The following is a 72,089-nucleotide window of genomic DNA, read 5'->3' as shown; positions in this document are numbered from 1 at the left end:
TTTCGAAATAAAACAGATTTTTATTATGAACGCTTAAACGAAAAAATTATTAAGAATTAAAAATTCTGATCCCATACACAAACAATGTAAAATTATTTTTTTGCCAACCACCAGATAAACAGGTGTTGATGCGTGACGTCAGGGCGATCTCTCCTATTTGATAAGGAAAAACTTGGGCTACAAACAACAGTTGATTTCTTTCTTCATTAAGATTTAATTTGGCATGGAAAAGGTTGGGAAACCAAAATTCGGTCATGTGGTTTACGGAATACCTCAGTTATTGTCGATTCCGAAAATGGCAAATTGACAGGAAAAACAGTTAATTGGAGTGGTATTTGTTGCACAAACATTTTGTTTTTCAGTGTACACTAATAGAATGTGGTCCAATTGATGGGATACCAATTTGTAAAAAATGTGCATTTTGTAATATCATTTAAACGAATGCGACTACTTTGGAGTTGTACACCTGTTGACTTTCAAAGAACAACTGGCTTTGACGATGAAATGTAATGCTCATGATCATCACCAAAGACCTTCGACTACCTTGAAAATTAATACGTCAAACCGTTATCTATCTATTTGTACTGCATCACCCCTCTTTACGAGTATTATGTGCAGCTGCGCGCCTGTACAAGAAATTTAAAAGTGGAATGGACAGTAGAATACACAAATAGCTTAACAGCTGAATATAGAGCCTTTGAAATCAAAAATATTATAAAATAAGAGCTGAAAAAACCAAACGCTAACCTTGTTTAGCTTTGTGCCCGACCTCTCAGTTCTGCTTAACATTATTGAATAATTTTGATTTGCTGCCAAGTAAAATTTTGTCCGAAGTTCAGTTGTATACCGAATTACCCATCTTCACCAAGCAAACGAATGACGTGACTTACACACACGCCATAACGCCGCTTGACAGAACAAATAGGCAACCCGTACCCTCGATGATTTTATTCAATAACACTCCATTCCAGATGCAACATTTTCCTAGACTGAATTGCAGAAAGCTAAAATCCTGATGTAACTCCTTTTTGTTCATATATCTATTTTGCTTAAAACATTCTCATTTTGCTCCATCTCAGTTTTATTTGATAATAATGTTAATATTAAATTTTTGCTCAAAAAAGAAGAAGAAGAAAAACCCTAAATATCTATCACTATTGAAATTTAGTATCTTAGTATTATCTTTGCATTTAACTGTCCGACTGCATGAACGAGCAGTTAACATACAGCGTAAGTTGTCAGTAGCTCTCATATGTTATTCATGAAATTCCTAGAGTTCCTTAAATTTCAACGCATAGAGGGACACTCAAACAACTCCAAATCTGTATCTAACCGCGATTTTCGTGGGGTATACTATGGTCACTGGAGACTTACAAAGTCTGTTGAAATTCAAAAAATCTGTTGCGAAATGAAAATGTTTTAAATAAAATGGATATGTGAATAAAAAGATGTTACTTCAGATTTTTTTTTTTTTTTTTACAAACTGACGGTGATCTCAATTAATGCATGTTACCTGAAGATATTAATCTAATCAACGCTGATTAATGGCGTGCTTGACACGGTGCACGACATTACGTCGAAAGACATATGATAGAATAAGACAATTGGTAGAATGGACATGTGATCGAATACGACAAGTGATAGAATGGATATTTGATAGAAATGATATAAGTGTCGAATTTCGTCGAAAAGTTTTTGAAAACTTGTCGAAATAACCTGTCCAAAACATCAAAGGCAAAGAATCAGTTAAGACCGAAAGTAAGAAAACAAAACAGACTGTATTTGATTTATTATCAGTATAAATCTATAAGTCAATCGAACTTGTCAAAAGAGGTCAGACAGTTGTATATTCCTTTACACCGTGGAATGTCTATCAGAGCACATTGATGGTGCTACATGTATTTCTAATAACGGAAGTTGTAAGCAACACCTAGCAGAAAGTCAATATGTGGCCTTGAATAAAATTCCTTTACGATGGTCATCAGTTTCTCGTTGATTTTCTTATCCTGAAATAGCATTATTCATGATATATAAAATAATGAAATAAGCTCCATAATTTTGGACATAAATTAGTTCAAAGTAATTAATGAATATCAAAAGCTTGTAATTTATACAGATATTTTGTATCATAACTGTACAATATAGCTCGCAGAGTAATTCTGATTTTCACTCACCTAGTTAATTGGTCAAATCGCGCATAACATATTCTTGAACCGTGTTTTAGGTAATCAAATAGGCCAAAGATCAGGATGCAGCGCGACATCAGCAATTCTGATTTTTCGCTCACCTAGTTAATTGGCCAAAGATCAGGATGCAGTGCGACACAACGTCGAAAATATTACAAACAATTATTCGGCGAAGTGTCGTATGTTAAAATATGTTTCGACCATTTGTCGTATTCGACAATTCTTCCATTCTTTAGTTTGTCCATTCGACTAATTGTCTTATTCTTTCATTTATCTTTCGACCAATGGGCGTAAACCCTTGTTGACACAAGCCATCAAAGGTGTGAATAACTGACAGATTAAACAATTTAGTTTGGACGTTACTAATTTCTATTACTTGTTGAGAAAACAGATCGATTTTGCTTTTAAAAGAAATTTGAATTACCGAAAGACAAAATTGTAAGCATTAATACATGTTTTCATCATCATCAAATATATCGTTTAATACTATACTTCAATCTTTTTACATTGTATAATTATGTATTTAAAGTGATTCACAGTGTTTTTTGGCATCGAGCTACACAACGCATTACTTTCTTAATTAATAAACACTTTAATTATCATTATAATCTTAATTGCACAATCTATTTCGTCATCAAATATAATTTGAATATCTTATAACACCATAATCTGTATAAAATATCTAATTTCAATCTTTTCATATGAATTTAAAGTGATTCACGGTGTCTTTCGGTGATATATAAGCTACATAGCGCATTACCGAAAGACACTTTTCTGATCAATAAAATCTTAATTGCACAATCTATTTCGTCATAAGATATAATTTTAATATTTCATAACACCATAATCTGTGTATAAAACATCTAATTTCAATCTTTTCATATGAATTTAAAGTGATTCACGGTGTCTTTCGGTGATACATAAGCTGCATAACGCATTACCTAAAGACACATTTATGATCAATAAAATCTTAATTGTACAATCAATTTCGTCATCAAATATAATTTCAATATTTCATAACAGCATAATCTGTGTATAAAACATCTATTTCAATCTTTTCATATGAATTTAAAGTGATTCACGGTGTCTTTCGGTATCGAGCTACATAGCGCATTACCGAAAGACACTTTTATGATCATTTAAATTTTATTTGAAATCTATTTTGTCATCAAATGTAATTTAAATATAATATAACACCATAGTTTTTGTCTAATACATCTTATTTAAGTCTTTTTTATATGTTTTTATAGTGGTTTTTGGTGTCTTTCGGTATCTTTCGGTGTCTTTCTGTTTTTCGGTGTCTTTCGGTATTTATATACACCGCAAATACGGTATGCATACACTATACATTTGTACCATGGTCTCACGAACATAATAAAAGCCCAGTTTATAATAATAATCGCATAGATATGTCTTTTTTCCAGTTATTCTCAAGAACAAGATGGCGTCGTTTTAAGAAAAAATTAAAAAAGTAGTCCGCCAAGCTTTACAAATCACTGACCTGTATATATTTTTAGACAATTCAGATTAAAACCAAGACCAAGTGGGGTTTTTCCCTCATGACGTCAGAGTGTAAAAATAGCCGCAATATAGGTCATATTCATGCGCTTTGTTGTAGGTGCTCTTATTTATGAGAGGATGTAGAAAGTGGATGCGCTTTGCCGTTTTGCACTAAGAAGTGTCGGGCTTTTATTTTCCCGTCTTAATTCCATTGGAGGCGGAGCTAACGCACCGCCCCAAAAAACGGGTTGTGAAATACCTTCTCACAGAAGTGACTTTAAATTACTATTGTATTTTAAAACCAAATTTGAATTACAATAGTAAAGGTTAGGAAAATGTTACGCAATTTATAATGACGGTAGCCTTGTTGAAGAAATTTATTTGCAATATATTGTAATCCTAAACATGACTACACTCTCTGGCAAACTTAATTAACTGAGAAATATATATCCCGTTATCTGTAGCCTGGTATACATCGCCATCCAAATGGGGAAAATTTACAATACTAAAATCAAAATCATTCCTGTTGTCATAGAGTTTGGTATAAATAATATTGTCATAAATATAGAGATGGTAATCTAAAAATGAAGCAGTAGTATCAGAATTGTTAGTTTTATTTAACTGGAGCTCCCGAGGATAAATAATATTTATCTTTATTAAGAATTAATCAAGAAAATGTGATGTATTATCAAATGCGGTAATAATGTTTTTCTGCGTATATGACAATATAAAAACAAATTTGCGACAGTGGGTGCACAATAAGCTCCCATGGGAATACCAATTATTTTTCCCAAACCTGACGTTAATATTAATCAAAAGAAAAGTAAGGGCTTTACAAATTCCGTCATAGGTCCACAAAGTATAATTAATAACATTGCATCTAGTAAAAATACTCTATCGAAATTGCAAGCGATGATCATAGCATTTTCCCTGGCAAAAGTATTTTAGGACAGTTCGTTCGTTCGTAATTTATCAAATTATGTGGTAAAGTGGTATACAAAGAAGAAACATCGTATGTACTGTACTGCCTGAAGATACCTTGTAATTATTAATTTTAAACTTATTCATGATTTCGCAAGAATTTTAAACCAACGAAAACAAGCGTTTACAAGAGTTGTTTTTTTTTTTTGTATCCTTTATCGCAATCTTTTCACATGGGCTTCTACAGCATTTAGACATGAAGTTAATAAAAATGTTTGTAGTGGTACAAGTGCTAGAATTTATTAGCGATGAAACGATATTATATGATCCGTTTCGTAAAACATTCATAAGACTTCATGTTCCGTAAGGACAAAAAAATATTTCAAAAAACTTTGTGTAGTATATGGTGACTTTTTATTGCACTTTTACTGTTGTTTTGATAGTACATAAACATTGTAACAAGATCCATCCTTTGAAACTTATAAAACACAACTAAGCAAATAAGACGAAGACGGTTTGTTAAGTTCTGTACGTTGTTTTCTCATTTAGGGTAACCCAGTTATTTTAACTGGGAACCATGAGCCGCTATTCATGGAATTGCACTCTGTGTATCAGTGAAGGTTCCATGTACACCACCGTATGGATACACCTCTGGGTGTATTCAATTTTATTTTAGTTCGTGTAACCCCGGGGCTAGAGGGCGTGGACGGTAGCATGCATTTCCACCGAGCCTGCAATATTTTCATTTATGTCTTGTTGGGCAACCTCTGGCTTTCCACTTTTTCAATTTATTGGCTTTATTTATTGAGTCAGTCCAAAAGAAGTAAATGAATGACATGATGGACACCACTCACGCCGCTAGCACTAGCGTAAGCTCCATGCCCTCAAATGACTAGAAAAATAAAAAAACAAAAACGATAACAAGTACGAAGAACCTTTATGACCACAATACAGTACTGAAAGACTGTAGTTATCCAAGTATCCAAAATACTTGTTACTAATTCAGGAATAAAATCAGAAAGAGAGATAAACATATTGATGAGTGAATGTACCCTTTAAACAGCCATAGACTTCCGTTGCATAACTTTGTCTCTTCTTTAAAAAAAAGAGTAAAGCGTGTCAGACTCGTGTAAAAAGTCGCCCCGACTTCATCTCAGTGTTGTTATTTTCTGGTCCTCCGGGATCATTGATTTCAACTCATTTAGATTTGATGATTGAATACTGCTTAAGTCGGTGATAGGGGGCGTGGGCAGTGTTGCATTTTCCATTACTGCTCATGAACAGATTCAATCAAACCGAGTCTGCAATTTTCACTGTTTGCCTTGTTTTCGGTGCTTCCGAGGGATCTACTTTTCAGATTTTATTTCAACTAACTGCAGATAACGTAGAAACTTTCGCACTCATTTTTTAACCTCTCTTTTTTTCTTATGAAAATCCGTCAAGTAATATATTTAGGCAAAATTCTACTTAAATCTCCGTGTGTACGATGCTGAAAAGTCGCGTTATTAGTACGGCGCACTGGATTTCCAAAAATAAATTTTCTGAACCACTCTCCAAACACTGGAGATCTTTAATCTCATTATGATACCGTTGAACTATGAAGAATTTGAAGAACTATCTATTCTAAAACACTTGATTTCGTAAACGAGAAACAGTAAAATCTTTAAATAAAAGAGAAAAATCTAATGCATGCATTATGTGTTGACGGTATCTATGCAATACTGACAGCTAACAAGAGTCACATTTTCTCCAATAATTTATCTATTGCCACGTCCAGGGGGTCCCTTGTTTTACATTGACATATATAGGAAAAATCCTTAAAAATCTTCTTGTCCAGAACCATAAAGCCCAGTCCTTAGATATTTGGTATTTAGTATTGTCTAGTGGTCAACTATCAGGTTTGATCAAATAATGACCCTGGGGTCAAACTTGACTGCGCCCCGGTGTCAACACTTTTTACATTGGCTTATATAGAGAACACCTTTAAAAGAATTATTTTCTGAAACCATAAGGCACATACCTTAGATATTTGGTATGTGGCATGCCCTAGTTGTTCTCTACCAAGATTATTCAAATCATGACCTTGGGGTCAATATAGGCCACGCCCGGATGGTCCATTGTTTTACATAGACTTATTTGTTTTTGAAGCAATTACAAAGAAATTTGGACCACACGTATAATGTTTTATACAGATTTAAAATCTCACCTTGAATAGTCTTAATCACGACCTACTGACCTATTATCTTTTGTTTTTGAAGTTACAGCATAGAAATTTGGACACATGTATAATTTTTGATATAGATATCAATACTCATCTTGAATAGTCTTAATCAGGACCTACTGGCCTACTTTCTAGTTTTTGAAGGTACGGCATAGACATTTGGACCACGTTTACAACTTTTGATAAAGATTTCAATACTCATCTTTAATGCTCTTAACCCTGACCTACTGACCTACTTTCTTGTTTTTGAAACTACAGCGAAGAGATTTGTATAACGTTTGATACAGATTTCAATACACATCTTGAAGTTTTAATTACGACCTACTGACCTACATTCTTGTTTTTGAAGTTACAGTATAGAAATTGCGACCACCTGTATAATTTTTGATACAGATTTCAATACTCATCTTGAATAGTCTTAACCCTGACCTACTGACATACTTTCTTGGTTTTGAAGCTACAGCAAAGAGATTGGGACCACCTGTATAATTTGTAACAGATTTCAGTGTAGTTATCTTGAATAATCTTTACCATGACCTACTCACCTAGATTTTTGTCTTCGAAGCTTTAGCAAAGAAATTTGATCAAGCAAACAATTTAACTCGGGTGAGCGATATAGAGCCATCACGGCCCTCTTGTTATTCTTTAACATTGTACCTCTTGCGATCTCTCTCACTTTTAACATCTGTCACATGATTTGCATCTCCGTATCATAATCAGTTTTGATTGTCAACGAGTATTCCGTAGAACTAGAACTATGCTGTGCTTTGAGAAGTAATGTGCTTCAAGCATTTTGTGGTGTAATACCTATTTAGACCTATTTAAAGCTACAGCGGCTCGGTAGCCTGTGGAAAAGTCTCTAAACCTTCAATACGGGATTCGTTTCAGCTCAGAGATCAATGAAAGCTGGAGGGCTCGATTCAAACCAGCACCGGGCTATCAGGATCAATTAATCGGTACACCGAAATGCACCATGATGTTTGGCATGTCCCGCATGTGTACCGAATTGATGCGCGCAACTAGCCCGACTGAAACAAGTACAAACCGTGCAAAATCGATGTACCGGGCGAAAACGGGGTACACAATCGAGTTCACCTAGTATATAAACATCTATGAGGCTGAAAGTTTTTAGTTATTACATACCCTGAGAGTTGATACTGGGCGCTTTTGGTTTGGGTTCTAGGTTTCGGTTAGGGTAAAAAATGATGACAAACTTAAACTGGTTTCTTTTAACAGGAGTTCTTGAACAAACAGGCGGTTTCACGGTTTGTATGAACAAAATGGTGAAAGTAGAAACACTGGTGATTAAATTTATTCTAAATGGAGATTAATGACAGATTTTGTATCCAAGAGCCAAACTTATCATATAAATAACATGTACTACTATGACTACTTCCCATATGCCGACTCTATTTTAACATGTGTATAGCAAGGCTTATTATGGCATAGACTGTTGAGTCACTACCTTTTGCACTCGACAACATAAGCCAATAGACCAGTTGAGTGACTACAAATGCTTGTTTTTGTTAAGTTTAATGTCAGACTGACAGAATTATAGTTCATATATCAACTTTCAGTGCATTATTTAAGGCATGGGCGGGCAGCTAGGTTAAGCCACTGACTGTAAACCAGCTGGATTACTTAAAAATCCACACATGAAAGAATTCTACACCCTGAGCAAGGTTTCGAACACACAGCATTGAAGGACAAATAATTTAAAGTCAACAACCCTAACCACCCGGCCACAAAGACTAAAACTGATATGTTATTATTTAACTGTATCCACTATCCAGTAGACTTTGAAATTACATCTTTTTTTTCAATTTGCTGAAAATTAGAGATTACGTATTTTGTAACAGGGGAAACTCCTTAATTGAAATCATTGCTATTTCCTTGTTTTAGACACACTCAGCAAAGTATGACAGACAGCTGTGATGTAGTTAATGTGCAAAAATAGATAGTCATACTGCTCAAGATTCAAGCAAAGCACATATACTCTAACTCTGGTGCTGGACTGATTTATGTAACCAGTTGTATTTTAAGCCAGCGAGTGTGTCTTACCTAAAAAAAAACTTGTTTAAATAAATATTTATTAAAAATAAGATTCTTCAAAAAATGGTTGACATATTTAATCCCTGACATTTTTTCTGATGACACAATGTATATTTATCCACAATTTGGCAACAATGAGTTGGATGGCATCCAATGACACCCCTGACTTGATCAGATAATACTTAATACTTTGAACTTTTCTGTCACTGTATTAAGGCCCAGAGGACAAGAGACCATGGATATACATTATTAAACATAATTGATAATTATGTATATGATAATATGTGTTTCAGTGAATTGAAATGTTTTCATGTCATTGTACTATTTAGAGTAATATGGGCGGGTGTAGTTATTGATCTTTAGAAAGTAGGTATCATATTTGACCTAATGATTTGTTAGATGTACATGCCACTTTCATAAGACAGTAATTACATTTTAAATTCCTTAACCATACCTCTACCTCCAGCAATTTGCATATAATTAGTAAAATGGAAATAATGCATTTTGTCACAACTGGTTAAACACTCACTTTAAGGTATTGTGACATGTGTATATAATAATACCTACCCTGAAAACATCAGTCAATTATTTATAGTCTGAAAAAATATTTGAAATCAGTAGCTGGTTAGTGTTTCTCTTTTTTACTTTAAAAATGAGACAAAAAAAATCTTGTATGGAACAGGAGTACAATGCATTATCAGTTGAAACAAACTTGTGCAAACTTGTTTTCGAAGTTAGCATTGTAATAGATTGTACAACATTTGACCACAAGGTACAGGATCAGCTCCTTTTACAGAATTTATAGTCATTTCATTTTTGTTGTTGATGGCTGCTTTATTTATATTGAAATGGCTATTTCATGGGGACATGAATTTATGGAATTCAACTTTTGAAGATAAAAACGATGGTATTTTTATCGGCTTGTTAGAAATTAATTACACAACTATGAAATCCATGAAAATTACTCCCTCACAAGTATTTATGACATTGCAGTAATTTCGGTCATTTTTCTATATATTTTAACAGGTCCTCTGTCAGTATTAATTCAATCAGTCAATTTATTTTCAATTAATATCTTGTCAGGGATACAGAATGAAAATTTAGGTGGAAACTGAAATGTTCATTTTGTATGCATTAAAAAAAAACAACAAACAAACTCATTTTGCTCTTAAAAAATTAAAACTGCATCTTTTAGTCAGGCTAGAATACTGCGTTGCATATGTATATATATACTAAAGATGTTTATGTGCATATAAATTTATGTCAGCGTGCATAGGGCTTCTTGCTAGGACTTGAACCTAGAATTCTTACAAAAGTAAGTGTGTTTCTTTACACTAAAAGAAGTGATCCCTTGCTTAGCAACACAGACACTTATTTAAATACAAAATATTGCGTATGTATGTAATCCTTCAGAAACAGACACATTTACTATAAATTAAAACTTTATTCTATAACAGTAAGAGGATTTTGGAGTGATGGAAGACGAATAATCTTAACTGGAACGAAATGACTGGAATATTTCGATGGTTTGAGAAACTGATGAAAACGATGTATGCCAATCAAAGAGAATGTTTTTAGAAGTAATTATTGACAAATGAAATCTGCTGAGTATAAAGATTACCACGGGTTTTCGCCAGAAATCAACTAATTCTTAGTTTTTTCTTTACCCGTTTCCATTTTGGTCGCGCGGTCCGCCATTTTTTCTCGAACTGCAATAAATTTCGGATACAACAAACCGAACAAACTGCCTCTAGGGATAGTTTGGTCGGTTTGACAAACCGGTTAGCGGTTTTTGAAAACAAATGACACAAACCTTTTCGAGATCAAAACCAGTTTTACGAAACAAATCGAAAGTTTGGCAAACCGGTTTGAAACTGAACTGAGTTTGTTACTAACAAAAGCGCACACAATTTTCCCTTACCACTTTCTTTTCTATTGTCCTTATCTACTGTTTTGGGGTTAGCACTAATTCTCACACATTGAATGCATTGGATTGTCATAGAGTCTGTGTTTCGAAATAGGAAAAATGAATACAGTGCTAGATTTTAAAAGTATAGATACAATCTGTGGACGGACGGACGGACGTATGATTATCAAACTTCTTTGTCACCCCTCTCCCAAGTAGATTTAAACACCCCTTATAAAAAGTTACCTAGTCAAAACTTACCCCTTTAAGATAATAATTGTTTTCAAATAACTATGTAAACTTATTATTTCAGCACACCTCGGCGGAACGATATTACGATAGAAATTATTTATGAAAATCTACGATAAAATCTGAAAATATCTGTTGTGGAGAAAAGAAACTTGATTAAAAGGTTCCCGCCAAGGAAATAATTCTTTGCTGTGCTTGATCTATCTTTCACGAATAAAGCCTCCTTGCTGGACCAGCTACTCTGCCTAACCGTGACCTCTCAGTCTCTGTTTCTCTGTCTCTGTGTCTCTCACCGGTGAGACTCAAACTCGGGAGCTCTCGATCCGGAGACGAACGCTCTACCACTGAGCCATCATGACACACGATTCCACTTTCAGTGAAGTAGTTTTGTCCAATGGTAGAGTGTCAGCCTCCGGTGCGGAATCGATCCCCGATCGCGTACGAAGGTACCAGTTGCTCCCTATAAGATTCTTTCGCTGGTTGTAGGTGCAGATGGGAATTTCCGGCCTCGAGGGTAACTGTTTAGGCGGTAACGAGGCTCCAGCCCATCTGCACCTATAACTAGTGACATAATCTTTTTCTTGCAAACCGATTTCAAGAAATAATAATAAAAATAAAATCAGTCGAACGTCTGTCTTTTTAGAACTATTTCTTTTAGTAGCATATTTAAACAAAGCGCGGGAAAGCAACGTCCGTAAATAGGAAAGACGTCATGACGTTTCAAAGACAAATAACAATGTTATGTTCCGGTTTTGTTTTATCAGTTGCAGCCTAACGTTATGAATTTTTTTTTTAAATAACGTGTTTTGAATCGAGAAATATACTATCAGGAACAAAGAGGAACTGTTAAGGTATTGGATTTTTATTCCGTTTTTTTTTTTTGAAAAAAATATAAATAACTACATTTATTTTATGATAACTAATGAAATACTGTATTCTATCAGTTAAATATTTTCATATCTCATCGCTCATACTGTGAAAATATGAAATCTATATTTTCACACTGTGAGAGATATGAGCTCCGCCCCTCATACATTGTGTATGAATTTTAAATTATTTGCTTAAAACAGGATGAAAATTATAGTCGCACTTTGTTCTTTATAATATATTTCTCGATTCAAATTATTTTACTTAAAGAGAATTCCATACCGTTATGCAGCAAAATATAAAGCAAAATGGAACTTTATGTTGCATGCGTCTTTATAACGTCACAGCACGTCTGACGTCATGTCTGTTTACGCGCGTCTGTTTCTCGCGCTGAGATTAAAACAGTTGCAAAATGCATTTCTCAACGTAATTGAGCATATGTATAAATCTTCTACATATATGTAGTTCGTAATACGTCATTGTCATCTTACACCCCGGAAATCCCTGTCTGGTATGCAAGAAATAATATTCTCAGTATTATGTGGATAGAACATCTCTTCTTCCAAACTCGTAATATCGCATGAGTGAGATATGGAGACTGATGTCTAAATTGGTAAGATTTGTTTCAGGATTCACCTTAAATTAATTAATGTAAATACTAGTAATTTTGTAACAGATACAGGATCCGATATATCAGTTTTGTGCTTATTATTATAATAATACATGTAAAGGGGAGCAACCGTCTGACATGTTGTAATCGATGAGCGTCGATAAATATATTTCTGGAAAAATAAGCAAATCCTCATGTCATAAAATTACATTTGAACGAACTTTCTAAAAGTTTAAAACATGTTAAAGTGTCTATTTTCACGAAATTAAATCGACAACGGACCGCATACTAGTTTTTTAGCCAGTGCTTTAGCATCACACAAATATTCTGGACATGTAAAAAAATAGTCCATATTTATTTTTTATAATCTTGGTATTGTGTGAGTGTGTGAGCAACTTTAAACAACAAAAACAAGATTCTAGAATAATTATGAACTTTATAGTTACATTCAAAATATTCGGAATTACTCCGCTTACTCTGTCTTTTGTATCAGTTTTTCTACAAGCCCACTCTCTCGCATATATAAAATTCTACGCGTAATGCAACTAGCATAAATTCAATTCCGTGCGCTTTGATTTGTCAACAGCATGGAGAGACGGCGTTTTGATTGGTTAACGTCATAAAGTGGATAGTCGTATAAGATTCGTTCACTGGTTGTAGGTGCAGATGGGAACTTCCGGTCTCGAGGGTAGCTGTTTAGGCGGTTACAAGGCTCCAGCAGTTACCCGAGAATCGGATATTCATATCTGCACCTACAGCCAGTGATAGAATCATTTTCTTGCATACCATATTAAACAAAGAAGAGTAAAAAATGAATTTCTCATAGCACTTTTTTCTTATAGTAGCGTATTAACAAAGCGCGGGAACTTTACGTCCGTAAACAGGAAGTACGTCATGACGTTACAGAGACAAAAACAACGTAAGAGTTCCGGTTTTGTTTTATCATCTGCAATGAAACGTTATGTTATTTCCTTAAAATAACGTTTTTTGAATCGAGAAATATGTTATAAGCAACAAAGAGGAACTATCAAGATATTGAATATTTATCCCGTTTTACGAAAAACATTATTATTACTACACACATCTTCTGTACATATGTAGTTCGTTATATATATATACGCCATCTGCACCTACAACCAGTGAACGAATCTTATACGACTATCCACTTTATGACGTTAACCAATCAAAACGCCGTCTCTCCATGCTGTTGACAAATCAAAGCGCACGGAATTGAATTTATGCTAGTTGCATTACGCGTAGAATTTTATATATGCGAGAGAGTGGGCTTGTAGAAAAACTGATACAAAAGACAGAGTAAGCGGAGTAATTCCGAATATTTTGAATGTAACTATAAAGTTCATAATTATTCTAGAATCTTGTTTTTGTTGTTTAAAGTTGCTCACACACTCACACAATACCAAGATTATAAAAAATAAATATGGGACTATTTTTTTTACATGTCCAGAATATTTGTGTGATGCTAAAGCACTGGCTAAAAAACTAGTATGCGGTCCGTTGTCGATTTAATTTCGTGAAAATAGACACTTTAACATGTTTTAAACTTTTAGAAAGTTCGTTCAAATGTAATTTTATGACATGAGGATTTGCTTATTTTTCCAGAAATATATTTATCGACGCTCATCGATTACAACATGTCAGACGGTTGCTCCCCTTTACATGTATAATCAGCACGAAAATGATATATCGGATCCTGTATCTGTTACAAAATTACTAGTATTTACATTAATTAATTTAAGGTAGTTCTGCACGTTTGGATCGAAAATTTTTCTACAATGTAGAATTTGATAAAACACTGATTTTTCAAAACTTCGAAATATACCTAGAAAATTCAGCAAATAAAAAAGATAGGGTCGTGTGCTTGATTTTTTGCTAGACTGATTTTAAAAAATCGGATCTCACGCAATTTTTCACAATGGGAGTCTATGGGAAAATCACAGTTTTCATACCTTTTTCGTGAATAGAAATTTTTCTACAATGTAGAGTTTAATGAAACTTCTCACAGTCGTAAATAAACATTTTGCCTATATTTTGGTGAAATAAAATGTATAGGTCCGTGTGCTTATTTTTGAGATAACTGACCATGATTAAAGTGACCCGCACATTTCGAGCTAATTTTAAGACATCATTTTGAATTATCTAACATGTCAGATGTTTTAATATCATATTTTAACTTTAGAAAGAAAGTAAAGGTGCCGTTGTAATCAATTTACTCACAGGTTACCATTAATTCATAAACTGATTTTCATTTCCGTACGCAGAATCCAGACTTTATTCTACGTTTTCCGGATAAATGACGTTACGCTATCACTTCCGGTTTCTCAAACGTTCAGAACTACCTTAAGGTGAATCCTGAAACAAATCCTACCAATTTAGACATCAGTCTCCATATCTCACTCATGCGATATTACGAGTTTGGGAGAAGAGATGTTCTATCCACATAATACTGAGAATATTATTTCTTGCATACCAGACAGGGATTTCCGGGGTGTAAGATGACAATGACGTATTACGAACTACATATATGTAGAAGATTTATACATATGCTCAATTACGTTGAGAAATGCATTTTGCAACTGTTTTAATCTCAGCGCGAGAAACAGACGCGCGTAAACAGACATGACGTCAGACGTGCTGTGACGTTATAAAGACGCATGCAACATAAAGTTCCATTTTGCTTTATATTTTGCTGCATAACGGTATGGAATTCTCTTTAAGTAAAATAATTTGAATCGAGAAATATATTATAAAGAACAAAGTGCGACTATAATTTTCATCCTGTTTTAAGCAAATAATTTAAAATTCATACACAATGTATGAGGGGCGGAGCTCATATCTCTCACAGTGTGAAAATATAGATTTCATATTTTCACAGTATGAGCGATGAGATATGAAAATATCTAACTGATAGAATACAGTATTTCATTAGTTATCATCAAATAAATGTAGTTATTTATATTTTTTTTCAAAAAAAAAAAAAAAAAAAACGGAATAAAAATCCAATACCTTAACAGTTCCTCTTTGTTCCTGATAGTATATTTCTCGATTCAAAACACGTTATTTAAAAAAAAAATTCATGACGTTAGGCTGCAACTGATAAAACAAAACCGGAACATAACATTGTTATTTGTCTTTGAAACGTCATGACGTCTTTCCTATTTACGGACGTTGCTTTCCCGCGCTTTGTTTAAATATGCTACTAAAAGAAATAGTTCTAAAAAGACAGACGTTCGACTGATTTTATTTTTATTATTATTTCTTGAAATCGGTTTGCAAGAAAAAGATTATGTCACTAGTTATAGGTGCAGATGGGCTGGAGCCTCGTTACCGCCTAAACAGTTACCCTCGAGGCCGGAAATTCCCATCTGCACCTACAACCAGCGAAAGAATCTTATAGGGAGCAACTGGTACCTTCGTACGCGATCGGGGATCGATTCCGCACCGGAGGCTGACACTCTACCATTGGACAAAACTACTTCACTGAAAGTGGAATCGTGTGTCATGATGGCTCAGTGGTAGAGCGTTCGTCTCCGGATCGAGAGCTCCCGAGTTTGAGTCTCACCGGTGAGAGACACAGAGACAGAGAAACAGAGACCGAGAGGTCACGGTTAGGCAGAGTAGCTTTAAATTAAAACAAGCTTAGCTTTGAAAATCAAAGCCCTGAAAAGACTGATAGCCAGTGTTTATTGAGTAATATTTCAGGGTTAGGGTTAGGGTTAACTTTTCTTGCATACCAGACGGGGATTTCTGGTGCTGGAAAACTCCATCTTACACCCCGGGGACTCTCTTGCTGTAAATGACGTATAACGAACTACATATGTACAGAAGATGTGTGTAGTAATAATAATGTTTTTCGTAAAACGGGATAAATATTCAATACCTTGATAGTTCCTCTTTGTTGCTTATAACATATTTCTCGATTAAAAAAACGTTATTTTAAGGAAATAACATAACGTTTCATTGCAGGTGATAAAACAAAACCGGAACTCTTACGTTGTTTTTGTCTCTGTAACGTCATGACGTACTTCCTGTTTACGGACGTAAAGTTCCCGCGCTTTGTTAATACGCTACTATAAGAAAAAAGTGCTATGAGAAATTCATTTTTTACTCTTCTTTGTTTAATATGGTATGCAAGAAAATGATTCTATCACTGGCTGTAGGTGCAGATATGAATATCCGGCTCTCGGGTAACTGCTGGAGCCTTGTAACCGCCTAAACAGCTACCCTCGAGACCGGAAGTTCCCATCTGCACCTACAACCAGTGAAAGAATCTTATACGACTATCCACTTTATGACGTTAACCAATCAAAACGCCGTCTCTCCATGCTGTTGACAAATCAAAGCGCACGGAATTGTATTTATGCTAGTTGCATTACGCGTAGAATTTTATATATGCGAGAGAGTGGGCTTGTAGAAAAACTGATACAAAAGACAGAGTAAGCGGAGTAATTCCGAATATTTTGAATGTAACTATAAAGTTCATAATTATTCTAGAATCTTGTTTTTGTTGTTTAAAGTTGCTCACACACTCACACAATACCAAGATTATAAAAAATAAATATGGGACTATTTTTTTTACATGTCCAGAATATTTGTGTGATGCTAAAGCACTGGCTAAAAAACTAGTATGCGGTCCGTTGTCGATTTAATTTCGTGAAAATAGACACTTTAACATGTTTTAAACTTTTAGAAAGTTCGTTCAAATGTAATTTTATGACATGAGGATTTGCTTATTTTTCCAGAAATATATTTATCGACGCTCATCGATTACAACATGTCAGACGGTTGCTCCCCTTTACATGTATAATCAGCACGAAAATGATATATCGGATCCTGTATCTGTTACAAAATTACTAGTATTTACATTAATTAATTTAAGGTGAATCCTGAAACAAATCCTACCAATTTAGACATCAGTCTCCATATCTCACTCATGCGATATTACGAGTTTGGGAGAAGAGATGTTCTATCCACATAATACTGAGAATATTATTTCTTGCATACCAGACGGGGATATCCGGGGTGTAAGATGACAATGACGTATTACGAACTACATATATGTAGAAGATTTATACATATGCTCAATTACGTTGAGAAATGCATTTTGCAACTGTTTTAATCTCAGCGCGAGAAACAGACGCGCGTAAACAGACATGACGTCAGACGTGCTGTGACGTTATAAAGACGCATGCAACATAAAGTTCCATTTTGCTTTATATTTTGCTGCATAACGGTATGGAATTCTCTTTAAGTAAAATAATTTGAATCGAGAAATATATTATAAAGAACAAAGTGCGACTATAATTTTCATCCTGTTTTAAGCAAATAATTTAAAATTCATACACAATGTATGAGGGGCGGAGCTCATATCTCTCACAGTGTGAAAATATAGATTTCATATTTTCACAGTATGAGCGATGAGATATGAAAATATTTAACTGATAGAATACAGTATTTCATTAGTTATCATAAAATAAATGTAGTTATTTATATTTTTTTTCAAAAAAAAAAAAAAAAACGGAATAAAAATCCAATACCTTAACAGTTCCTCTTTGTTCCTGATAGTATATTTCTCGATTCAAAACACGTTATTTAAAAAAAAAAATTCATAACGTTAGGCTGCAACTGATAAAACAAAACCGGAACATAACATTGTTATTTGTCTTTGAAACGTCATGACGTCTTTCCTATTTACGGACGTTGCTTTCCCGCGCTTTGTCTAAATATGCTACTAAAAGAAATAGTTCTAAAAAGACAGACGTTCGACTGATTTTATTTTTATTATTATTTCTTGAAATCGGTTTGCAAGAAAAAGATTATGTCACTAGTTATAGGTGCAGATGGGCTGGAGCCTCGTTACCGCCTAAACAGTTACCCTCGAGGCCGGAAATTCCCATCTGCACCTACAACCAGCGAAAGAATCTTATAGGGAGCAACTGGTACCTTCGTACGCGATCGGGGATCGATTCCGCACCGGAGGCTGACACTCTACCATTGGACAAAACTACTTCACTGAAAGTGGAATCGTGTGTCATGATGGCTCAGTGGTAGAGCGTTCGTCTCCGGATCGAGAGCTCCCGAGTTTGAGTCTCACCGGTGAGAGACACAGAGACAGAGAAACAGAGACTGAGAGGTCACGGTTAGGCAGAGTAGCTGGTCCAGCAAGGAGGCTTTATTCGTGAAAGATAGATCAAGCACAGCTAAGAATTATTTCCTTGGCGGGAACCTTTTAATCAAGTTTCTTTTCTCCACAACAGATATTTTCAGATTTTATCGTAGATTTTCATAAATAATTTCTATCGTAATATCGTTCCGCCGAGGTGTGCTGAAATAATAAGTTTACATAGTTATTTGAAAACAATTATTATCTTAAAGGGGTAAGTTTTGACTAGGTAACTTTTTATAAGGGGTGTTTAAATCTACTTGGGAGAGGGGTGACAAAGAAGTTTGATAATCATACGTCCGTCCGTCCGTCCACAGATTGTATCTATACTTTTAAAATCTAGCACTGTATTCATTTTTCCTATTTCGAAACACAGACTCTATGACAATCCAATGCATTCAATGTGTGAGAATTAGTGCTAACCCCAAAACAGTAGATAAGGACAATAGAAAAGAAAGTGGTAAGGGAAAAATTGTGTGCGCTTTTGTTAGTAACAAACTCAGTTCAGTTTCAAACCGGTTTGCCAAACTTTCGATTTGTTTCGTAAAACTGGTTTTGATCTCGAAAAGGTTTGTGTCATTTGTTTTCAAAAACCGCTAACCGGTTTGTCAAACCGACCAAACTATCCCTAGAGGCAGTTTGTTCGGTTTGTTGTATCCGAAATTTATTGCAGTTCGAGAAAAAATGGCGGACCGCGCGACCAAAATGGAAACGGGTAAAGAAAAAACTAAGAATTAGTTGATTTCTGGCGAAAACCCGTGGTAATCTTTATACTCAGCAGATTTCATTTGTCAATAATTACTTCTAAAAACATTCTCTTTGATTGGCATACATCGTTTTCATCAGTTTCTCAAACCATCGAAATATTCCAGTCATTTCGTTCCAGTTAAGATTATTCGTCTTCCATCACTCCAAAATCCTCTTACTGTTATAGAATAAAGTTTTAATTTATAGTAAATGTGTCTGTTTCTGAAGGATTACATACATACGCAATATTTTGTATTTAAATAAGTGTCTGTGTTGCTAAGCAAGGGATCACTTCTTTTAGTGTAAAGAAACACACTTACTTTTGTAAGAATTCTAGGTTCAAGTCCTAGCAAGAAGCCCTATGCACATTGACATAACTTTATATGCACATAAACATCTTTAGTATATATATACATATGCAACGCAGTATTCTAGCCTGACTAAAAGATGCAGTTTTAATTTTTTAAGAGCAAAATGAGTTTGTTTGTTGTTTTTTTTAATGCATACAAAATGAACATTTCAGTTTCCACCTAAATTTTCATTCTGTATCCCTGACAAGATATTAATTGAAAATAAATTGACTGATTGAATTAATACTGACAGAGGACCTGTTAAAATATATAGAAAAATGACCGAAATTACTGCAATGTCATAAATACTTGTGAGGGAGTAATTTTCATGGATTTCATAGTTGTGTAATTAATTTCTAACAAGCCGATAAAAATACCATCGTTTTTATCTTCAAAAGTTGAATTCCATAAATTCATGTCCCCATGAAATAGCCATTTCAATATAAATAAAGCAGCCATCAACAACAAAAATGAAATGACTATAAATTCTGTAAAAGGAGCTGATCCTGTACCTTGTGGTCAAATGTTGTACAATCTATTACAATGCTAACTTCGAAAACAAGTTTGCACAAGTTTGTTTCAACTGATAATGCATTGTACTCCTGTTCCATACAAGATTTTTTTTGTCTCATTTTTAAAGTAAAAAAGAGAAACACTAACCAGCTACTGATTTCAAATATTTTTTCAGACTATAAATAATTGACTGATGTTTTCAGGGTAGGTATTATTATATACACATGTCACAATACCTTAAAGTGAGTGTTTAACCAGTTGTGACAAAATGCATTATTTCCATTTTACTAATTATATGCAAATTGCTGGAGGTAGCGGTATGGTTAAGGTATTTAAAATGTAATTACTGTCTTATGAAAGTGGCATGTACATCTAACAAATCATTAGGTCAAATATGATACCTACTTTCTAAAGATCAATAACTACACCCGCCCATATTACTCTAAATAGTACAATGACATGAAAACATTTCAATTCACTGAAACACATATTATCATATACATAATTATCAATTATGTTTAATAATGTATATCCATGGTCTCTTGTCCTCTGGGCCTTAATACAGTGACAGAAAAGTTCAAAGTATTAAGTATTATCTGATCAAGTCAGGGGTGTCATTGGATGCCATCCAACTCATTGTTGCCAAATTGTGGATAAATATACATTGTGTCATCAGAAAAAATGTCAGGGATTAAATATGTCAACCATTTTTTGAAGAATCTTATTTTTAATAAATATTTATTTAAACAAGTTTTTTTTTTAGGTAAGACACACTCGCTGGCTTAAAATACAACTGGTTACATAAATCAGTCCAGCACCAGAGTTAGAGTATATGTGCTTTGCTTGAATCTTGAGCAGTATGACTATCTATTTTTGCACATTAACTACATCACAGCTGTCTGTCATACTTTGCTGAGTGTGTCTAAAACAAGGAAATAGCAATGATTTCAATTAAGGAGTTTCCCCTGTTACAAAATACGTAATCTCTAATTTTCAGCAAATTGAAAAAAAAGATGTAATTTCAAAGTCTACTGGATAGTGGATACAGTTAAATAATAACATATCAGTTTTAGTCTTTGTGGCCGGGTGGTTAGGGTTGTTGACTTTAAATTATTTGTCCTTCAATGCTGTGTGTTCGAAACCTTGCTCAGGGTGTAGAATTCTTTCATGTGTGGATTTTTAAGTAATCCAGCTGGTTTACAGTCAGTGGCTTAACCTAGCTGCCCGCCCATGCCTTAAATAATGCACTGAAAGTTGATATATGAACTATAATTCTGTCAGTCTGACATTAAACTTAACAAAAACAAGCATTGTAGTCACTCAACTGGTCTATTGGCTTATGTTGTCGAGTGCAAAAGGTAGTGACTCAACAGTCTATGCCATAATAAGCCTTGCTATACACATGTTAAAATAGAGTCGGCATATGGGAAGTAGTCATAGTAGTACATGTTATTTATATGATAAGTTTGGCTCTTGGATACAAAATCTGTCATTAATCTCCATTTAGAATAAATTTAATCACCAGTGTTTCTACTTTCACCATTTTGTTCATACAAACCGTGAAACCGCCTGTTTGTTCAAGAACTCCTGTTAAAAGAAACCAGTTTAAGTTTGTCATCATTTTTTACCCTAACCGAAACCTAGAACCCAAACCAAAAGCGCCCAGTATCAACTCTCAGGGTATGTAATAACTAAAAACTTTCAGCCTCATAGATGTTTATATACTAGGTGAACTCGATTGTGTACCCCGTTTTCGCCCGGTGCATCGATTTTGCACGGTTTGTACTTGTTTCAGTCGGGCTAGTTGCGCGCATCAATTCGGTACACATGCGGGACATGCCAAACATCATGGTGCATTTCGGTGTACCGATTAATTGATCCTGATAGCCCGGTGCTGGTTTGAATCGAGCCCTCCAGCTTTCATTGATCTCTGAGCTGAAACGAATCCCGTATTGAAGGTTTCGAGACTTTTCCACAGGCTACCGAGCCGCTGTAGCTTTAAATAGGTCTAAATAGGTATTACACCACAAAATGCTTGAAGCACATTACTTCTCAAAGCACAGCATAGTTCTAGTTCTACGGAATACTCGTTGACAATCAAAACTGATTATGATACGGAGATGCAAATCATGTGACAGATGTTAAAAGTGAGAGAGATCGCAAGAGGTACAATGTTAAAGAATAACAAGAGGGCCGTGATGGCTCTATATCGCTCACCCGAGTTAAATTGTTTGCTTGATCAAATTTCTTTGCTAAAGCTTCGAAGACAAAAATCTAGGTGAGTAGGTCATGGTAAAGATTATTCAAGATAACTACACTGAAATCTGTTACAAATTATACAGGTGGTCCCAATCTCTTTGCTGTAGCTTCAAAACCAAGAAAGTATGTCAGTAGGTCAGGGTTAAGACTATTCAAGATGAGTATTGAAATCTGTATCAAAAATTATACAGGTGGTCGCAATTTCTATACTGTAACTTCAAAAACAAGAATGTAGGTCAGTAGGTCGTAATTAAAACTTCAAGATGTGTATTGAAATCTGTATCAAACGTTATACAAATCTCTTCGCTGTAGTTTCAAAAACAAGAAAGTAGGTCAGTAGGTCAGGGTTAAGAGCATTAAAGATGAGTATTGAAATCTTTATCAAAAGTTGTAAACGTGGTCCAAATGTCTATGCCGTACCTTCAAAAACTAGAAAGTAGGCCAGTAGGTCCTGATTAAGACTATTCAAGATGAGTATTGATATCTATATCAAAAATTATACATGTGTCCAAATTTCTATGCTGTAACTTCAAAAACAAAAGATAATAGGTCAGTAGGTCGTGATTAAGACTATTCAAGGTGAGATTTTAAATCTGTATAAAACATTATACGTGTGGTCCAAATTTCTTTGTAATTGCTTCAAAAACAAATAAGTCTATGTAAAACAATGGACCATCCGGGCGTGGCCTATATTGACCCCAAGGTCATGATTTGAATAATCTTGGTAGAGAACAACTAGGGCATGCCACATACCAAATATCTAAGGTATGTGCCTTATAGTTTCAGAAAATAATTCTTTTAAAGGTGTTCTCTATATAAGCCAATGTAAAAAAGTGTTGACACCGGGGCGCAGTCAAGTTTGACCCCAGGGTCATTATTTGATCAAACCTGATAGTTGACCACTAGACAATACTAAATACCAAATATCTAAGGACTGGGCTTTATGGTTCTGGACAAGAAGATTTTTAAGGATTTTTCCTATATATGTCAATGTAAAACAAGGGACCCCCTGGACGTGGCATATATAGACCCCAGTGTCATAATTTGAAAAATCTTGGTAGAGAGCCACTAAAGCATGCCACATACTAAATATCTAAGCTATGGGTCTTATGGTTTAAGATAAGAATTTTTTAAGGTTTTTCCTGATACATGTTTATTTTTACCATGTGCGCCTTGATGCCGGGCCAGCTTTAACCCCAGGGGATAATTTGAAGAATCTTACTAAGGACTACTACACGATGCTACATACCAAATATCAAATCCCTATGCCATGTGGTTTTGTAAAAGAAGATTTTCAAAATTTTCTCTATATAAGTCTATATATATATATATCATGTGACCCTAGGGCAGGGCTACACTTGACCCTAGGGGGATAATTTGAACAATTTTGGTAGAGGACCAAGATCTTATTTTGATACAAGTTGTGTGCAAGTTTGGTTAAAATCCAATCATAAATGAAACCGGTTTTGTGCAGACAATACCAAATAGCCAATTTTCGGCCCTTTCAGTGGCCCTAACTCTGGAACCTATAATTGAACACGGCTGGTTCAAGAAAGGAACCTAGATCTTATGGTGATTTGTGTTCAAGTTTGGTTACAATCAAATCACAAATGAAACCACCATCGTGCAGACAAGACCAAAATAGCACACTTTTACCATTTCAGGGGCCGTAACTCCGGAACCCATTGTGGTATATGGCTGGTTTAAGAAAAGAACCAAAACCTTATGGCGATACAAGTTGTGTGCAAGTTTGGTTAAAATCCAATCATAAATGAAACTGGTATTGTGCAGACAAGACGAAAATAGACAATTTCTGCCCCTTTCAGGGGCTGTAAGTCTGGAACCCATGGTGGGATATGGCTGGATCAAGAAAGAAACCAAGATGTTATGGTGATACATGTTGTGTGCAAGTTTGATTGAAATCAATTCATAAATGAAACCACTATCGTGCAGATAAGAAATTGACAGACGGACGACTGACGACGAACATCAACTGGTCACAAAAGCTCACCTTGAGCCTTTGGCTGAGGTGAGCTAAAAAGTCTACAGTGCTATAATCACAAACAAGAGAGATAGCGCTGAGGAGTACAGTTGCCAGCCGCTCAGTAAAGAGACTAAGGCTGGTGCTGGAATGTACATACTATTAGCTTGGAAGGGTGTTCCAGAGGCAAATTGTTCTTGGCAAAAATGAAATTTGAATAGCACTGAGTACGTGAATGTAGAATTAGGTAGTTCAGGTTCATGGTAAAGGTGAGGTTCTGGTGGTCTACATGAACTAGGTTGCTTTTGATTTTGAAGAATACAATAAGCGAGGTGTGGAGACGACGTTGCTCTAGGGTTTGCCCATATAACGTTTTGCACCGTTTATGCGATCATAGTTGTTACAGACATTGCGTGCGCTGCTGGACTGTTTGTCATTTCGATTTTACAACTTAAGGACTTTTTCCATGGGTAGCAAACAATTGAACAATATTCTAGCTTGGGCGGACAAAGGTATTATAAGCTTTTATTTTGATGTCCTTATTTTATGTTTTGACATGTCTCCTGATGAAGCGAAGGGAGTTATTTGCCTCTGATATAACTTTAGATCTTTATAGAAATGGTCACCGAAAAACAGTGCTTTTAGTTCAGTGCTGTGTAGAATATACTGGAAATGATGGCATTTCTTTTTCAAGTTATCAGCAATATACCGCACTTATCAGAGTTGAATTCCATAGCCAAGTGTTTAAGAGCATGCAGATCATTTTGTAGGATTTGAGAGTCTGATGAAAATTTGACTGTCAGATATACAATGGTATCATCTGCGAACAGTCGGGCTTTGCTTTTCATCGAGTCGGGAAGGTCATTTATGAATGAAAGAAACAGATAAGGGCAAAATAAAGGGCCTTAATGTTGTAATGGGAAAAGATAGGAAAAGTAATGTATCTGAAATGCAGCCATCTACTACAACTCTTTAAGTGCGGTCCACTTGGTGGACCCCTAGATGTTCTATTATTTCTTGTGACCAACCTTGTCAAAAACATACATTATGATCTTCAGCTCGCGTTCCGTTATAGGCGGTACTTTGAGATTTAGCTGATTGAATTCGTAAATCGTTAGAAGAAACTCTCACAACAGGTAAACATTTTGAACTCTTTATCTTATCAAATGTAATAACTTCTTGTGAAGTCAACCACTTAAAACTGTTATTTAAGCTCCGAAAACATGGTGTTTCAGACCAAAATTTTATGGTGTCTTTGATCCGGTCTTCTGTAACTTGCAGATCACAGCTAGAAGTTGATGGTATTGTGCCTGATAAAATCCCTGTAACATCTGGTGTCTCCATGGATCTATTCTTGGATCCCTCTTATTCCTAATTTATGTCAATGACCCCACGGACTCGGTCACTTCCTACAACAATAGCCAAAGATTATCAAAATATCTAGTCTACTTTAATAACTTTAGGGGTCTAGACTCTATTCTCGTCATCACTCATGTTCTTTAAGATATACCTTGTATTTATCTCTCACCCTAGTCGCTTAGAAGTCCATTGGCTGGCGCATGTTTGAGAATAGACGTCTAGAATCTATTCTCGTCATCACTCATTTTCTTTAAGATATACCTTGTATATATCTCTCACCCTAGTCGCTTAGAAGTCCCTACTAGAATAACTTTACATAATGCATCCCATTAGTCTACACCAAGGATGTGTCAGTTTTTGACTATTTTCCCTTCATACAACAGTATTATGGAATAGGTTACCCAATCATATTGTATTACGGGAGTCGTGTCCTTAACTACTTTTCTGAAGTTGTTCTGGCTCCAGATAAGTCCTTGAGTAGATATTCAGAGGTCTGTTGTTTTTTATACATGTATCTATCACCTAAATACAACGGCCAATGTCCACTGCACCAGTCCTATCGTCAGGTGGATGGCTCTTTCATCGGGTGTTTCGGCGCAGTCCACGACATCCTAGTTGCGCCAGAGATCTTTTGTGTTTGCAATAGTAGTTATACTGGAGGTAAGACTGGAACTTCCGGCGTTGATTATTTTGGGGGAATGTCATCAACTCCAGTGTTTTTTTACAGTTTATTTTTTAATGCAGGTTGCAATATCTTTTTCTATAACCTTACCAAAATTGAAATTTTGTGTATTTATGTTATCACTGATTGCTTTGATACTCAGATGGTACTTATTTACATGGGTACTATTATACCGATGTTTTTTGCAATATTTACATAAAAGGAATTCATTTTGTCTGCAACAATGTTTAGATCAGATATAAGTTTATTTTGTTCTTGATCTTAAAGTATGATTTGACTATCGGATTTCATGATTGATTTTTGAGATAAGAAAGGTCTGATAGTTGGCCAGAAGTCTTCCGATTTCAACTTAAACTTCAACTTCAATTGTGATACTTCCAACAATCAAATTTGATTATAACTGGAAGGTCGGTGGTCATTAGTAAAATCTTACTATGATACAAGGGTGTTAGTTATAGTTAAAAATAAAAACAAGATGATTGTGTTAGAACATGTAAGCAGCTATAGGCTGTTGGTGAAGCACTGAAGGCTTCGGGTCACCATCACACCTTTCCCTAAAATAAACCGTAATAGCTTCATGTTTTAGTTTTGTTTTAGCATTTCTTTATTTAAACATTTTAATCGATATTAAAATAATCCAAAGATAACCACGGTTATGTTCTGTGGATAATTTGAGCCATTATACTATTAATTATGTACAATAATACTACATGATTAGAACGATTTTGAAAACTAATTAACATTTCTTCAGCCATGATTGTACATTTGATCCAACAAATAATCAAGGCTTTTGAGTAGTTTATCATCTAATTCACCACGGTTCGGAGTTCAGATGCATAGTGGGTAAATACTGAAGCATCTGAACGACGAACCGTGGTAAATTAGACGCTAAATCACAAGAAGGCCTTGATTGTTTTTATTCTGACATGCTCATTGACATATCGACGCCCCAGAATAAGAAGGGCGTAAGTGTTAGTTACGCCCTTTTATGAATCATACATTTTTTGAAACTACACGCCAAGGGGCATAATTCTGTAAAAAAAAAATTGTCACAAACTGCTATGTTGACCAAATTCACCAATAATAAAAGGGCGTAAGTGAAAAGTTTTTCAGAATCCCAGTAATAGAAGGGCGTATCTGCACTTAATTGTTGTACCAGAAAAGTCCACTTACGCCCTTAGAATTAGAAGGGCGTATCTGTCATTGACAGTGTTTTTCATTTTGCCGAAAACTATGATTTTCCACTTACGCCCTTTTAATTCTGGGGCGTCGATATTTTAATAAATATTATACTGGAGGATTTATCGCACGTCATGTGGTCCGCGCGTCAACCGTTGTTTATCACAGAATATACAGAACTTGATTTCCTTCTTTGTTTAACTAGAAATCAAATCGAGCCATGTTAGAATACTGTATATACAGTATATTAATATAGTGAGATCTGTTCAAACTATTAAATGTGTCGACGTTAATGTTGGGTTTATGCTTCACACTTGAATAAAGACGGGTTTTTTTTTTGTATAAATTGCATGTGCATGTACAAAAGATAAAAGGTAAGGGTTGATTTCCCGGAAGTACAGAGCACTCCAAACACTGCAAGTAAAAATAAAAATAAAAAGCACACCAATTATCATTAATTTCTGCAGATTCTTATAATCATCTATTGCTCACACATATCGTACCTAAGCGATAAGTAATAGTTATAGTATGTGTGAGAGTGTGTTACCAGGATATATCAGAGCTAGGGGTACATCGAGGGTATTTTTCTCTGCACATATCGTCGAGGCCGGTAGGCCGAGACAGATATGTGAAGAGAAAAATAACGAGATGTACCCCTAGCTCTGATATATCCTGGTAACACACGAGCACTACATATTATAACTGTTTTATCGCATAGTTTATCATTAAAATTTATATATTATTTTCATTTAAATTTGTTTATTATTATTTTTACTATTTTGATTCCCTTTCTGCGCCTCGCTGACTGAAACACTAAAACTTCTGTTTTAGAAAATGTGTTCCCCAGATAAAAGTACCCAACAAATTTCTGCATTGGTTTTAAATCTTTGCATTTCATTGGCCAGACATATTGTAAAACTTGTTGTTTTGTTTGTAAAAAAAATCAAAGAAAAAGAAACATTTGAGAAATCTCAGAATTTCATATATTTCATGTATTTTTGAATTTGGCAATAACTATCAAGTTTTTTAAATATTCTAGTTTATTTATTCTTTTACTTTTAATGTAGGTGTTTGTGACAATTCTTTCTCTGTGAACTGTAAATTGGAGCTAAAATCATCTTTTCTTTGAAAGGAAAAAATTATACTCCCTTGATAGGACCTCAATAGAGAAAAAGTGTTCCGATATATATCGGAACAGTTTTACCGTGCTGATATATATCGGAACACTTTTTTTCTTATGAAACTCCATAGAGATTTCCGTGTTGATATATATCGCAACAGTTTTGTAAGATATCAGCACAGTTTTGTAGTAATAATGTGTGTTACTATGTATAACATGCTGCAAAGATCAAAGGAAAATTGCCGCACTATGCGATAAATAGCCATTTAGCAGTGTTTATAACACCTGTATAATCAGTAGATACCCTTTTTATGTATATGATCAGCAGTTTCGGCAACCTTCTCAAATATCGTCTGCCCAATCGTCGGCAGTTTTGATCACTCTATCGTCGAGGTACGTAAGTGACGGCTTTTATCCCAAGATCATTTAGTGGTTCAAAGCCAGAACTGCTGACAGTAGCAATATCGGACTTTTTTTGAAAATTAAGAAAAACATATGATGTAATATACCATTTTGAAGGTATTTTTATTTGCAGTACAATGGTCTTTATTTCAAGACAAAAGGTTTATCCATAAAAAAGTTATCACCCATTGAATATTTCGGGAAGTCACATTTGTCTGGAGCCATTCTGCTATACGCCTTAACAACCATTGTAATGAACAACAGACAAAAAAAGTTAATGTAACTCAGTGCTGCATCTGTAGAGGAATTCTTGTTATGTTTGAATTGAATTACATCTATATTTCTACCTTATACAAGTATTTCAAGATCCTCTGATTCTAAATCACTGTCGAGTCGATGGTATGTGTAAACTGCGTCATCTCCGTCATATATAATGTTAAACCAAGAATTGAACAACGGTACCTGAAAGAATTAAAATTAAATGAATACTATATATTTGTCAATGATATGAAATCTGAATAAAATCTAAAAGGATCTCTTCATATTAAGGCACTGAATTAAGCGATGTTTTAATATCATTATGTGTGATGAATTGTTGGCTTTAAGATTAAGCTTAGTACAATTTTAAAGCGTTTCCACAAGAAAAATTAGGATAAAATGAAACCTGTTTATACAAACTAAATAATAAAGATGTGTTTTATAACTATACTTAAAAGTTAGTAACTATAATGTTAAAACCCTTCCCTTGATAAATTTCGGAACTGGACTACTCCATCTTTCAATTTGGACTATAACATTTTTAGTTCATAGCAGTTTTTATGGAAAAATTACTGACTGAATAGAAAACAAGAACTATACAGAAAACATTAAGAAGCATAATGAAAAGCAAACAGTGCAGATCAAGATCAGACTGTACATCTGTGCAGTCTAATCTTGATCTGCACTAGTCGAAAAGGCAGATACAATTGTGATTAGCAAGGGAAGGGTAAAAAAGTTATTAATAACAATGTTAAAAGGTTAGTTCATGCACCTGAGATATGACTTTTCCAGTATACCATACTGGAACTTTTTGGCCGTTTCTTATCTCGTCAAAGCGGTGCCTTACACGTTTACCAACAAGAAGATGCTTTGCCTCATTACTTTCTTGATCTTTAACCACTGCTTGTCTGACAAGAAGTTTTAAATTAGAAGCCAGTTCTTCCACACTGAGGCTTTTCCTTGATTTTTTCCCTTCAACTGTTTTTGTGAAATTAAATGTGGACTTGACTTCTGCAACTTGATTCAAAACATCTTTTCTAAATTTGAGCTGTGCTTTCAATACTTCTACTTTTTCTGACGTTTTTTCATACGATGCCAGCATGTTATCTACTTCTGTCTGTGATTGCCATAATCCATGCTTCATAATGTTTTCTGTATACAATTCTTGTTTTCTAATTCTTTCTCTTTCTGCGTTTTCTCTCTTTAAGATCTTCTCCTGTATTGCAATTCTTCTATTTTCTTCTATTTCAAGTAGCCGAGATTTAAACCTTACCTTCATTAACTTCACTTCTTTTGATGCTTGTGTTATCAATTGATGTCTCTCATTTTCTTCTTTAGAGTTTAGCCAATGTAGAGTTCTGTTATTCAAAAACATTATAAAGGACTCTGCAGCCAACGTTTTCAAATTTGGTTTTGTGCGCATTAATTGGTCTAATTGCCCAAAAACGCTTTCAGCAAAGCAAGAGGTCTTCGGGACACCTTTAAATTTATTTTCATCTTGTGTGATGAGACTACCACCTGGCAAATGTTCTTTATATAATTTTTTACAAAGCGTGCAAAGTGCTGCCAGTATTACTTTCAGATAGCTGTGACAAGCTTGGTCATATGCACTAGGTTTCACCAGCTTTAAATAAATACAATCTTTTTTAACATGTTCACTAAAAACCTCCAAGTTACCAGTCATGAAATCTTCAGTATTGTTGGTGGCATCTTGTAAAAAACTCACTAATTCTAGGTATTTTGTGTTCATTTCTGTAACCGAAATATTTCTGTCTTCAAGAATACACCATAATGGACAGGTGATAACTTTGCTTATTAAACCTAGGGCCTTAGTGCCTGCAACAAATTCTGGTACCTTTAAATCAAACAGAACCGCTTTAAGAAGTCTGTTCTCTGCACCAAAGCTTTGCAGAAATTCCAACATTTTCTCATGTAAGAAAAATAGAGTAGCTGCATTATTAAACAGAATATTAAACCTGGAGCCTCTGTAAGATTTTAGAGGCATTGATTTTAAGCCATTTTCTTGAAGAAAGTCTTTTGAGAAAGTTCTAAATGACCCTTGGCAGCCACTTTTCTCGTCCGCCCCACTCCCCTCCCCGAAAGCCTTTGAGGCTGTCCTTACAAGCCTACATGTACCTGGTTCATCACTTTTGCGAAATGATTTGTCATAAATTGGTGTTTCATCATCAAAGATGTTGGTCTCAAGCTGTACTAAACACTTTTGTGCTGTTTCAGCGTAATTCACAAGTGCATGTAAGCCGCAGAAATAATTATTTAACGATTCAAGCGAGGACTTTTCTTCCTCCGTGAATAAATGATAATTGTGATAAGTCAAAGGTAGAATTTCTTTTCTATACTGCTGTAATAGTTCATTAAAACGCACCTCTGTGGCAGCGCGGTCTGACATTGTAGCAGTTATATGTGTTATAATGTCTCGGGATACATTGTTATTGCTGGCTGCAGAATCCAGATCATTCAATATTTCTTGTAGGACCTTTAAAGTATTGCTGGCAGATTTGGTTTCAATTTCCCTTAAACCTAATACCCAAAAATTACCATGAGAATCTGTGGCCTCATAGCCCATAAATTTACTACCAAATTTTGAAGTCTCGTCTGTTAGTATACATGTATTTTCCTCATTTGAAAAGACTTCACCCAGTTGCTTCTGCGCTAAACATAATCTCTGCAAATTCATCTCTAGTACAGTAGAGGATGATGGGGTTCTGTTTGGCTCAACTGATACTAATTTTAAAACTGACTTAACCACTTCTCCTACTTTCGATGCACTGACATTTAATTTAAGAAGCTCATAAACACAGTTTTTAAATTTGGGCGAATACCTCCTGCTTTTTTCATCAAAAACATTAATAATTCTATTTTCTTGGTCAATGTCCTGAAGAATGTCATTTAAATATTGCATATTTTCTTCAAGCCTACCTATTTCTTTATCTTTTTCTTTAATTTTGTTCTCAAGCTCACTTATTCGAACTGCACTGTCTTCACAACAATTTTTTTTTTCATTTTCTTCAAGTTTTTTTATTTTATTCTGGGCATAAGTTTCACGTGCAGCTGTTCTCTTTAAATTCAGTCTACAACTATCTAACTGTTTTGTCTTTACGCCTAGAACCTGTTCTTTTTCCAATAAAATTGTTTCAGTTCTGGCTACTTTTTCTATTAATGTTTCATTGTTAATTTTTTCCTGTAATAAAGAGTCTTTTAAATTCAGTGATTCAGTCACTGAGACTTGTGGACCCCTTTTATTGGTTTCACCCTTAGGAAAATTAAAGTCAGAGTCCATAAACAAACGAAGTTCCTCTGCTGTTTTTGCCCTATGTTTGTTTTTTGACAGTTTTTCAGTTTTTTCAGTTAACCTCTTTAAGGTATATTCAACAGCTTTGTCAGTAGGGCTGATACAAGCATCTTGCTGTATAGTGTTACATTTCTCACGAATATATTCTAATGTTTTATTTCTGCCATTGAGCTTAAAAAAGTCAAACACATTTTTATTAGTTACCTCCATTTTAAAAATCTACTGGCTTTTATCTTTACCTTCACTCTTCATTAATTCTTTGATACAATTTTTTAACCTTTCATTTTGATTTTTGACTAGTTCAACCTCAGATTGTAATTTTGCATTTTCTGATCTTAATTTATCATTTTCAGATTTCAATCTGTCATAGTTTAAACTATTTATGGATTCCTCTTCAGAGGTTTCAGATGGTTCGGTTGCGTTCAAGAAGTTGTAATCACCTCTTTTGCCTGGCATGTAGAAATAGGCCTCAGCCATTTGATCTAAAGTTTGTGATTCTTGAAATGATTCACTTTCATCTATAGAGTCAGACTTAAATAAATCTTGAGAATTCAAAAGGCCTATCTGCGATGAAACTGGTTCACTATGTTGTAAGGGTGAATGCTGTTCAGGTGGCTTGAAAAAATAAATATAAGCACTATACTACTGCAGTTATAGGAATACACAAGCAAAAAGATAATTCCTCTTCTCTTCTGTCTCAAAAATTGATATAGTAACAACAAATCAAAAATATTTCAAATGTATAGCCGGTCAAACAGGGGGAATAATTTTTTAAGTATCTTACAATTTCATTTCAAATAATATTTAGGTAGAACTGTTTCAAAATGTTTAGATGTATATAACGAATAAGTTCGAGAACGGACATGGAGACATTTAAGTGCAGTGCACAACCAAGTACACAATAAGCTGCAAAAAGTAAAAAAAAAATTCAGTACAGTGTACTTTGCAATTTTTGAGACATAAAGATAGAAACTATCTTCAACTGAAAATGAAACCACTACGACATACATATATTAAGCGGTATTAGTATTTTTCTATTATTTGTTAGAAACAAAGATGGAAGTCAGTCAGATCTTTGATTGAGAACATTGTCAAAGCAAGTAGTGCTGAAACGGGTACAAAAATCATAGCCAGGTAATCCTCGGACAGACATAAATTATTACCTACAGAAGAGGCAGTGCTTCATCAATGAAAATATTAAGCAGTACAGATACCAGAGCAATAAATTTCCCTGTTTATTTTCATTGCATTATTGAAACAAGAATTTAAATTAAAAAAAAAACAAGTCGGGTAACGGGTAATAAGTTTGTACCCAGGTACCCGTCAAATCTGATCAAACTCCAGAGTACCCATTTCAGTCCTACAAACAAGTATTAAACTAATAAATATGTTTAGGAGGCAAGTGACAGTGATTAGAGAAAGCATATATCAGTAGGGTTAGCATTCCATCAACAAAGATGTATTAGACATTTTTACTATATAAAACATGCAGGTGATTAAATACATTTTCTAGCAGGGTTCTAATGAATGTTGCACCAGTCATTTTTGGCAATGTATAAATTAACACTTCAATTTTATCAACATAATCAAGAAAACATATTAAATTTACATTTGCTCCTGACTCCTGTGCAAATCTGTTTCAATGTCTCAAAATTAAATGACTGGCACATTATCTAGTCAAGCTATATTAGTTGAGGCAAATAATTAATTCTTGTGTTGGAACCTACCTGCAACTCAAGTTGACTCTCAACCTTCTGTTTCTTGATAACTGGACTTGCGGGCTGGCTGTCACTGTCAGTCATAACCAAATTTGTTCAAATCTCAATAACACTGTCTTACTAGTATTGATGAAAGCCTGTAAAAAATATATATTTTCCCCTTAAATAATTATTCAGTCACCTCTCACAAGGTTGCATATTTCAAACATCATGCTGTCATTGCAGCAACAATATATAGCAAATTCTTCCGGGTCGCGAAAATGCATGACAATTGGACCGTCTGGAGGATCGCAAGTTTTTGACCCGGGTGAGCGGAAATGAGGGAGACTTTTCATTCACATTTAGAGTACAATTGGATAGCTTATACATCAAAGGGACATACTAAATAACTTCTGTGATCTTCTATCGACATATAAATGCACAGCAAGCCTTCAAAAACTGGCAATTTTCGGCAGACGATTCCACTAGTTATATTTTCACTTTCGCAGTACCATGTGGTATCAAAAGAAAGAGCATTACCTCCCCTTTAAATTAACATATTCATCCTAAAAATACACCTAGACTTTAACCAATGGCAAGCAGTTTTTCATACCCGGTCATGTCATGACGTTCAAAATGGCGGCGCCCATAAAATGACTATTGTAAATGTCATACGACTTTCAAAGCTGTTTACATAAGATTTAGAGAATACTGAGGCATAGAAACAAGAGAATCATGTAAATGCATCTTCCCTCAAATGAATACATCACATTACATGCTAAAATATGCAGAAAAATGTATCCTAAGGCTGTAAAATATAACCTATGTTTACCATTGAGTCAGAAGGCAAATCCAATATGGCGGATATCTCCGATGTTGCTACTGCTGAGCAAGAAGTTGGTGTTTATTTACAGAGTAAGAAACAATAACTCCACGTGTATTCTAATAATAACAATTTTACAAACGGGTATGAGCATAACATATAATTTTAGAAAATGTTTAGCCGTCCTGTAACTGAAGATTTACAGTCCGCCTATCTCGCACGATCTAAAAAATTATTGTCAATTGAACAGGCTGAATTTACCTCTATATGTTTATGGGGGCAAGGGACAGTAAATTTGAAAACTCCACAACTCTGCGCTGATACCAGTGCGAAAAAAATCATAAAAAATCCAATTTCGACAAATTCAAGGCAATTGTTGAGCGAATGTCTCGCATAGACATAGCACTTCATTATGTGACATTTTCAGTCTGCCGATTCTGTTGCTTCTGTGATAAAAGCGAGTAAAACGCAGGTTTCAGGACACTAAATTTTTAGACAAAAATGGCCCAAAATGCACTCCTTGCGCGACCTGTACCGTATTATATGCAAATGACTGACCTAAAACACATGCATATTTTTAAAGCATGTGGCCAGACGAAAATAATGGTGGGAAGAAAAGTATCACATAACCGTTTACTTTTTCCGCAAATTGGAGCTGAAGCTGGATGGATGGAGGACCGTTTCCAATTCGTCTGACTTCCGTTACCTCAGGTAAAGTTTTAGACCCGACCGTCTACATGGAGCTAGCAAAATCGATACATGCACATATTTATTTTACACAATAATCACTCGTACGCAGGAATCCTTAGTTCTATAAACATCATAAATAACCAGTTGAATATATATGCCTGTAAAGTACATATGTCTATTTTATTTAAAAAACGTACCCGGGCCAAATGCGAAACTGGCCCCTGCCACTTTAATTTAATAAACACACTTATTTTGGTTTGAAACGCGCTACTTTCACTTCCCACTACAGTGACGTCATACCTCTTAGTGATACTTGATTCGGGTAACATATTTTGACCAGTTGTTGCCATTTAAGTGTACCCGGTTCCGCACACCCTGCTATTTATAGAACCCAGTGATAACAATGCAGTTACTCAAAAGAAAAATATTAATTAACTTTTTCACCATTTATATAATTCATTTTAAACATGTATTTTCCAATAAAACATCTAAAAGTGAATTTTAAAAGCAGTTATGAAAGTGAAAGCTAGGTACCAAACCCTGTTTTTACTTCTAAAAGCAGAAAAGGCTAAAACAACTGAATACATGAAACAAAACTAAAACAATAGAACGCCGTTGAATCACAAAAGACCCCCACAAGTCTAATTATTCGATTAAGTTCTCTGTTTTAATAAAACCGTAAGGCAAACAATCAAGTTGAAGGCATTTTGCAGGTTGGGCAGTGGTGTAAAATTCTTTTTCACACCACTCGCCCTGCAGGACTAGTAGCTAGTAAAATCTTCTCGCCCTTAGTGGACAGTCACTCGCCCTAATAATTGACATTTTGAATACTGTCACGTTTTATGGAAGGAGTATTATGTACAACAAGCAAATTTCAAACAAACACATAGCTCGTACACTACGTTTCCTTTTTGATTATTCATTTTTGTTACTCTTAAATTTCCTTTTTACACCAGACATTTTTCTTTCACTAATTTTGTAACCTCCACCATCAAGTTGCTCTGCATATAATAACTGCATTGATAGTAAAAATAATCACAGTCTAACCCCTACCGTAGTTTCCCAAAGTGTCAGGAAAGTATTAAACATCAGTTATTTTCATTTTCTCAAGACTTATTTCCCGAAAAATAATTATTTTGAAAAGTGTCTTATGGACACCATAATCATCATCCACCTACCCGTCTTGATAGCGTAAAAAAAAGTTGAAGATCATCGGTAATTATTCTGTTGATAAACTAAGTAATTGGCCTGTTTTCACCATCAATTAACATCCCCTCAAAGAGCTAAAAGAAGTGTGTCGGTATCATGACATCTGAAGTGGAGATCAAAGCGGTATTGTTGCACGAGATTGAAATGGCATTACGTCATATTACAGTTTTCGCGCCATATGACCTATTTGCCCTCAAGGAATTTACATTATCGTTTGAGAAGAATATTTTATAAAAAAAAAATACATGTACAAAGATTCATTTAAAACTTATTTAAAACCGCAACAACATCATTTTGTTTTATTTTAAAACCACATTTCTATTTACGTCCACGAGGTCACGTACCCTATTCGCCGCACTAACAGAAACCTTTTTATCAAACAAATCGTTTTACTCAATGTATTTAAATTACTGTTGCTTTTTTAATTCTGTTTTTTGTTCTTTCTGGTCAAAAGTCTGAATTTTATGCCCATTGTATGTATCATTTATTTTCTCTTAGAAAGAAATCAGTAATTAAGATCGTGCTGTTTGAAATTTAACAAATGATTATATGAAAATTCGACCGTTTTCATACAAATTTGCTTACATTTCCGTCGATATTTTATTGAAATCTTAATAGAATTCAAGTTGTATTACTTCTCAAGCGGTGTTGAAAAACTGAAGCGATAATGTTAAAAAATGAATGCACTACGCGGGTTTTTTGTGTACTTGTCGATAAACAAAAGTAACGGAGATGTAAATTTGATATTACGATAGGTCGCACGTGCTGTCGGAATGGAAAATTACCGGCATGACGTTTTGATATCTTTACGATTCGCGGGTAAATTCCAGTCAATCAAAGTAGCAACTGAACTATCTCAAAGTTTGTTGACGTTTTTCAAGATGTAATTTCTGAATTTCATTTAAGCAACGACGTAAAAACCACTCGCCCGATCGGTCGAGTATACAGCGAGATCCACTCGTCCTATCCAGACTTTAACTCGCCAATGCGAGCGGGCGAGTGGAATTTTACACCCCTGTTGGGAGAACTTCAGTAACTTGAAATATTTTTCGTTTAGGTAAAGTAGTATGATGGAATAGTGATTTTTCAATTTATTTTGCACCTTGTTGTTGTTTTGCATAGTCATTATTTTCATGAAACTTAATATTTTTCAACTGACCTACTGGTCTCCATTGATATTGTTATTGTTTTCGTCTGCACTTACCAGAACGAGGCTCCAGTTGAGAAGGACCCCTAATGTCAAATTATGTAGGGAATAACCCAGTTTCGTGAAATAACAACAAAGAATTGTTGAAGTTTCTGCTTTATTCTCACAAAGTACATGAATTTACTGGGTGTGCGAAACCGCATACAGTGCGAAACTGGGTACACTGACTCTAGATTTACTTCCCTTTTTCAAATTTTTATGATGCATAATTTTTGAAGTCCAAAACAAATATGTTTTAGGCAGTGGCTAGTGAACCGTCACCGGTGCAGCAGACCCGAGGTCTAGTGCACTGTCACCGGTGCAGCAGACCTGAGGTCTAGTGCACCGTCATTTTTGTTAGCTCGACTATTCATAGAATAGTAGAGCTATTGGACTCGCCCATGCGTCGGCGTCTGCGTCCCGATTTGGATAAGGTTTTGTATGTAAGCTGGTATCTCAGTAACCACTTGTGGGAATGGATTGAAACTTCACACACTTATTTACTGTGATAAACTGACTTACATTGCACAGGTTCCATAACTCTATTTTGCTTTTTTTACAAAATTATGCCCCTTTTTCGACTTAGAAATGTTTGGTTAAGGTTTTATATGTAAGCTGGTATCTCAGTACCCACTAATGCAGGGCTTAAGCAAGGCTAAGATTTTAGGGAGAAGTCACTTCTCCCTCAGGTAAGATTAGGGAGAAGTGGAGAGATTTTAGGGAGAAGTGGCGAGATTTTAGGGAAAACGTGGAAAGATTTTAGCACCATGACATGCAAGCTGAAAAAGGAACTAAATATGCTTTATATTACGTTACTATTTTTATTATTCCCTGTCTTTGTTTACAAAGTCTATTAATTTAAAGTAAATAACAAATTCACTGAAAATGTCAGTGATTCTGTTTTCTTATCATTTTAAACCTTGTGAATCTAATGAGATTAAACTGCAAATTCAAGATTTTTTTCACTCTTGCAATGATTGTCCAAACCAAAAAAACCCTTTAAATATGAATACAATTAAAAAAGTTAATTCCATATCAGCAAAAAAAAATATAAATCAAGCTCCCAGTGCTAATGCACTCAAAGTCAGTCACTTTAAATAACAAGTACTTGAATTAAATACATGTCAATAGCAGTGACATCACTATGACATCACACGGAATACACATCTTCTTTGATCTGCTGGTGTCTCTTTGATACCTGGTGTCAGCACACATTAAAGAAACAGTTGTCAAACAGGTTTAACCCAGTTTCTGATGGCAGGTGTCAAAAATTTGCGTAAATTTCAGTTAGGTTATTTTAGTCACAGAAAGTGTCAGTGATAATATCACGGTGGGGAAACCAAGAATGCAACGTCATCAAAACCCAGCGCAAATGAGCTGACCACACACAAATTTACGCCGATTCAGGTAAGAAAAGTCTTGTAACTTTTTTATTACTGCAGTTTTCGACTCGAGATAAAGAGCACCGTACCCGGCCTGGAGTATACTATTCTGCGGTAGTGTTCCATATTGTACGTATAGCTTGGTTTTTGCTCGAAAACGCGAACAGTTGGCAAAGAGGGTATGAGCTGTACCACACTTTTGTCTAAGAAAGTGAGTTTTGACCGTTTTTTCGTGAAATGAGGACAGATTTGACGCTCATTTAATATCAGTGACGCGCATAATAGTCAATCTTTGTTTTATTTTGCTATTTTCAAGGCTATCTGACGATATTTTATTCAAAACAAACAACATTATTAAAATGAGAACATTCACACTGACGACTTTGTTGGAGAACATCCACACTATTATTATGCACTATTTAGAAAAATCTAAGACAAAACCGTTTTTGTTTTAAAATCTGACATGTGAAAAAGTAAAGTAAAAGTGATAAGCTTCACTGCATTCAATCTGCGCGTCATTCGTTATTTTGTTTCAGATGACAGTAGTGTTTCTTTTCATGACATAAAGTTAATAATGTCAATTTGAAAATATTGTTGCAATCCGTAGGGTGATTTGATCTATGTAAATATTTAGTAGAGTAGATTCTACATGAATAAGATCGTGTTATATTATAATGTAATATATAATATAAAAATGGAAAAGAAAACATAAATCTTTTTTCCACCTTTTTAGTGTTTGAAATTATTTTTCTCCAATGTCATTGCAGTATTTTTGGAATTATGGGGAAATTAATTTCGGTAAATCAACATTTACTTCCAGTCGTTTATTGACCCGCTAAGTCACATACTGTACGCAGAGCTTAAATTTGTTAACAAAAAATAATTTTAAACACTAAACAGGTTAGCCAATAATTTGAAAAATAAAACTTTTCATTCCATTCAAATTATTTTGGCACCAATTACATAATGCGAGATAACAAAGTATATGTAAATGTCTTTTTCCAAACCACAAACCTATACTTAAACACCCTTACAATTTTCCTGGCTGAACTATTTATTAAGATCTGCTAATGTGAATAGGTGTCCGCAACTAGTAAATTTATTAAATACAGTTGTAACAGTATTTAGTGTTTGAAATTATTTTTTTTGCCCAATGGCATTGCAGTACATTTCAAATTAAGGGAAATTTATTTTAATAAATCAGCATTTGATTGAAGTGCGATATTAGGGGCTAAGCTTCAGCCGGAAAACCTGCTCTGCGGGAACACTTAGTCACAGCGGAGAGAGAAAACCAAGGATGTGAGGAAGTGTGGAAAGGTGTATAAATACTGACGAAAGTTTAAGGCGTCACATGAAAATCTTTCCCGTATGTTGCCTAAGGTAGTTCTACAAGTTCGGATCCATTTTTTTCTTCACTGATTTGAAATTTGATTAAACTCCGATTTTTTCCAAATTATAGAATAAACTTGCAACTTTTGGCAAATTGGTAGTGTCATGTGATTTTTCTGCTAAACAAAATATTTTGACCTTAAGTAATTTTTTGTAATATGTGCCTATAGGAAACCATCTTTTCAAAAGTAAATTGTCCCCAGTGAAGCTTTTAATGAATCTTCTCAGTCAAAAATATAAGCTACGGTCTTATGTGTGCCTTTATTTAAGTTTATACAGAATCATTTTAGGTCAATTGTAAAGCAAGTTCTACAACTTATATTATTCACTCTCGATCCCTCATTTTTGATAGGATTAATCGCCACGAGGGTATGAGAGAAGAGGCAAGTTTCCCTTTTAATGCTGAGCGCCAAGCAAGGGAGCTACAGATACCATTTTTCACGTCTTTGGTATGACGCGGCCGGGGATCGAACCCACGACCTTGCGCACTCGAAGCGGACGCTCTACCACTAGGCTATAGACATTGCCTTTATTTTATGAGATCAGCGCATTTCAAGCTGATTTAAAGACATTAGTTAGAACTATTTAATGTTCGAACAATTTTAATATCACGTTTTATTTTTAGAAATATAATACTGTTGTCATGGGATTGCCATTCAATAAATGAATTTCGGTTCCGTATGCAGAACCCAGGCTTTAGTCTGATAATACATTGTATGCCTTTCTGCCGGTTTATCAAATGTGCATAATCACCTTAAGTGATAATGCCCTTTTTATGTATAAGGTTGGATTGTATTTGATATTTGAAAGAGACTTCCATTTGCTGAAATAAGAATTAAAATATCTTACAGTTATAATATTTAGTTAAAGTACTAATTATCCGTGTTTTATGCACTTTGGGGTGGATATAGTTATAAACAAAATAACAATACAATAACTATTCCAATCCTCTATTTGCTTTTAACTTTTTGTGCAGGACTTCTATGCAAATTTGTCTTGTTATCTTAAAATAATGTTTTTCCTAGGATGCAATCAATCTGAACACCGTGTCCTTATGCCACACTATACACAGAAATTAATGTTAGCCTAACATGTGCTCAGTTATTGCTATATGATTTGGCAGATCTATTTTAACTGGGCTATAGCCTTGGGGTAAATGGTTTGAACTGCTGATTGTATGTATAGACGACATTTGCTGTTGAATAACGTAGCTTGACTGCCTAAGACATAGCTTTTAGGAAGCATAACTGCAATAATGGTAATTAAGAGTGTGGATGTTCTCCAACAAAGTCGTCAGTGTGGATGTTCTCATTTTAATAATGTTGTTTGTTTTGAATAAAATATCGTCAGATATCCTTGTAAATATAGCAAAATAAAACAATGGTTGACTATTATGCTCGTCACTGATATTAAATGAGCGTCAAATCTGTCCTCATTTCACGAAAAAACGGTCAAAACTCACTTTCTTAAACAAAAGTGTGGTACAGCTCATACCCTCTTTGCCAACGTTTGCGTTTTCGAGCAAAAACCAAGCTATACGTACAATATGGAACACTACCGCAGAATAGTATACTCCAGGCCGGGTACGGTGCTCTTTATCTCGAGTCGAAAGCTGCAGTAATAAAAAAGTTACAAGACTTTTCTTACCTGAATCGGCGTAAATTTGTGTGTGGTCAGCTCATTTGCGCTGCTTTTTGATGACGTTGCATTCTTGGTTTCCCCACCGTGAATATTATGTTTCTAAAGTTTGGGTTTTGAAAAATACGAGTAAAATTAAGTGGATTTCAGGAAATTACTGGAGCCAAACATGGTAAGATACTTTCTAATGGTCAAAAAAGAATGTGTAAGCTTATGTAATATAAATCCCTACTGCTTTGTTTATCAGTAGTCAGTTTACAAAACAAGTGTCACCTTCGCACTTCTCGGTAATCTGAAGTAGGCGGAGCTTAAATTATGCTATCGTGTATTCCAGTCGTGTCAACAGGCCGATAGCGGATAACTGGAGGAGTGTGGATAAAAAAATCGGGCGACTTGAATTTCACTTTGATGTTAGATTAGAGCGAAGTGGGGAGCTACAAAGCGACTATTTCGCTCAAGTCGCTCCCTAGCTCAAGCCCTGTAATGGGAATGGATTGAAACTTCACACACTTGTTCACTGTGATGATCTGACATGCAATGCACAGGTTCCATAACCCTACTTTGCTTTTCTACAAATTTATGCCCCTTTTTCGACTTACAGTTTTTGGTTAAGTTTTTGTATGTAAGCTGGTATCTCGGTACCCGCTAATGGGAAAGGATTGAAACTTCACACAATCGTCCATTGCCATGAGCTGATATGCATTTTACAGGTTCCATAACCCTGTTTTGCAATTTTACAAAATTATGCCCCATATTCGACTTTAATATTCATTCAATTGACAAGACTGTTGAATAGTCGAGCGTTGCTGTCCTCCGACAGCTCTTGTTTTGTATGCTGTACTCTTCAGATAACATAAAGGAATAAAAAACAAAACTATGTGGTTCTTTTAGGTACTACTTTACTTAAGCAGTGTTTTTTTCGTTCATGAATTACAACACGCCAGGTGTAAGATGAGTTTTTCCAGCATCGATGAAAACACTGACACATTCTGTACAGATTTGATTTTTAAGCCATTCATTTAAAACATACGCAGTCAATTATTTATTAAGTCTAATAAACCCAGTAAAAAGTGAATTTTACCTACATGTACTAGTAAATCATCAAAACTAAGAAAAGATATTACTGGTGATAGATTTTGGTGTACTGTTACCAATGCGCTAATCCGTTTTTCAAGTAACACACCACATTTTCCGCAGGCACACTTGCTCTGGTTTTCCAGTTTGTTTATAAGAGACCGATACGAGAGCTAAAATTAAACTTTGATTGTACCTAGATTTGGTACTATTTGCAGGGGGCTTTCTAGACTAAAAGTCAAGAGTCACTGACCCTTGAGGCCAAATTTCAAGAGTCAACTACTGTGAACTTATTGAACTGTACATGGGTTTGAACTTCCGGATTCGTAAGGACGTTTTTGTCCTTCACCACAACTAACTCCAAAATCAAAAAGGCTTTTCTGAGCCATTGTTATTAATCCACATGAACCAAGGTTATATTGAACTTATTTTTCGTCGGTTACATGTATGATTGAAAACTTTTCAGGGCTTTTTCTAGGGTTTTTGGGGAAAAGGCCCCTGGTCAAATTGGGAATTTTTAATGCAGCAAATTGGGAAAATTATCAACAAATCAGTCGAGTTTTTAACATTTAATTATGTTAGTTTAAAACTTCAGTTTCAAGCATTCAAATGAATTCTAAATTTAAAGTATCCCCTTGTTTAATTTTGAGAATTCATTTTTTCAGGATTTTTTTCCAAGTTGCTGATACTATATTGCCAAAATAAAATAAAGTAACTCTTCATTAATGTCATGTTAAAACTTTTGTTTTCTGTTTGTTTTCACCACAATTTTAACTGAATTTTCTAAAAAGTAGAGTGGCAAAGTGCGTGTATATTTGAGTGATAAAAAACTGGGTCGCGAAAATATGTCACAGTTCACTTTAATCACGGTGGGGAAACCACGTGACTAAATCGGATAACGTGCACGCAAAAGTGCTAAAAATAGGCCCGCTTCAGGTATGTTTTTTCACTATAACTTTTTTGATCCGCAATTGTTTAAAACGAGATTACGTGCATAAACCCCGCAATAAAAAGCTCTTTCATCGGATATATGTAACTTGATGAAACTCCCTCCCGTTTTTACGTAATCCTTGCCCAACCGATTCGAAAGATGCAAAATATTTTGGTAACGAACACGTCTGTTCACAAGTTACGCACCTAGCACAGATTCTGCAGAGAATTTTCGCTGGAATGTAGGTTTAAAATAAAGCTAGTCATTGTCCAAAGTCCTATACCAAATATTTAACATGACTATTCAGGAATATTAAAGATATCGTAAGACAAAGGGTGCGGTAACGTACACGTTGCGGTTTTCAGGAGGTGACGTACACGTCATTTTTCCCCAGAGGGTAACGTACAGGTCAAAAACTATTTATCATGCATGTAGAACATCTTTGTCTTTAAATGACTGAACTGTAAACATTTTGATATTGTTAAAAAAAAGATGCAGATGCTGGGAACAGGCTGTTTTTCTTTCGGTAGGTTAGTATATACAGAAATGCTACAGTGAAAATGAATAGCATTTGGAATTTTATGGTCTAATCGTGTATGTTATTTTGACAAGTAGACATTGTTAGCAGTTGCCATTTTAAATGTCAACTTTTTTTTCTCCAACTATCAAAAGTTAATTAGGTTTCTGGGAATAAACCATGTCCGTCTGTCAGCAGGGTTTAATCAAATCCATATGTTCAAATCTTTTTGATGACCCGTTGAACTGTAAACATTTTTATATTTCTAAAAAGATGCTGAAATTAGTATAAATTCTGGACGATAACTGGAACGATAGCATGCTTGATAACCATGATTTTTCTTTATTAAAACGTTACAATACAGAAAATCTTTTTGTTTAATATGACAGCATGCACCTTATTTGAATCATTGACAAACTGTTTGAGTTCTATCATGCATGGGACCATAACAAACAGCCAATAATATAAACACGTTGTCGTTTAAATTATCGTGCGGGAGTAATGTTATTCTTTCTGTGGGTTAGTGACAGTTTGTTGGTCAGCTAGTTATTCATTTAGACCTCCTTACTGAAACAACATATCAGTATTGACCTAAATTTTGCATATCTAAGGACATAGTCATTCCATGGTTGATTAAACTATAAATGCTGACATATTCTGATAATATAGATCTATAAATGCGTCAGTTACATTCAAAGCTTTAAAGTAACAGCCTCGGTTATGTTTAGGCTGTTCATTTACAAAATCAAATACCTTATATAAGCATTAACGAGATTACAATTAACTATTTTACTAAACTAAGCTATATTGGATCGCCAAAAAAGTTAGAAAATGTCGCAAAATAGTTGGTTTTTTTTTAACCAAGTACAGTGTTGACTTAGACAGATTTTGTGTCGCCTACTACAAAGTAGCTGCGACATATAGGGATCACTTTTCCGTCGTCCGTCTTTTTGTCCGTTTAGTTGGCGACCGGGTGGCGTCCGCCACGCTTCTTTTCTGGAGTATAACTCAAGAAATAATAAAGGTGCTAATTTGTTACTTCATACAATGATCGAACACAGTGAGAGGATGTGCAGTATCAAAGAACCATAACTCTAGGTGGTCCCGTTTTTCAGTTATCTCCCCTTATCCTTTTAAAAAAGACTTGTCCAGAGCCCAAGTCAAAAACTATTTGAAGAATTTGAAGATACTTTACACATTGACAGAGGAAGCGCAGTGTAATGGTCACATTTTTAAATTACCTCCCCTTATCGTTATATAGAAAGCTTGTCTGAAGCCCAAGTCGAAATTATATAAAGGATTGACTTGAAACTTTGCACATAAATAGAGGTCCAATGAAAGGAAGTACAGTGTCAAAGAACCATAACTCTAACTGATCTAATTTTTGAATAACCTCCCTTTATCTATGGAAAAAACTTGTCTGGGGCCAATGTCAAAACCATATATAAAGGATTGTCTTGATACTTGATACATTGATAGAGGTCAGTGAAGCAAAGCGCAGTGTCAAAGAACCATTACTTTAGCTGACCCCATTTTTGAATCACCTCCCTTTATGCATGAAAAGGAAAAGCAGGAAGCTTGACTGAAGCCCAAGCCAAAAACTATGAAGGATTGATTTGCTACTTTGTACATTAATACAGGTCAGTGAAAGATAGTGCAGTGATAAGGAATCATAACTCTTACTGACTCCATTTTTAGCCCACCATCATCAGATGGTGGGCTATTCAAATCACTCTGCGTCCGTGGTCCGTCGTCCTTCCGTCCGTCCGTCTGTCCGTCATTCCGTCCGTCCTTCCGTTAACAATTTCTCGTTATCGCATCTCCTCAGAAACTACCAGGGGGATTTTGACCAAACTTTGTCAGAATGATGTATTGGTACCCCAGTTGTGTCCCCCTGAAAATCAGACTGGTTCAACAAATTTTTAGTAAGTTATGGCCCTTTGTTTATTTCTATAATTTACATAGATTTATATAGGGAAAAACTTCTTGCCCCAAACCACAGAGCCTAGGGCTTTGATAATTGGTATGAAGCATCATCTAGTGGTCTTCTACCAATATGATTCAAATTATTTCCCTGGGGTGTAATATGGCCCCGCCCCAGGGGGTCACATGGTTTATATAGACTTATATAGGGAAAAACTTTGAAAAACCTCTTGTCCAAAACCACAGAGCCTAGGGCTTTGATATTTGGTATGAAGCATCATCTAGTGGTCTTCTACCAATATGATTCAAATTATTTCCCCGGGGTGTAATATGGCCCCGCCCCAGGGGTCACATGGTTTATATAGACTTACATAGGGAAAAACTTTGAAAAACCTCTTGTCCAAAACCACAGGGCCTAGGGCTTTGATATTTTGTAAGTGACATCATCTAGTGGTCTTCAACTAAGATTTTTCAAATTATCCCCCTAGGGTCAAATATGGCCCCGCCCCGGGGGTCACATGGTTTACATAGACTTATATAGGGAAAAACTTTGAATATCTTCTTGTCCAAGCCACAAAGCCTAGGGCCTTGGTATTTGTAATTTAGCATCGTCTAGTGGTTCTCTACCAAGTTTGTTAAAATTATCCCCCTAGGGTCAAATATGGCCCAGCCCTGGGGGTCACATGGTTCATATAGACTTATATAGGGAAAAGCTTATAAAAACTTCTTGTCAATAACCTACAACATTCAGATTTGGACCACATGTATGGTTTTGAGTGGCAAGATGAACCTTGACATGAGTTGACCTTGATTTTGACCTAGTGACCTACTTTCACATTTCTGCAGCTACAACCTTCAAATTTGGACCACATGCATAGTTTTGTGCACTGAAATAAACTTTGACCTTGACATTGACCTAGTGACCTACTTTCACATTTTTGAAGGTACATGCTTCAAATTTTGGACCACATGCATAATGTCGTGTTCCGAAATGAAATTTGACCTTGATTTTGACCCAGTGACCTACTTTCACATTTCTCAAGCTACAGCCTTCAAATTTGGACCACCTGCATGGTAATTGTACAGAAACTAACTTTGACCTTTACATCGACCTAGTGACCTACTTTCAAATTTTTGAAGGTACAGGCTTCAAATTTGGACCACATGCATGGTTTTGTGTACCAAAACAAACTTTGACCTTTACATTGACCTAGTGACCTACTTTCACATTTTTGAAGGTACAGGCTTCAAAATTGGACCACATGCATAGTTTTGTATTCCGAAATAAAATTTGACCTTGATTTTGACCTAGTGACCTGCTTTCACATTTCTCAAGCTACAGCCTTCAAATTTGGACCACTTGCATAGTTTTGTGTACCGAAATGAACTTTGACCTTAAGATTGACCTAGTGACCTACTTTAGATTTCTGTAGCTATAGGCTTCAAATTTAGACCACATGAATAGGATTGTGTACCGAAACAAACTTTGACCTTGATATTGACCTAGTGACCTACGTTCACATTTTTGAAGGAACAGGCTTCAAATTTGGACCACATGCATAGATTTGTGTTGTGAAGTGAAATTTGACCTTGATTTTGACCTAGTGACCTACTTTCTCATTTCTCAAGCTACAGCCTTCAAATTTGGACCACTTGCATAGTTTTGTGTACCGAAATAAACTTTGACCTTAAGATTGACCTAGTGACCTACTTTCAAATTTCTCAAACTACAGTCTTCAAAATTGATGCACATGCATAGTTTTGTGTACAAAGAACTTTGTCCTTGAAATTGATCTAGTGACCTACTTTCACATTTCTCAAGTTACAGCTTTCGAATTTAGACCACATGCACAGTGTTGTGTACGGAAATGAAATTTGACCTTGAGCTAGTCAGTAAGTCTTGAAATTTGGAACACACAAAAATGACACATTGGTGGGCGCCAAGATCACTCTGTGATCTCTTGTTAATTACCTCCCTGTATGTATAAGAAACTTGTATGGAATCCAAGTAAAATCAATGATATACAAAATATAAACATGTCAAAAAGAAAAGTAACAAGTTTTTTTCTGTTGTTATTTTTAGAAAATGGGTCGTCCGAAAAAAGTTTTTCCCACAACAGTGGTAGGTTCACGCTCCACTGCGCCTTTAAATTACTTTTTCTCCGAAAACACATTTCGCACTTCTGGCAAATATATTCATATATAATAGTTTTACTGCTGTTACTCTCGGTGCAACAATTATACCTATATGCGTATTTAATACTTCTTTTTGTTTGTCTCTTTCAAAAGTCAGAATCATAATTATGGTGCGGACAACTAAACTAACTATCGTTACTGGAAAGAACAAGTACTAGGCTTCCATCACCCGTAAGCAACTGTCAACTTTTTCACTCAAAGATACATGGTCAGTTGCGCATATGATGGATTTAGAGCAAAATAATTTCAAAATTTTATCATCTTGCCTATTTATGTATAGATATACAAGAGCTGTAAACGTGTAATTATTTCCAAGCTAGGATGAGGACCGACGCTACACATTTTCACTGTAGCATTTCTGTATATATTAACATACCGAAAGAAAAACAGCCTGTTCCCAGCATTTGCATCTTTTTTAACAATGTCAAAATGTTAACAATTCAGTCATTTAAAGACAAAGATGGTCTACATGCATGATAAATAGTCTTTGACGTGTACGTTACCCTCTGGGGAAAAATGACGTGTACGTCACCTCCTGAAAAACTGCAACGTGTACGTTACCGCACCCTTTGTCTTACGATTTCTTTAATATTCCTGAATAGTCATGTTAATTATTTGGTACAGGACTTTGGACAATGACAAGCTTTATTTTAAACTTAAATTCCAGCGGAAATTCTCTGCAGAATCTGTGCTAGGTGCGTAACTTGTGAACAGACGTGTTCGTTACCAAAATATTTTGCATCTTTCGAATCGGTTGGGCAAGGATTACGTAAAAACGGGAGAGAGTTTCATCAAGTTACATACATCCGATAAAAGAGCTTTTTAATGCGGGGTTTATGCACGTAATCTCGTTTAAAACAATTGCGGATCAAAAAAGTTATAGTGAAAAAACATACCTGAAGCGGGCCTATTTTTAGCACTTTTGCGTGCACGTTACCCAAGTTAGTCACGTGGTTTCCCCACCGTGTTTAATGGTGTAAGAACTATTTGTCAACATGTTTTGGGTACTTTAAATCAATAAAGATTGACATACGCACACATTTTGAAAGGTTTTTGCATACAAATCATACACTTTTTTTAGCAAAATCTTGTATTTAATTTTTGCCGAGGTTGCAGACGGTCATGTTACAAAAAATAAAAACGAGTTGGCTTTTCCAGAATTTTGTTTGATTTCACAGGCAAACAAAACTTGCTATGCAAGAATTATATTTGAATAACAAAATGTAACTGATTTCAGATGAGAATTTTTTCTTTGGATTGGGAATTTTATGCTCCAGACTGGGAAAAATGGCGCATATTGTTACTGTTGATAATAAATTAGCTTATAAAATCAAAATTATTCCTACTCACCGATCGAGTTAGTCCCTACCTGATAATTATCAAACGATACTGGTCAAATTAAAAATATTACCTGTACCGCCAATTATTGCATTTCAAATTATTATAAAGACATAGAGTTTGTCCTAACCTGATAATCATCAAACGATTCCGGTTCAGTTAAAATATTACCTGTACTGCTAATTGCATTTCAAATTCCTACTCACTGATTTAATTGTTCCCAACCTGAGTTCGTCATCAAACGATTCCGGTCCAATTAAAAATACTACCTGTACCACTAATTGCAATTAAATAAAAGGTGCCCAATGTTTGACACAAACGTGTAACAAATATGTCGTTTATTCTTACCTGACAGATAAACATAATTTTAATCAATTACAATATTCGCACCTCAGCTCGTGTTTTTGATTCTATCCGCGATAATTAAAAAGAGATTCACTGATTGGCAGGGAGGCGTGTTAAAATGGCGTAATGATCGAATCGGTCACGCATTTATCAAGCTTTACTTCACAATCGACATCCTACACGGACTGCAATAATTATTGACATGTGGCTGAAAATTGATAGGACATGTGGCTGAAAATCGCTGAGTCATATTCAATCAGTCACGCCCATTTATCAGTTTTCACTTCTCAATCAACCTTCTTTTGTGGAATACACAGACTTTGATATCTGTTGATGCGTGACCAAAAATTGCCCCGGGTCAAAGTTGACATTTGGACCATATTTGCTTCAAGTCAGACAAGAATCTTTGGGAATTTTCATGCGTCAAAACCCGGGACCTTGGGTCAAATGAGCGTCCTGTATTTGGTTTGCATCTTTATTAATACAGAAATATTTTCTTTTGCTGCAGTGATAGGGATATGAATCTTGTTAAACAACCATCCCTGGCACAACCATGTGATCCTAAAGCAGTCACACGCTTGGCAACACCTGGTAAATGAAATGCTTACCTACAGGCAAATTGACATTTATTTCACATCCTTTAAGAACATAGTGGAATTATTTAATGTATCTATATTTTGCAGTATGCCATTTGTCAAATTCTCTTACTGTACCAGGGTTGCCACTTACCTTGAAAAGTGAATTGTCAGGGAAATCTTGATAATGGTCAGTAAAAAATGAAATTTTAACTGATCGAGGGCATAATTATTTACGTAGCTATTAAATAAGATAATCGCCAGTTCCTGTCGCCAAAATGAAAAAATGACAGCGTGAGCCCTGAATTTCTTAAACTTTTCATTTTTTTCCATGAACATTTATTAATGTGAAGTTGTGTACCCACACCCGGTCACCCCCACCACCCTGCGTCATCTTATCAGTTTTCTGGTAGAAAACCATGTAGTTTGAAGCACCTCACACCCAGTTCTTGCTCTGATTGATTAGTGTTCTTTCTGCAGTCTAGTAGATCTGTTATCTTGTTTTTTTTACAGATATGATGAAATCAAGATCATGACTTCAAAATAACAAATCAAACATAAAAGATGTCATTATCTAAAAGGAAAAGTTCTGAGGACAACAGTGATGAGACAGAGAGGAAAAAATTAAAGGAATCATCTGAAAGTTTGGAAAATGATGAATCATTTTTGCACCAGAATGGTGTGAATGTGGATGGTACCCAGGAATACAGTATAGAGGATTCAGATGGTTTTGAGTTTGATCAGGAAGATACGCTTAAAGAAGGGACCAAGAATGAAAATCCAAATGGAGAGGTTGATGGTGAAACAATAGCTAAGCTACAAAGAGTAGAAACAGAGGAATATACACCAGATATTGTGAGTGATATAAAAGAAGAAGAAGAAAAGCCAGCAGTTACCAAGACATCTTTAGATAAGATTGTATCTGTTCAAAAAGATGCAGAGCTTATAAGTGGTATAATACAAGGTACTGATGTGGAGAAAATTTATGAACACATTTTGAGAAACAGGAAAGCTAAAAATAGGGTAGATGTTGTAACAAACGAAATTCTTGAAAAAAGTGAAAACATCAATGCATCAGCCAGCAGTGTTGTTTCTGATAGCTCAGATGATGAAGGAATATTTAGAGAAGTTGCGGAAGTTCTTGTTGTAAGACCAAATGCAGACCCTAATAATGTGTTTGACCTTTTAGAGCAGTTAAACGATAGTGAAAATAGGGTGGAAAAAGTTTTAGCCAAGTTAACACCTGCGGATGATCTTCCATCAAGAAGTGCATCTGAAATATCTTCAGATAAATCAGATACATCTTCTGTTTTAGAAAACTCAGACACTGTAAAAGGAAATGATCCTTTCAATGATCCTGCATTCAGGAACAATCCATTATATAAAGATTTGAAAACTTTACGCAAGGTGTTACGAGATAAAGATCCAAATGAAATATATGCTTTCTTGGAAGCACATTATGACAAACCAAACAGAGTTCAGATAGTTATTGATGAACTTGCCAAGTCTGATAGTCAGGAATCCCTACCATTGCCCACAGCTTCTTCTTTTGATGATCTTGACAGAGGTAAAGCGCCACTCACAGCAGTAGATAAATTTCAGGCAGATTTAAAAGAATTGAAAGAAATATTCAGGGATTGCGATCCTAATTTTTTATATCAGAAATTGGAATCAATGTCGGAAGACAAAGACAGAGTCCAACATATTGCTGCTGATCTCTTTGAACACAAAAATTATCCTAAATTAAAAGATATTCAGGAAAAAGAAAAGAAAGAAGAGTTAAAAAATAAAATAACTAAAATGGAATTTGATATGAAAACATTCCTGAAAAAGTTCCCAACACCAGTGGAATATTTTAATGACACATCTCGAATTTTGAGCCAAAATTACAAGGACCACTCATTGATTTATATGAAGAATACATACCCTTTTTTGAAAGTTGGTTACATAAAGAAGGTGTTAGAAGAACAGAATTATCGCCTTACCCCAACTGTGAAGCTTGTGGATCAAGAATTGCAGATTATAATGGGTATATAATTTTATATAAAAATATTCAAGAGACTTTATAGTTGAAGAGTTTGTTGAATGATAATACGACAATATATAATACCGTACTTGGGATATTTTCGTGTCAGAAAATTTTTGCCCTTTTAACCCAAAATGTAGTGGTTTTATTTTGGCGTGTGTATTTTTCGCCATCTTACATAGGTGGTGAAAATTTCATCAAAATCCAGCAATATTACAGGTATTTTTTGAAGAGTATCCAAGGGAGGTTACTTTTCTGCGATTATCCAACAAACTGCATACATGTGACTTTACTTTATCTGGTATACATACTGAAATTTATTGCAAATTGTATTAAAATTTAAAAGCAATAAAATTCGTTAAAAGGTTCATAAATATCTGGGGATAAAATGTTGTACTTCCCATGTTTGCGACCGGATGTTTCATTGTATATTTCTCGTAATTCCACATTACACATCTCGCGTAAATTACAGTCCTCGCTGCTTTTTTCTACTGTTAGAAGAACTTCATTTTCTTTCGGTTGAAAATATTTGAGAATAGACATGTTTGTTTTCACACTGTGACATCCATGTACAGTAAGTGTATCGAAATTCTAACTGCCGATTATCGACAACACGTATTCAATAGATTTAATAAAAATTGGTCAATGTGAGAAAATCTCGGGTTTCACGTTTTTGTAACAATACAGGTAATACAAAAGTAATTATTCTTTCATACCCGATTACAGGTATTTGCAATAGATAGTCGATAAAGATAAGCAGGTATTGTAGTGTTAACATTTATATGGTGTCAAATTTTTGACATAGGTATATTTTCGAGCGTTATAATTTCGCCACTTCATATGGGTGGCGAAATAAGCGAAAAATTAACCATGACGAAAATATCCCAAAATACGGTATACAGTAATTTTTTGAACTCTTGCCTCTCAGATAAGGAACCATGAGTTAAAGTTTAACAGCATGTTTAGTCATTTAGTTGTTAACAATGGAAATTAACATAAATGCAGTATAATTTTTCTATACTAATAGTTACTACATTTTGTTCTAACAGAAATTCATTCTATTATAATAATTGTATGAAAAGTAATGGCTAAAGTTGTTTTTCACAGGAAGACCATCTAAAAAGAAGCGTGCAACGCCAAGAGATGAGCAACTTGAATACCCTGAAAATCCAGATGAACCTTTCTTCCAAGAAGTGATGTTCTGTCGACATAGGCAACAGATCAAAGGTTCTATTTTATTTAATTACTGTATGAAGATATTTAATATGGCAGTGGTTGCCTTGCTACAGCTTTCAAATTTGGACCACATGCATGGACCACATGCGCAGTTCTGTGTACCGAAATGAACTTTGACCTTGAGCTAGTCTTGAAATTTGAAACATTTAAAAATGGCTCAATGGTGGGCGCCAAAATCACACTGTGATCTCTTGTAAAGTTTAACCCTATCCTTACAATGAATTATATTTTAACATGTATATTGTTCCTTAGATTCTGATAGATCCTCCCACAACCTACATAGACACACAATATCTGTACAGTTGTTCTATTATATTCACTGTCATTTTCATTAAACATTTTTGATCAGTTGAGCAAGTTGTCTTTACAGCTTTTATTCATTTGTGATTAAAGGGACTTGACATGTGATGATGTGTGTGTCTATGCAGTTGTTTGTCCATCCACACATACAGTAGGATAGTTTATAAGTGGCAAGAGGAACAATAGATAGCAGTAATTCTGTATAGTCAAGTTTCTTTTATGTGGCTAAAAAAGAACAGTAGAGAGGACAAAGTAGCCACCTATCTACTGTGCTGTAAGAATGTCCATCTGTTCCATATTTTTATGCCCCGAAGGGAGGCATATTAGTTTTCAACTGTCCATCCGTTTGTTCGTTAGTTCGTTCGTTCGTCACAACGTTAACTTTTTGCATGAAGGCACTTTACTCGTGAACCACTGCACCCAGGACCTTCAAACTTCACATGCTGATAGTACTTATTGAGTACACCACCCCTACTGACTTTGGGGTCACCAGGTCAAAGGTCAAGGTCACAGGGGCCAACTTTAACTTTTTGCATGAAGGCACTTTACTTGCAAACCACTGCACCCAGGACCTTCAAACTTCACCTGCTGATAGTACTTATTGAGTACACCACCCCTACTGACTTTGGGGTCACCAGGTCAAAGGTCAAGGTCACAGGGGCCAACGTTAACTTTTTGCATGAAGGCAGTTAACTCGCGAACCACTGCACCCAGGACCTTCAAACTTCACATGCTGATAGTACTTTTTGAGTACACCACCCTACTGACTTTGGGGTCACTAGGTCAAAGATCAAGGTCACAGGGGCCAACGTTAACTTTTTGCATGAAGGCACTTTACTCACGAACCACTGCACCCGGGACCTTCAAACTTCACATGCTGATAGTACTTATTGAGTACACCACTCCTACTGACTTTGGGGTCACCAGGTCAAAGGTCAAGGTCACAGGGGCCAATGTTAACTTTTTGCATGAAGGCACTTTACTCGCGAACCACTTCACCCAGGACCTTCAGACTTCACATGCTGATAGTACTTTATGAGTTCACCACCCCACTGACTTTGGGGTCACCAGGTCAAAGGTCAAGGTTCTGCGGGGGCATTTGTCACCATTAGTGACAGCTCTTGTTTGTCTGTAAGCATAACCATTCAAGGTTTTGCCTTTAAACTGGCATGTAGCTAGATGGTGATGAGACATGTGCAGTAGGTCAAAGGTCAGGGTCACAGGAAGGTAAAATCTGTCTTTCAAGTTTAGTGTCCAGAGCATAACTTAATATCCATTTAAGGTATTGACTTCAGTCTTTGCAATGTGTAGAGTACATGAAGTTGGTTGGTAGGTCAAAGATCAGGGTTATAAATTGAGCTAAAAATGTCAAATCTGACCTTTATATTTCCATTAAAAGTGTTTAATAAAAAATTGGCTTAAAACTTGGATATGGTTTTCTGTGTCTCATTATCCTCCTCCACCTAGGCACACCTCCCCATCCCCTACCCCATTCCAACACACACCCAAAGGAAAAAATTCTTTCAATTTCACTTCTCCTGATCTAAAACGTTAGGCATATATTGCCCCTTTTTATGGAGCTCTTGTTTGATAGATTGTTTGAATAAAAAACGGTTGATTATGTGACAGTTTCTCTGGACAGTAAATCATTTTTGAAAATTTCAGAGTATGTTAATGAACAGACACGTTTGAGGAATTTGAAAGTTGATACAGCTAGGAAACGTGGAGAATTACTGGAGTGTGGATGTTGCTTTGATGATGAGTGTTTGTTTGAAGAAATGGCAGCTTGTGCTGATGGTCACATTTTCTGTAAAGAGTGTATAAGGAGGTCAAGTGAGGCAGCAGTGGGCGAAGGAAAGACAAAATTTCAATGTCTCACAGGTAATCTGCTTATCAAAGTTATTTTCTCATTTTGCCATGTTTTGGGATTTAATAGTTAGAAGAGAAGCTGTTTTGTAGCGGATAATGTTGTTTCACCTAGACATGTTTGGATTTGAACCCCACTATAGCAAGCATGTTTTCCTGTGGTCAGGTTTTTTTGCAATTTGACCATGAAGGAGAGTGTATCTTTATAATCAACCTAGATAAGTTAACATAAATTAATTGCTTTACTGGTTCTTTATCTCGTACTTTAATACTTGCAACTTTGAGGTTTTCAAAAAACTGTTCTGGTAAGTCCTAAGTTAAAAAATTACTGTTGCTTGAAGAAATTGATCTTTAGCTCGACTATTCGAAGAATAGGGGAGCTATCCTACTCGCCCCGGCGTGAGCGTTAGCGTCACACAAATGTTAAAAGTTTGCATACCATCCCAAATATTTTCAAAGTCCATTGAGATATTGCTTTCATATTTTGCATACTCGTTTACCATCACAACCCCAGTCTGTGAAAAGGAGGAGGCAACTCTATCAAGCATTTTGACTGAATTATGGCCCCTTTTCGACTTAAAATAAATGTTAAAGTTTGCGTACCACCCCAAATATTTTCAAAGTCCATTGAGATATTGCTTTCATATTTTGCATACTTGTTTACCATCATGACCTCAGTCTGTATAAAGGAGGAGGCAACTCTATCAAGCATTTTGACTGAATTATGGCCCCTTTTCGACTTAGAATAAATGTTAAAGTTTGCATACCACCCCAAATATTTTTCGACTTAGAATATGCTTATTGTATTGTTAAAGTTTTACTCATAGCTTATATTATACTATCAAGCACTGAGAATAGTCGAGCGCGCTGTCCACTGACAGCTCTTGTTAAAAGAGCGAAGTAAATATGTATATTGCTTAAGTGAAACACTGTTAATTATGAAAATTCCTTTAGAAAGTGACAGATAACTGTTCTATTAATGTTTGATAGATGTATCTTACCGAGTTTTGAATTCTAGATCTAGTGCTAGGTCTACGGTATGACTGATTTTAGCTTATTATGCCCCCCTTCCAAGAAGGAGGGGTATATTGTTTTGCAGATTTCAGTAGGTCTGTCGGTCGGTCGGTCGGTATGTGGACCAATCCATTTCTGGATGATAACTCAAGAACGCTTGGGCCTAGGATCATGAAAGTTGATAGGGGGATTGGTCAAGACCAGCAGATGACCCCTATTGACCTTGAGATTACTAGGTCAGAGGTCAAGGTCACTTTGACCCAGAACAGTAGAACTTCTGTGTACAGTGACCAAATAATTTCTGTTCCTTGTGCAATTGCTGAATGCATCAAGGGGGGGGGGGACATTTTGTGTTTTTCAAGCTCTTGTTCCTCTTAGTATTCACTATTAAGTATTGCAAACAGTCATGGCATTAAACAGTGGCATGGAAATCCCAATATTTTTCCCCTGCATTAAAACTGAATTATTTTGCTGAACTGATCTATTTGCATTTCTAACATAGCTCCATTAAAAAACTTTGTCACAATGTGTATTACAGGTACATGTGAGTTAGAGTTCCCATTGACAGTGTTACAGGAGCTCCTTCCAGCCACCACTTTCTCTCTGGCTCTACGTAAGATGCAAGAGGAAGAACTCCGTCTGGCAGATATTCCTGACCTAGTTAGCTGCCCTTTCTGTTCCTTTGCAACTATCATTCCTAATGAGGAAGACAAGGTTTTCAAATGCCTGAATCCAGAGTGTTTGAAAGAATCATGCAGGTTGGCATTTGCGTGTATGTATGCAGTGTGTGTGTGTGAGAGAGGCTGTACTATGTGTATTTTATTTCATCTACCTTTTAGCTGAGAAATTGTCAAAGATGTTTTACAGGTTGTAGGAAAATTTCGTTCCCAGTAACATTACTTAGGGCCTGTGACCATGTGGTTAGGGTCACATACTTTGGAGTTGTTATGGGTACAAATTTTTGTTAGTTTGTGGAATTAAGTCTCCCCCAAAACATACTGTTTTTGCCCTGTCTGTACGTCCTTCCGTCCGTCCATCACATTTAATTTCCGATCAATAACTGGAGAACCCTTTGACCTATAACCTTCAAACTTCATAGGGTGGCAGGGCTTATGGAGTATATGGCCCATATTGTTTTTAGGTTCACTCCATCAAAGGTCAAGGTCACAGGGGCCTGAACATGGAAAACCATTTCCGATCAATAATCTGAGAACCACTTGACCCAGAATGTTGAAACCTTGCAGGATGATTGGTCATGCAAAGTAGATGACACCTATTGATATTGGGGTCACTCTGATAAAGGTCAAGGTCACAGGGACCTGAACATGGTAAACCATTTCCGATCAATAACTTGAGAACCACTTGGGCCAGAATGTTGGAACTTCATAGGTTGATTGATCATGCTGAGTAGATGACCCTTAATGATCTTTGGTTCAGACTAACAAAGGTCAAGGTCACAGGGACTTGAACATGGAAAACCATTTTCGATCAACAACTTGAGAGCCACTTGACCCAGATTGTTGAAACTTCATAGGATGATTGGACATGCAGAGTAAATGACCCCTATTGATTTTGGTGTCACTCTATTAAAGGTCAAGGTCACAGGGGCTTGAATATGGAAAACAATTTCCGATCAGTAACTTAAGAACCACTAGGCCCAGAATGTTGAAACTTAGTGGGATGATTGGAGATGCCAAGTAGATGATCCCTATTAAGCCAACCATCAGTGTCTCTTTGACTTTTGCTCCTGTCCCCTATTGACTTCTTGTCTATAAGACTTTGCATTTTGGGAGACATGCGCTTTTCTACAAAAGCATCTTCTAGGTTTTTTTTGTGGGGAAGCCATCAATTAGTTTACACAAGGTTGGTGGCTCTACCCAGGTGTTCACCAGTACCTTGTTTCTTACCCCACCATCAAAAGTAAGCAAATTGTGATCTGTTGTGTACTGGTAATTGGAACAGTCAGACTTAAAACCTGACAAAATGTAAACATTGTGTTTCTTTTTTTGTGCACATGAACACGTGAAATAATTTTTAAGAACTCACTGTTCAAGAAAAAACAGCTGTTTAAAATAGTTCTTTTTTTTTTTGTTTTTTCCAGTAAGAAAAATGCTGCATGAGGTTTTTATCTTCTTATTTAGACTGTGTAAGGAGCCTAATCATATTCCACTTAGATGTAATGAGGTGGAAAAACAAGGAGCCACCAATATGAGAACATACATAGAAACAAAAGTTTCAGAGGCCATGCTACGGATCTGTCCAAGGTGTAAAAAAAGGTACTTTCATCTCAAGTTGATGCTGATTGATACTTGGCTTTGTTATATTCATTTTTTTAAATGACATGGAAGGGCTGACTTTAGATACATAAATCAATATCCTATTTCCTAAAGCATTTATAAAACTAGACTGTTACTCTTATGACCAGAACAAAAGAAGAAGAATATGGCTGCAGGCTCTTGCAATTATAATGTTTACCTTGATGCAAAGTTATAATTTCTCCGATAACATTAAACTATTTTGAGAGTATTTTATGTTGAGGTAGTTTGTCATGCATAAAAGCTGATAGTTTATGACATCTTGATCTTTTGATAAACATCAGGTTCTACAAACTGGCTGGTTGTAACAAAATGACTTGTACATGTGGAACTACAATGTGTTATGTCTGCAGGAAACCAAATATTGATTATGAACACTTTGATAGTGGCAGGTAAGTACTTTATGGCTTGACCTGAGGAAGGTCATAAGAGCTGTTGCTATACTCCAGCATTTGCAACGTGTGTAGACACCTTGTTAACAATTCTGATCAAGCTCATATCTTTGTATGTACTCACGTGCATCACCCATATTAATACCAGTTGAATGGCATAGATTCCTTAACTCTTGCTGCTATTTTGAAGAAGCTCTGCCCCTTTTTAGCTTGGGTTTGAGGAATATTGGTATGAGCACTTTAATAATCAGAAAGACCATTATGTCAGTTTAAATCATCATAGAAATACATTTTCAAGTGATTTAGCACCTTAAAGTAGATTGAAAATGTAACTTTTGTGTTTATAGCTGTTTTTCAACGTTATTTAGGCATGTAAGGATGGACAATTATCCTTATCAGTGTTTCTGGACTTTGCAATAGTACTTACATGTTCTCAACAAGTAATTGAAAACTTGCCTACATAAATCTTTAGGTGAACATCAAAGAACTTCAGACACATAATTGTCACAGAGAACATACACCTTGCCTTGGAACTAAACTGGCAGTTTCTCAGTTCGTAGTGTGTTCTACCTACAGAGCTAATGGGGTCAGTATATTTAATATAAATTCCATTTTGATTGCTTTGTGTATATTTCAGTTGCTCTATAGATTCTGATGTTAATGCTCTGCATGACCACGAGATGACAGAAGCAGCCAATAAGGCAAAAGAGGAATATTTACGAGACCATCCTGATCAGGACCCAGACCTTGATACAGACGCATTGATCAATAAATGTAAGATGCTGTCCTTTAGATTAAAGTTTTCAAATGTTTTGCAGATGGATTTGCTGCACCCCTTTTAATTAAAAATAGATAAAAAAACCCTTTAAAACACTGTTGAGAATTGATTTTCACTCAACTTGGTCTGTACTTTTGCACAATAGTTTCTCAGATTTATTAAAATGGTTCCTCTTGGCCCCTTTTAGGGATTGCCAGTGCTAGAAATACACTAACCTTTAGAAGTTGTAAACCACATGATGTGTCTTCAGAAAACATTCTTTGTAGCATCCTTGCATGGACCTGCCTGAATTTTGTTTAAATGGTCCAACTTGGCACCCTTTTCGGGGCTGCCAGAGCTAAAATACAAAAATCTTCAAACAACTTTTCATGATCCTGTTTGATAGATCTATTTGCGGACTATAATAAATACAGCATCCATTCGTTTGTTTTTTCTTCACAATTTCGTGTCTGGTCTGTATTTTTGTCATTCATCAAAGGATTTTAATAATACTTGACACAAATATTTCCCATAATGATACAACATGTTATATACTAGACCCAGACCCTTAGCTCAAAGGTTACGGTCACACTTACAGGTCATCAGAGCTTTTTAGCTCACCTTGAGCCCTGTAAACTATTATAGATATTATATTGCCTGGTCATTACTTCCTTCACTTTTTTAGCTCACCTGTCACAAAGTGACAAGGTGAGCTTTTGTGATCGCGCGGTGTCCGTCGTCCGTCCGTGCGTCCGTGCGTCCGTAAACTTTTGCTTGTGACCACTCTAGAGGTCACATTTTTCATGGGATCTTTATGAAAGTTGGTCAGAATGTTCATCTTGATGATATCTAGGTCAAGTTCGAAACTGGGTCACGTGACCTCAAAAACTAGGTCAGTAGGTCTAAAAATAGAAAAACCTTGTGACCTCTCTAGAGGCCATATATTTCATAAGATCTTCATGAAAATTGGTCAGAATGTTCACCTTGATGATATCTAGGTCAAGTTCGAAACTGGGTCACGTGGTTTCAAAAACTAGGTCGGTAGGTCTAAAAATAGAAAAACCTTGTGACCTCTCTAGAGGCCATATTTTTCATGAGATCTTCATGAATATTGGTCAGAATGTTTACCTTGATGATATCTAGGTCAAGTTCGAAACTGGGTCACATAGGGTCAAAAACTAGGTCATTAGGTCTAAATATAGAAAAACCTTGTGACCTCTCTAGAGGCCATATTTCTCAATGGATCTTCATGAAAATTGGTCAGAATGTTCACCTTGATGAAATCTAGGTAAAGTTCGAAACTGGGTCACATGGGGTTAAAAACTAGGTCAGTAGATCTAAAAATAGAAAAACCTTGTGACCTCTCTAGAGGCCATATTTTTCATGAGATCTTCATGAATATTGGTCAGAATGTTCACCTTGATGATATCTAGGTCAAGTTCGAAACTGGGTCATGTGGGGTCAAAAACTAGGTCAGTAGATCTAAAAATAGAAAAACCTTGTGACCTCTCTAGAGGCCATATTTCTCAATGGATCTTCATGAAAATTGGTCAGAATGTTCACCTTGATGATATCTAGGTCAAGTTCGAAACTGGGTCACGTGCGGTCAAAAACTAGGTCAGTAGGTCTAAAAATAGGAAAACCTTGTGACCTCTCTAGAGGCGATATTTTTCAATGGATGTTCATGAAAATTGGTCAGAGTGTTTATCTTGAAGATATCTAGGTCAAGTTCGAAACTGGGTCACGTGGGGTTAAAAACTAGGTCAGTAGATCTAAAAATAGAAAAACCTTGTGACCTCTCTAGAGGCCATATTTTTCATGAGATCTTCATGATTATTGGTCAGAATGTTCACCTTGATGATATCTAAGTCAAGTTTGAAACTGGGTCACGTGGGGTTAAAAAACTAGGTCAGTAGATCTAAAAATAGAAAAAACCTTGTGACCTCTCTAGAGGCCATATTTCTCAACGGATCTTCATGAAAATTGGTGAGAATGTTCAGCTTGATGATATCTAGGTCAGGTTTGTAACTGGGTCATGTGCGGTTAAAAACTAGGTCAGTTGGTCGAAAAATAGAAAAACCTTGTGACCTCTCTAGAGGCCATATTTTTCACGAGATCTTTATGAAAATTGGTGAGAATGTTCACCTTGATGATATCTAGGTCAAGTTTAAAAGTGGGTCACGTGCCTTCAAAAACTAGGCCATTAGGTTAAATAATAGAAAAACCTTGTGACCTCTCTAGAGGCCATATTTTTCAATGGATCTTCATGTAAATTGGTCAGAATTTTTTATCTTGATGATATCTAGGTCACATGTGCTCAAAAACTAGGTCACTGTGTCAAATAATAGAAATAATGACGTCATACTCAGTTCAACACTGGGTCATGTGGGGATAGGTGAGCGATTCAGGACCATCATGGTCCTCTTGTTTAAGGTTGCAGGAATATGTAGGAAAAATGACTGAACACTTTGGATATTGTTGTTGATATTTTTCAGTAAAAGGAGCATGGGAAGGTGAGAGAGAGGATGGATATGGAGATGAAGAAGATGATTATGATGATGAGTGGTAACAGTTGTGTGAGATAATTTGGATATTTATTTCTATAAAAACATAGAAAATGTTCGAACAATCAGCAACAGTGTTGTAATATACCTGTGGGACTTAACATTTGTGTTGTGTCTGTGATAATATCTGTGACTGTTCTTTCGTTCAGCGGACTCAGGTAGGATCTTACCAACATTAATGGAATATGATGGATAAATTATATGGTGCAGCATCTCTCAAGTAAACACAGCTGGGAAGGCAAAATTGTATTTGTTGTACACACTTTGTTGTTCTGTAAAGTTTGAATAACTTAGAATCTTATACAATAAGAAACAAACAGTCCTCCTTCATGGAGCAGTGTTTGCTGTTTTGAGGTGTCATTGACAGCAGTTATATTTTCTGAGCATGTTGTTATCTAATAAGGTAACATGATATGAGCGGATGCGCAGGCTGGTCTAGATCCATGCTGGTCGCAAAGCCATTATGTTGGTTTTCTCATGGCGCGGCTCATATTATATAAGTTAGTTATTATTCTGTAAATCCACAAAGTTACAAAGTGATATTGAAGGAAATAAGTCAGTGTGGAAAAAAAAATGAAGAGAAAAAGGAATAGTAAATATGAGGAATGAATTGTGGGCTTGGTAAAAATAGGTTGGATTGTTTGAAGTATGTGCGAAGGCTGAGTGCTTTTAACCTCCACACATTTTAAACAGTCCATGTGATTTATATTCTGATGTTAACTACATAACCACAATTTATTCCTTAACTGAAAGTACATATCACTTTGTAAGATATCTTGATGTTTCATTACATACATAGACACAATTAAAACTTTTGTAGATTAATGTGTCTGACAGTGCTGTCTTTCAAGTGACCTTTTATCATATATTTTCAGGATTTAAACATCATTATCATTCAGTGTGTTTTCATCCATCATATTCCATCACTGTTGCAGCTATTTCTTTACTTGATTTTAATGCAATTTGCATGTTTTGTTCTTGTTTCATGAAATCACATTGTTAACTAACACTGTTGTTAATAATTGTTAATTGTAAGGAATGATTGTCTTTAAGTTTTAATGCAACATTATAAATATATTGGTTCTTTTAAGTGTTTTACTGCCATGAACTTTATTATTATCAGAGTGCAGATTAATTTTGTTTGAATAAGATACTAATGAAATAATTATGTTTATACATCTTTTTAGCTCACCTGTCACAAAGTGACAAGGTGAGCTTTTGTGATCGCGTGGCGTCCGTCGTCAGTGCGTGCGTGCGTGCGTAAACTTTTGCTTGTGACCACTCTAGAGGTCACATTTTTCACGGGATCTTTATGAAAGTTGGTCTGAATATTCATCTTGATGATATTTAGGTCAAGTTCGAAACTGGGTCACGTGCAATCAAAAACTAGGTCAGTAGATCTAAAAATAGAAAAACCTTGTGACCTCTCTAGAGGCCATATTTTTCATGAGATCTTCATGAAAATTTGTCAGAATGTTCACCTTGATGATATCTAGGTCAAGTTCGAAACTGGATCACGTGGGGTCAAAAACTAGGTCAGTAGGTCTAAAAATAGAAAAACCTTGTGACCTCTCTAGAGGCCATATTTCTCAATGGATCTTCATGAAAATTGGTCCGAACGTTCACCTTGATGATATCTAGGTCAAGTTCGAAACTGGGTCACGTGGGGTCAAAAACTAGGTCAGTAGATCTAAAAATAGAAAAACCTTGTGACCTCTCTAGGGGCCATATTTTTCATACGATCTTCATGAAAATTGATCAGAATGTTCAACTTGATGATATCTAGGTCAGGTTTGAAACTTGGTCACGTGGGGTCAAAAACTAGGTCAGTAGGTCTAAAAATAGAAAAACCTTGTGACCTCTCTAGAGGCCATATTTCTCAATGGATCTTCATGAAAATTAGTCAGAATGTTCACCTTGATGATATCTAGGTCAAGTTCGAAACTGGGTCACGTGGGGTCAAAAACTAGGTCAGTAGATCTAAAAATAGAAAAACCTTGTGACCTCTCTAGAGGCCATATTTTTCATGAGATCTTCATGAAAATTGGTCAGAATGTTTACCTTGATGATATCTAGGTCAAGTTCGAAACTGGGTCACGTGGGGTCAAAAACTAGGTCAGTAGGTCTAAAAATAGAAAAACCTTGTGACCTCTCTAGAGGCCATATTTCTCAATAGATCTTCATGAAAATTGGTCAGAATGTTAACCTTGATGGTATCTAGGTCAAGTTTGAAACTGGGTCACGTGCGGTCAAAAACTAGGTCAGTAGGTCTGAAAATAGAAAAACTTTGTGACCTCTCTAGAGGCCATATTTTTCATAGGATCTTTATGAAAATTGGTCAGAATGTTCACCTTGATGATATCTAGGTCAGGTTCGAAACTTGGTCACGTGCGGTCAATAACTAGGTCAGTAGATCTAAAAATAGAAAAACCTTGTGACCTCTCTAGAGGCCATATTTTTCAAGAGATCTTGATGAAGATTGGTCAGAATGTTCATCTTGATGATATCTAGGTCAAATTCAAAACTGGGTCATGTGCGGTCAAAAACTAGGTCAGTAGGTCAAAAAATAGAAAATTCTTGTGATGTCTCTAGAGGCCATATTTCTCACTGGATCTTCATGAAAGTTGGTGCGAATGTTCAGCTTGATGATATCTAGGTCAGATTCATAACTGGGACATGTGCGGTCAAAAACTAGGTCAGTAGGTCAAAAAATAGAAAAACCTTGTGACCTCTCTAGAGGCCATATTTTTCACGAGATCTTCATGAAAATTAGTGAGAATGTTCACCTTGATGATATCTAGGTCAAGTTCAAAAGAGGGTCACGTACCTTCGAAAATTAGGTCAATAGGTCAAATAATAGAAAAACCTTGTGACCTCTCTAGAGACCATATTTTTCAATGGATCTTCATGAAAATTGGTCAGAAGTTTTTATCTTGATGATATCTAGGTCACATATGCTCAAAAACTAGGTCACTTTGTCAAATAATAGAAATAACGACGTCATACTCAGTTCAACACTGGGTCATGTGGAGTTAGGTGAGCGATTCAGGACCATCATGGTCCTCTTGTTTATCTGTATTTTTCTTAATGGCTATAGGTAGTTAGATTGTTTAAAGAATATACAAGTTTTAATAGAGGAATATGCAAAAGTTCAATAGGGGATTAAGAAATTCAACATATATATCCAGGAAAGAACAAGTGCATACTTGTACTAGTAAATATGTAATCTGCTTATAACATAGGCATTATTTTTAAAGATGATATTTAAATTTTCTTGTTTTCTTCAGAGTAAGTCTATAAACCCCGTCTTAAGATAGCTTTTTACATGTTGACACACATTATATGACATCACAGGTGACATACCGGGTATGAAGCTAAGTTGACTTTATAGAGGAAAGTTACATTCACTTTATCATTTATCAAAAAGAGTTTTTAAAATACTTGTCTGGTAAAGTTCTATATTTCATAGACATCTATAAAGGTGTTTTCTGTACTTTTGATTTAGCATGTGATATATTTTTTTTATATATATTTTATGCCCCCTCCCTCAGCCCTCTCTTAGAAGAAAGAGGGTATATTGTTTTGCAAAGTGTTTGTCAGTCCGTAGGTCTGTCTCTCATTCCATCTGTGGTATACCATTTGACTAGAGAATGTTTGGTCTCACAATGGTCAAACTTCATAGGATGATTACTAGTACTTGTGGTCAGTAGATGACCTCTATTTTTGTGGGGTCAGTAGGTCAAAGTTTAAAGGTGGCAGTGACTGTGAGACTTTAAACGGTTTCGGCTGAATAATTAATGTTTTGGTCTACATTCAGGCAACTTCATAAGATGAAAACCTGTGGTCAGCAGATGCCTCTGACAGGCCATCATGGAGGGCATATGTGTTTTACTAACAGCACTTGTTTTTCTGTTGATTTTCAGCGAGAGTGGGGGAGGGGAAATAATACCATGACAGTGAAATAATTGTTTTACCCATGTTTAATTGTAAAATGGTAAGAATATATTTGATTGCCTATTTATTGGGAAATTTTTGCTATATTACAAGAATCATTTATGATGAAATGTCTTTCTGGTAAGCCTTTCTAAATTCCTGTTTTCATTTTTCTTTTTTTCACTTCTTCAAGATACCTTGAAATCTTTATATCAGTGGTAGGCTTCAAAATTGAATCTCAGTGAATTAGTATAGCTCCAGTTAATTGGTCTGAAATGTTAATAAGTTCATATCTTTTTTGCTGTTTTGCCAAAACCATGTAATTTTATGTCAAAGAAATTAAGTGAGTTCACACTATTGACATGATTTTTACTAAAACAGATAGAAAGGGAAAAAATAGATCAAACTGCTCACATTAGTTAAGTGTTAAAGAATACTCGTTCAAAACTGAATGCATCATGTTTGGCGCAATGTCATATTTTTGATGTTACGTTAGTATGATAACATGTTTCAAATACAGAAGATGTTAGCCTAATAAACTTTGTCAGTACAATGCAAAGAAAAATGTTATTTTGAAGTTCCAGAAGAAAAAGTTAGGATGTGATAAAAAGAATCTTACATCATTCTGTATCTTTCCAGATTCAATTTATAAAATGATAAAATGCTCCAAATGGGCAGCACAGAGCATTTTATTATTTTGTAGGATCCTGCATTGATTATGAAATTGGGAATTTAGAAGGCATGTTCATAATTTTACAAGAAGAGTTTTTTACTTGAATGGTTGAAACATGATAGTTTGATGTGGATGAGTTTTATTTAAGAAAAAAAATAGACTTAGTGGAATGTGATATGTGAATCAATACAATTACACTTTTAAAATTTACTTTTGTATTTGTAATGTAATAGACATAAGTAGCATTTAAAAAATGGTTGTGTTATAGGTATTCACTCAGATTAGTCAATTTCACCACAAAAGTATACTCTTAATATGAAAACATATAAACAAAGTTCTAGTAATCTTCATAGTTCCTTATGGACAGTAATATTATATAACAAGCAGAAAAAGCAGACCTCCAAATAGCAGTATGTGAAATTACATAAGTAGAAAACACTACATTCAATGCTGGATATGAACATTTACAATTGGAGCTATAAAGGGAGGTAATCTAAAACAGTGGATTTAGTAGTATTTTCTACTGTATTTATCAGTATTCCTTCCTAGAGCAGGATTATGTAAAAATATTGTAGATAGTAGGATGTAACAATGAATTAACACATTTATTTTCATAATAAAAATATGGCCGCTCATTATAAACATTTTGAACATTTTCCTGAAACCACTATAATCGAACTAGATAGCCTAAAGCTGATGAGCAAACTGTCTTTTCCAGTATATCTTTTAAGCCATGCACTCCAGTCAAGCATGACAAATGCCCAGACAAATGGAGAGTTTAACAAGTATATGAACTGTTCCAAAAATTTCAATACATTAAACTCCCTTTTCTTATGCTGAAAAATGTGACTTAACATAACATCCAAATGGTGCTTCTGTAAAACGTTTCTATAAGATCAACAACAACAGGAGCTGTCACAGGAGACAACACGCATGACTTTTCCGATGTTGGATAGTGAAAATGGGGACATCTGTGGAAGCTAGAGCTGTCACTGGAGTGTTTAACAACTTCAATGGTCGGTGAAGATATTGCACAATAGCTCGAGTCTGTGTCAAAAATATTAAGTTATAAGAGAGATAAAGATAAAATTTATCAAAACACTATGTAAGTATAATTCTAAGCAAAAAGGGGGCATAATTCATAAAATATTTGTGCAAGAGTTATACATCTTGTGTCATATAATGTGGGTGATGATGTGGAACAACTACTTCACGTTTGAATCAAATCCATTTAGTAATTACTAAAATATAGTGAAAATGCATCAAAATTAATTATATTACAAAATATATTACTTCATACACATGTTCACCACTATGAGTTTTTGCGGCCCGCCAAGTTTCAGTCAGATTGCCCTATTAACACCAGAGTTATGGCCCTTAGAAGTTTCTAGTGTTAACTATATAGGGTACTATAAATATGGCAATTTCTGCATCATAACTTTTGATATATTTGACCTAGAACTATGAAACTTGAACAGAATTGAGATCACCATAATGTGGTTGTGTACACACAATTTCGTTTGGATTTGTTCGTAAATTAAGAGTTATTGCCCTTTAATTGTCTAAAAATCCACATATTTGTACATAACAAACTTACCATTTGGTAGAATTTCATTAAATTTCTTTCATTCTTTTCCATGAACATTTATTGTAAACATGTGAAGTTGTGTACCCACACCTGGTCACCCCCCCCCCCCCCCCCCCCTTACAAAAAAAAAAATCATTCCTTATTTTAGATTTTTTTCAAACAAACTTCATATACATGTTCACCACTATGAGGTTATGGGGCCCATCAAGTTTCAGTCAGTTTTGGCAGAATTTCATTAAATTTCTTTCATTCTTTTCTATGAACATTTATTATAAACATGTGAAGTTGCGCACCCACACCTGGTCACCCACTTGCCTTGGTCACACTCACCCCCCCCCCCCCCCCCCCCCCCCCCCCCCCCCCCCCCCCCTTCAAAAAAAATAATATTTTTTTCATTCCTTATTTTAGATTTTTTTCAAACGTTCCATGAATATTTACCAACATGCAAGTTGTACCATTCCCCTACCTTGCTCCTCCACCCAGTCATGCCCACCACTGATCATGCATCCTCTGCCCCCACTTCACCCATTTTTTTTTTTCTTTTTTCATTTTTAATTTTCCATCAATATTTATAATCAACATGTGAAATTTTGTTTCCTCACCCGTTTCCATGTAAAAGTGTAATTTTACTTTGTGACCATTTTTAGCCCCAAAGAGATACTGTAATAAATACTGTGAAAGACTTGCATTCTGTGAGATTTGATTCTGCAAATTTTATAATACCTCGGCAGTCATTCGATTTGCAGCTGCAATATTTATTTTATAAATGCATTAAAAAGAACTATTTTCAAGATGTATGAACACGCGAAATTAAAAATCTCACAAAGTATAAGACTTTTACAGTATACTTACATAGTTAAGGAGTTATCTCAACTTATCTGAGACACAAAAGTTGTGACTCTCGCCATGCAAGCCCATAGTCATACCAGTCAAGCTACCTGGATTGAAGCAAACACAATAATTTTCCAAATTAATAATTATTTTTATTTGACCATCAATATAAACATTACCGTACGAGTCATATATCGATATCATACCATAGTTATTCAACTTATTGGCAACTTTAATAAAAACTTAGTATTTTACAGCAACTGATGTTCTAAATTTTCAATAGATTTTCTTTTACATGTTGCTTATAGTTATATTTCAACACAATCCTTTTGACTTACAATTTATTTACAAACTTTCTTGTACTCTGGTGAAAGTTTCAATCTATTGAAATGAATTTCGTCTGTAAGTCGGGGTTACAGATGTTTGAAATAAAACGCTCTAACCCCTGGCAATATCTTATCTACAAAGTCACTGTCAAACAAAACATCAAGAATCATCTGTTTTTCAGCTGTCAACAGAATAAACTTGCACAGATTGGTCTTTGTACAGTACATAGCCATCTGAACCTGGGTGTAATAACCATTTTTGCCTTTTGGATTGAGAAATGGGATATGGTCCTTATCATAACACACGTCATATTTTCCAGAAGAAACAAGTTCCTCAAGTGACTTTGTAGGGCATTTAATTTCAATAATGGTATTTTGGTCTATAACACCATCGGGAGTGGCAGCCAAATATTCTTCTCCTTCTCTTACCACATTGCCACTTTCTCTTACTGTCTGACTACTAGAATGCTCAAACCATTTCCGGGCAATAGGTTCAAACTTC

General features: G+C 35.4%; 2 protein-coding genes across 5 annotated transcripts; one reads left to right on the top strand and one right to left on the bottom strand.

Annotated features, from left to right (window-relative positions):
* Nucleotides 1-29,379: 29,379 nt before the first annotated feature.
* Nucleotides 29,380-35,435, bottom strand: LOC128546365 (uncharacterized). Of its 2 annotated transcripts, XR_008365962.1 has the most exons (3): nucleotides 34,954-35,435; nucleotides 34,581-34,708; nucleotides 29,380-29,747 (listed from the first exon to the last, which is right to left on the bottom strand). XR_008365962.1 is itself a non-coding variant. In XM_053516814.1 (2 exons), the coding sequence occupies exons 1-2, from the start codon at nucleotides 33,061-33,063 to the stop codon at nucleotides 29,634-29,636; spliced, it is 2,862 nt and encodes a 953-aa protein (XP_053372789.1). In that variant the 5' UTR covers nucleotides 33,064-34,574; the 3' UTR covers nucleotides 29,380-29,633. The 2 variants fall into 2 exon arrangements, 1 of the variants encoding a protein (XP_053372789.1); XM_053516814.1 differs by lacking the exons at nucleotides 34,581-34,708; nucleotides 34,954-35,435 and adding an exon at nucleotides 30,316-34,574.
* LOC123531081 (uncharacterized) lies at nucleotides 35,432-69,052 on the top strand. Of its 3 annotated transcripts, XR_008365963.1 has the most exons (10): nucleotides 35,432-35,465; nucleotides 52,280-53,795; nucleotides 54,900-55,019; nucleotides 56,994-57,209; nucleotides 58,747-58,966; nucleotides 60,350-60,484; nucleotides 60,808-60,915; nucleotides 61,553-61,689; nucleotides 64,168-67,054; nucleotides 67,085-69,052. XR_008365963.1 is itself a non-coding variant. In XM_045311866.2 (9 exons), the coding sequence occupies exons 2-9, from the start codon at nucleotides 52,331-52,333 to the stop codon at nucleotides 64,239-64,241; spliced, it is 2,475 nt and encodes an 824-aa protein (XP_045167801.2). In that variant the 5' UTR covers nucleotides 35,432-35,465; nucleotides 52,280-52,330; the 3' UTR covers nucleotides 64,242-69,052. The 3 variants fall into 3 exon arrangements, 2 of the variants coding, with proteins under 2 accessions (XP_045167801.2, XP_045167809.2); XM_045311866.2 differs by having other exon boundaries at nucleotides 64,168-69,052; XM_045311874.2 differs by having other exon boundaries at nucleotides 35,432-35,517; nucleotides 64,168-69,052.
* The last annotated feature ends 3,037 nt before the right edge of the window (nucleotides 69,053-72,089 follow it).

This window comes from Mercenaria mercenaria, chromosome 1, assembly GCF_021730395.1.
Source record: "Mercenaria mercenaria strain notata chromosome 1, MADL_Memer_1, whole genome shotgun sequence".
Lineage (NCBI taxonomy): Eukaryota > Metazoa > Mollusca > Bivalvia > Venerida > Veneridae > Mercenaria > Mercenaria mercenaria.
This window is presented reverse-complemented; position numbering and strand designations above follow the sequence as displayed.

What these genes read in the sequence shown, in the direction of transcription:
- LOC123531081 (XM_045311866.2), top strand. Translation starts at nt 52,331, where the DNA reads ATGTCATTATCTAAAAGGAAAAGTTCTGAGGACAACAGTGATGAGACA. An exon ending in AGAATTGCAGATTATAATGG is followed by an intron (nt 53,796 to 54,899) that starts GTATATAATTTT and finishes TGTTTTTCACAG; the next exon opens with GAAGACCATCTAAAAAGAAG. An exon ending in TGTCCAAGGTGTAAAAAAAG is followed by an intron (nt 60,485 to 60,807) that starts GTACTTTCATCT and finishes GATAAACATCAG; the next exon opens with GTTCTACAAACTGGCTGGTT.
- LOC128546365 (XM_053516814.1), bottom strand. Translation starts at nt 33,063, where the DNA reads ATGGAGGTAACTAATAAAAATGTGTTTGACTTTTTTAAGCTCAATGGC. An exon ending in CTGGAAAAGTCATATCTCAG is followed by an intron (nt 29,748 to 30,315) that starts GTGCATGAACTA and finishes TAATTCTTTCAG; the next exon opens with GTACCGTTGTTCAATTCTTG.